Here is a 60948-nt window from a genome sequence, read left to right as displayed (position 1 = left end):
CATGGCAAGTGTCTTCTGGGACATGAAGGGTGTTATCCATGTGGATTTTCTGGACAAAGGGAGCACGATTAATGCCCAGTATTACTCCACATTGTTGAGTGGTGCTGTACGAAAGTCCATTCGCAAGAAAATACCTGGGATGTTGTCTGGAAATGTCATTCTTCTCCATGACAATGCCCGCCCTCACACGGCCAATGTGACAACAACAACTCTGGCCGACATGCGCTGGGAAGTTTGCCCCATCCCCCCTACAGTCCAGATTTAGCCCCCAGTGATTATCATTTGTTTGCACCCCTTAAAGACCATCTGGGAGGGAAGAAATTCACGACAGACGAAGCACTGCAGAGCGATGTCCTCCAGTGGCTACGACAACAACCAAGTTCTTTCTACGCCAAAGGAATTCGGGAGCTGCCAGAACGGTGCCTCGGTGCGCACGGAGAATACTTTGAAAAACTGACATAGTTTGGTGTTTCTTCTGCTACCTATTTCCTCTGCAGAAATAAAAGTCCCGGTCAACCTTGAACGACCCTTGTAGCAAAGCCAAGTCAGTTGTTTTCCTTATTTCTCATGGGCCAAATGCAATAGGTGCCAAAGTAGGAATATCTTCAGCAGAGAGCATGGTGAGTTGCACCAGGAACTTGAAATGACTCATTTCCGCTTCTTCCTCCAAGAAACACAAGATAAAGGAGCAGAATTCTTCGTATTTTAACACAGCCCTGCATTTTGGGGGAAAAAATTTGGATGGTTTGAAATCAATAGGTGATTCTGGAAGTATTTTGAATGCTGATCACAGCCATTACATCATGTCAGGATTTTTCACAATAAAAATTCTCATATTCACCATTCCATTATGCTTATTACAGAATGTAAGGAAGGGAAATTTTGTTTGTTTACAAACCAATAGGTGATCCTCGAAGTATTTTCAATGGTGATAATGGATATGACATAAATTACTTCCCATCACACCATTGAGTTTTGGACATTTTGTGAAGGGGTCATTCCATGTAAAATCAGGCAGGAGTTGACGCTCATAGTCACCGATTTTGATGATATTTGGTAGAAAACCTTGCTCCAAAACTGATGCCTGTGAAAGGATTTTGCTGAAATATAATTATTACGTATTGTATGAGGGTTGTCCAAAACGTCATTTCTGAGCAACATATTTGTTTCAATTACGTATATCTTGGGAATGAATGAAGATACAGAAGTGTTCCTGAGCTTGTTGTAAAGAGGAAAGACTGTAGCATATTATGAGATGATCAAATCATTACTTGGAGGCAGTTACCCCCAACTTTTTGCCTTGCACCATGGTCTCTTAATGCAAAGTATTTTCTAACAAGAAAATTTACTGCCCTTGCTCCCCCCCCCCCCCACCATCAGGTTCTGCACCCAATCGCAGCTACAAGTTAGCAGTCTTAAAAATATTACCGAAACAAATGATAGTATTATATATATTGCAATATTGGGTAATGTTTGTTAGACGTATTTATAAAGTTACTAGAGAAATGTTATTTGTAATAAATTCAATTTGACAAATCTTATTGCTGGGAGACTGCATTTCGAGATGTTGAAATGAACTTATATGACTGAAAATGTAAGAAAATAACCATCATCATAACTTTCAACTCTGAGTTATTCTCTCAAAATTCTTTAAAAATGAGCTTTTCACAAAACAGCTGTTACCAAAAGTATCCAATATGGTGGACTCTTTTCAACATAGGAGGCGTCAGCATGCACATAGAGATTGACTCCTTGTCCAAAAATACCTTAAATGTCATAACAATTACCATATACTACCAAATCTCTTGCTTTTATCAGAAAGTGTAATAATTTGTCAATCATTAGGAACTTAGCTGCTGGACAGTGATCATGATGGTGGGTACAAAGTCCTCTATTTGGACACACATGAGTTTAACGCTTATAAATTCGACTATAACTTCTAATCCAAACAATTTTCTGTCACATAATCCAAAAGTTACAATTGAGTAACTTAAAAAAGTATCAGAAGAATTGTCTTTTTTAGAAAATGATTTCATAAACAACTTGAAAACCACTGACATTAGTGAACAATCAAAAAAATTACCTTTTCTTCAGTCCATCTAATTAGAATCAAAAGTAAAAAGAAAGAACTGCTTAGATATAGGCCATTAACTAAGAGTCTGTGAATCTGATGGATGAGACTTTGCACTTCTAGTAATATTGTAACAACTCACTAAAATCAGGATTATTTCACACTCGTTGTTTTCTCTTGGCTAATACAGAAGTTTTCAAGATGCCCACATCTCGTAGCTAAAAATATGGAAACAGTAACGTATGAATTAGTAATAACAACACATAAGTAAGCCGATTATCAAGTGGAATATCGTCTGTCCCTAAACAGTAAGTATATATCTCTGAGTGCAAGATGACCCCCCATTCTTCAACAAGGGATTACAGAAAAACTATTTTCAAAACTTGCGGTATATCACACTTACTAAAAAGTTTAAAAGTGGAATCTACAACGTCTCACACAGTGGTACAACCACAAGGGGGCATTGCCCCCCCACAACCTTGGTCGGAAATGAGTTCAGGGGGGGGGGGGGCGGCAATCACCACCCACAGCTTCAAATTTTATGCAAATGAAAATACTGTTCGTAACATTTTCTTGCTCGCTTCGTTCTCAATGCCTGCTTTTCTCGGTCTTATCAAGTTCAGAACCGTAGCTAGGGAATGGCGGGAGACAGCCCTGAGCGCTGAACAATCTAAATGAAAAAAAAAAGTATGTACAGAAAGGCTAATTGAGACTGGGCTTGAGCACAAACTTCTACCTCCTTTTTGCGTAATTTACGAGGACAATAACATCTTATGTTGGTCCTGGGTTCGAATCCTGGCTTGGATATTTGTGAGTATCACTCATCCCCATTTTTGCAAATTAGCCAAAAGTGGCACAAGAAGTGAAGTAAAATAAAGCAAATCAATAATAACATTATTATTATTGGTACTTGTCCCGCCCCCAGACAAAATTGCAGTGAAAAACCTCATCTTGGATTGAAAAATATATGGTATGTGCAACACAAATGAAAAGTCTCATCATAGGGATGAGGTTAAGACTTTCAAATTGATTGGATTGTGTTTTGAGCTATTCAAACTTGACATTTGACCATTTAAACAGTGTTTTCAAATTTTACTAAGTTTGAACATCTCATAATATGCTACCGTCTTTCCTCTTTACAATGAGTGAGAAAGGCATGTTGCTCAAGAAGAACATTTTGAACACCCTGTTATAATATGTAATAATCATGCGAGCAAAATCGTTTCATAGGTGTTCGAGCAGAGCAAAGTACCAAATATCATCAAAATTGGCGACTATGAGGGTCACAACACCTGTCTGATTTGATCGGAAGGAAATTTTTATGAAGGATTTCGAAAATGGAATGTATGTTATCAAAGTTTAGAATTTTCATGTCGATATGTCTTGTAAAGATAGAAAGTGGATTAAATGCTTATTATTCTATTCATTTATAGTGTAGAAAACACTATTTTACCACCATCTAATGGAGGAAATACACATCATATTGTGAAATTAAGGCAGTTAATAAACTGCTCGCCATTAAAAATGCAACACCCAGAAGGAGTAATCGGAATCGGACGAAATGTGCACAGTGTGTAGAGGAGAGGTGCAGAAGGAAATGATTAGGTGTTCAAGGCCGTCATGTGCGCTTGCCATGCCATCTGGTAAGTGGTACCTGTAGCAGGTCAGATAGGTGCAGAAGAGCAGTGAAAGTGCATGGTCGTGAGTGTAGTGTGTTAAAATCGGTCAGCAATGCCACGTCGTTGAATACGGCAGCGATTCCAGCAGGTTTCCCAGTTCGATCGCAGCCTGCATAGGACGGAATGCATCCACAGTGATCTGTGTATGGAACCAGTGGGTCCAGGAAGGCACTGTAGAGCGACGTAGAGGTTCACAACGTCCGTGTCGGAACGAGAGGACAGACGTCTGATACGCATGGCCCTTACAGACAGAACAGCCACGTCAACGAGGATTGCGCATGAAGTATGGGATGTTTTACAACGTCCAGTGTCCCCATGAACCGGGGAATTTTTTCCCAGTGCCCACTGTTGCGGATTCCTCTGACGCTAGAGCATAGGTGTTTGGATCTGAGATGGTGCCAAGACCGTCGTGCATGGATGGCGGAGTGGAATGCTGTAGTGTTCTCTGATGAATCCCGCTTCTGTATACATCATGATGGACGTACACGCGTGTGGCGGCACTAGGCTTCATGATGCCTGCATCATCACACAGGGCCTTCATTGAGTATCATGGTATGGGGTGCCATCGCCATAGGTGTTCGTTCGTGTCTCGTACGCATTCAAGGGACATTGAACAGCCAACGGTACATCACACAGGTTCTGACTCCTGTTGCAAGGAATGTCCTTGCATTTATGGAAGCTAACCACGTGCCCTGGATATGTTGCAAATTGAACATGTCTGGTCCATGGTGGGTCGCTGGCTGGCCCAACTCAGGTTTCCGGCACTGTGTGGAAGCCGCTTGGGACGCCATACCGCAAGCAGACATCGATAGACTCATTCTGTCCATGCCTCGCTGTGTTGCAGCAGTTATTGCCGCCTGTGGAGGCTGTACACGCTACTAGCTCCTTGGGGTTATGCAACCATGTTCTAAGTGTCACACCACCGAGCTCTAACTGTAATCATGAACTACATATTTGCCAAGTTTCGTGTTTCTATCTCATTTCCTTCTGGGTGTTGCAATTTTAATGGCAAGCAGTGTATATTGCTGTTTTCTGAAAAATCTAGACATGATGGATTTCATTTTTGGAATGAACATGCTGAAATTATTCAGGGACCTAAAACCATGCAGGCCTGTGTAAAATAATTGAGCACCTCTTGCTTCAACATCTTGCAGTAGATGACACAATGGATGCTCAAAAAAATAAATATGTTGATAATAGTTTGAGTTCCAAGCATGCATCAATTATGTTAAAATTTTACACGCAAGTAAGTCAGTACTAGAGGATAAAAGTTCTGAGATACTTCAGTTGTTGCTATAACAACACTGGTTTGTGTTGAAAGAAAAAAAGGTTAGCTGTTTTGAAGTCAATAGGGATTTCTGGAAGTATTTTGAATGGTGGTGACTGAAATTACATCAATTTCTTCCCATTATGTCAGTAAGTTCAATGAACTTGCCATATTATAGCATTAAGTATTGGACATTTTGTGAGGGATTTGTATTTTAGAAAATTAATTATATACTAGGAGATGTACTACGTACAAATTTTTCAGTGATGATTGTAGGCTGGTTCAGTAGCAGAGCCTGCATTTTCTGCTGAAAATTTGTATGTAGAAAAATGGATTTAAAGATAAAAGTCAGTAGTGAGACATTGAAATGCATGTTGACTACTATCCGTGAGAAAAATATACCTCATTGGAAGAATCATCTGGAAATTATTCTTTGTTGCAATTTCTTATTATAATGAAAAATTCACTAAAAAGTTTAGTTTTTTTGTTCCATTTTGCAAGAACTGGGTACTTAACATCATACAGTTCATAATATACTATTGATATGATATTGAAATGTTTTGTACTTGAAGATGGATTGTTTTTGCACCTCTGTAGAAAAAGTCAAATCTTCACTAGATTTTTCAGGCAAGCATGTAATCTTGAAATGCATGACCACTCTTAATATGGTAAATGTGCTGATAACGTAAGGTGAGGTGCAGTGAATCTTGGACTAGCAGCTATACTGGAAGTGTGTTCTGTTAATCTAATGAAAAACTGGGGCAGTGTAAAATAATGGATAAACAATTTGTCATATTATGAATGAAATATGTTTTGTAGCTTTCTATCCAATCTTTATACGTCGTCCATTTAAACAGAGTAAGTGGAATGATGAGCACAATTTTATGAAGGCAATAAAGTAAATATCTTGCTGTGGCTTCGCAGTCTCCTTTGTATATAAAAAAAAAAGTGCCTGTGATGTACAGAAACTTCCACAACAATTTGCTTTGTAACCAAAACTTTGTGCTCATTTTGAGTGTCAAAGCTGCAAGGAGATGGAAAATGTGTGAGCTGGTTATCAAGAAAAGCTGTTCTGTCTGTTGTTTTCAGTTCATGGTCATTATTTGGATATGCTTTGCAAGACTGTTGGTAAACATGAATTGTGGCTGATCCATAAATGATAGCAAGATTATATGTGACTGAGATATTTCCACATAAACAAGCTTCATGCATTTGAATTAGACTTAATTTATTTCTTGCACGGAGCACAATTTAGAAGCACTTCAACAGAGGGCTCAATATTTTTGTCACTGGTAGTAGCGCAATTTGGACCAACCTAATGTCTGAGGCCTCATCCACACTGCCCACTTACTTATCACGATTCAAACAAGACCTTGAACGAACTCTATACAGACAACCTACAGGAGGAAGGGGTGGTGATATTCAGTGAGAAGAATGGATTTCCCTTAGATAGCTGAAGTCATTATGTAGATCGACGTTCCCCAATTTAATTATTATGTATGCTGTGTTAGCCAGAAAAGTGACATGGTTGAATATATCAGTTTGCATGTACCCACCTGTAAATGTGTTGTATTGTTGCCAGCACACATGAATAAAATCACATCAAAACAACTTCATTAGATGTACTAATTGTGAAGCTAGAGGTTGGTTGGACATAGGCTTGTCGTTTGATGAATCTCACAACAGTGGTGATGTTAAATAAGAATTAATTGAAAAGACTGCCCTATGTATGTAAGAGAGTAGAAGTCATAATGATGAGATGAATTATTTTTTTTTTTTGGGGGGGGGGGGGGAGGACTGGAATGGTTCTTCACATATTGAATTGCTTGCTTATGATGTTAGAGAGTATTGATTTGGAAGTTATTACAGAATGCAATGCAGGGGGGGGGGGAAAGGGGTAATGTGAGATCTTAATTTGTCAAGAAATGGGCCATTAATTGATGTGTGTTGCAGTCTGCATGAGGAATATGAAATGTTATGAGGCTTGGAAATTTGTGTTACAGGGTATCTGAAATTTTATGAATTAGGTGTAATTTAAAATATAACTTGTAGAGATACTGTAAGAGGTTGCATATATTGTTTTGAAGCCTGTGTAGTATTTATAAGTTATTTTGTTTATTGTAGGAGGAGATGTGACTGTTATGAAAAGTGGCAAATACACTACAATGGATGTAAGAAGGGAAAGGAGTGGTAGAAATGTGAAAACAGATAAGAAAGTAACTTTCTGTGTGTAAATGAGGAATTATATTGGGTGGTACTGAATTTTATATTTTAGCAAATAATAATATATGAATGAAAAATGGTGTCTCTTTTCATGTCCATACCCCTCTACTCAACTGTCTTTAATATCTTTGTGTGTATATAATGCCCATACCCCTCTACGTAACTGTCTTTAATACCTGTGTGTGTTTTAATGCCCGTACCCCTCTACTCAACTGTCTATATTACTAAGAATAATAATACTATATATAGGGGGGTTGACGAAAAAATTTTCTAAGTCCAAAAAGCATGCATTTAAAAATTAATAAAAAGAGTCTCCGGTACAAGGATATAAAATAATACATTTAAAAGATTTAAGATGTGTATTGATTAATAATCAAAATATTACACATGTGAGAGTATATCATGTAAGAATCCATGTCATTGGCAACTATGTATTTGGGTCAGGTTTAATTCCAAGAGCATGGATACTGTTACAGTAGCAATATGTTATGAAGTTCTTGATCATGGCTAGAGGTGATACATGCCCCTGGATGCCTTTTCTAGTATTATGATGCTAGGGCTTCTTGAACACATATACAATCCTGGGTGTCTTGCATAATGGTCAGATGCCCTAATCACTGCTTACCAATCTTGTTCTTTGTTAATGCCTCTTCAATACCTGGAATAAAGAAATTTAAAATTATTATTGTATACATGAATTGTGAAATGATTTTTTTCTGCTTAAATGCTAATTTCATTATGCCCATCCCCTTTTTTTCCTACCACACACAAAAAAACACTAAGGCAGAGAGGTTGTGCATAAGAAGATACTTTTTTTTTTCCCCATGATTGAGCCTATAGTTTTGTACATTTCTGAAAAATCTTCTGTATTGTAAGTAACACACACTAATTTGTAAATCTACCGAAACAGAAATTGCATAGTTTCAAATGATATGGATGAATTCAAAATATAACGTTCACAAAATTATAACTTAAATTCCAATCAGGTTGACAACCAATTTACAGAGTGGCCCTTGTCCAGTAAGATAAAAGGGAAGATAGCATATTCAACTTCACTTCTTATGCACTTGCAATGATATGGAATAATTGAAAGCTGAGGAAATCTCACCTTGCAAGTGGAAAAAGGGCCACTTCCTCTCGTCTGTACTCCTTGGTCATCAGCATGTACTTGTGAATGGATTGATCATGCAGGTTCCTAGGAGGGTGAAACGACAAAAGCAGTCAACACAGCAAATGGTGAGAGGACAGTAGAAGTCTTGTGAATATAAAATAGTTCATTAATAGTAGAAACAAAAAAATCCTGTAAACTTTACTGAAGCTCTGATGTTTTTGCATTGCTTGCCACTTTTCGCTAATCACTTGAAGTTGATGAAGGGACAGCCACAAAATAACACCTATTACCAGGCTGGGATTTGAACCTGGGACCATACTACACTGAGCTAACCTTTCTGCCATAAATGTTACAGCAAAAGTTTGTATGGGGAAGGTACAGAAAGACAAATTAACATCTACTATTATAAAGCACTGTCTATTTGTTACATATGTAGCATTTCATTACAATGGAACTTTCATTTTACATTTTTTCAGGGTAAAATTCAGAAAACTTTTACAGCATTTTGGTGTTGGGACCTTGTACATTCAATGTGCAAAAATGTAAAATCCGGGAACATAACATTGGGGGTTCCACTGTATGTGGATGAGGAAAAATAAATTATTGCAAATATTAAAGAACTGCTGCATTCATAATATTCAATAGTTTGAGGCCTAAAATATATTGTTGAATATAGCAACAAATGTTTTCATATCAAACACACTTTGCTTCTTTACTTAGTGCAATAATAGGAATATATAAAAAAAGAAGTTAATTTTTTAACGTTAAAAACTGTACTTACGTATGCGAGTATGTTGTTCCTATTTTCCTTTCTTTAGAAATAAGAAAACAAAGGGGAGAGTGACCTTCACGTATATTAGGAAACACAGTTGAGCAGGAAAAGCCGAACCTGCAGTTGTACATAGTGATACATACAGGTCTTGTAACGTTCTTAACAGGGTAATTGTTTTTAGAGAACGACAAGTTTTTTTAAATACATCTAGAGGGGGGGGATATAATATCTTAAATGTATCCACACCAACCCTTTTCCACTATTTTTTATTACATTTCGACGTGGTACCATGTTAAGTACCTACTTTTTTTATACAAACTTTGAAGAAGGGGATAGTTAGTCCCCAAAATGTTGTTTTAAAGGAAGGAAAATAGGAACAACATACTTGCATACGTAAGTACAGTTTTTAACGTTAAATTAACATCTTTTTTATATTCTGGAATTGAGTAATACAATACAAAACCTACAAAATACTAATAATATTTACATGAAAATTTCACTGAAGCTTCTTTTTATTAACAATTGTGTTTATGATGGTTACTATAGAGAATGGTTTCTACTATTTATCACTTACCAGATCAAGAAATTTCACCAGTGTGTTGAAGTTTGGATTCTTCGACAGAAGATAGTAGAATATGGCCAGTCCATTCGATGTCAACTCTTGGCATGTTCACAGTCACGAGATGAACCTGGTTCAAATCACGAAGGCCCAGAACAAGACTTCTATCCTGCGAAACAGATATATTTCAAGGTTCTTTTATGAAATATCGAGCAATAATGTGAATTCACTTCACAATACATGTACATTATTCCTGCAATTCCCTTTTGATTTAGAATTATACATGTCAATAATTTTCAAATTGGACAAAAATGTATATTACCCCTTTTCCTAAAATTGATAGTTTTTGAATTTCTTTTCAAGTCCACTTTATGGAGAGATAAGAAAAGGCTAATTGGGACTGGAACTGCACATTAAAGTGAGATCTGAACCACTATGTACCTATAGCGGGTATCAAACCTGGGACCCCTTGATTACAAGGTGACGATATTACCACTATGACATCAAGAGGCCCAAATTTGAGTATCATAAAGACCAAGCAAACGCACAACATAACATAGTTCTCCATAATTCTGTTTTATATGCACTCGTGATGCCTTTTGGTACCTCATTTTCGCAGGAAACAAACGTGCCACTGCTTGTGCAAAACTGCATATAGCGACAACAGGTTACATCGTTTGTCTAAACTCTTTTATCCATGTGTAAGTGCTGTGACTTCAGTCTTCAATATGGGTCATAAAATTTACATTACAACTTGATATTTGAAGGGCTCGGGTGTGAAACATGGTAATTTCTGAGTTACAAAGGAAAATGTGCCTTCCTTCAATTTTCAAGTGAAATTGTCATGTCATACAATTTGAATTGGACTTAGTAGAGCCTTCTGAAATTGGTAAACACAACACATTATAGCTATTAACAGTTTTTCTTCATGAACTCAGAAAAACCTGGACTATGCTTGAATCCATATTTTTAGAATTATCACAAGGAAGTAAAAGTAAAGCAAAATTTTTGTTCATGTGGAATGTTCATATTTTGTATAACCAAAGCTTACAATTAATAAAAATATTTGTGGGGCTCTCATTTCACATTTCTCTTGAAGTGATTGAGAGTAGGGTGATACATTTTCGATATAGGTACTATTTCAAAACTGATTTGAGGAGAGAGTTATTGCATGGGGTGTCAGTGTGTTATGCAGAAACAGAAATTATACGGAAAACCTGGAGAACCAGGTGTAATTTTGTATGGCAAGGTGAGTACGTTGTAGATAAAATAGGTGCTTTGTATATAAACGTCTGCCTGTCATTTTGCTTGCCTCATGTTTATGGTTGAACGTAGGACAGCGAAATTCAGGTCAAACTTAGACAAGCATGTGTAGCCATATGGTGAGAGATAAGGGAACTACAGAAATATTTGTTTCCATGCACAAAGTGGTACATATTCGATCAGCGGAAATGGTACAATTTCGAGGTATACAGTTAGTGTTCCATTACCGTAATGCATGCAACACATTACTTCACGGCAAAAAGAAAAAAAAAAAACATCTGGATCAACTTCTTCCGAAGGGCCATCAACCTCACCTCGGAACCCAAAGACATACAAACCGAATTTGAGCATATCATTTCCCTTGGCATCAGCAATGGAGGAGCTCCTGTCGGTTGTACCCAACTCCTGGACTCCACAAAATAAGGAAAATGAACCAGCAAGAAAAGATGGAAGGGAAATGGATCAGCCTCCCCCGACACCCTGACCTAACCAAAAAGTTCTTTCCAGACACAATTTCAAGATAGCAGACCAACCCCCTCTTTCCACAACCTCCCACCGACCCCAATGCAATAACTGGCATCTACATGGTCACCTGCGCTTGTGGAGGCAAGTATGTAGGGATGACTAACCGCCGGCTTGATGAAAGGCTCTTCAGAAATAATCATGCAAGCAAAATCTGCACTAGAAAGGTTTTCAAAAGAAACCTACGCAATAGTGACAGTGACCACCGACCTCAACACTAATACAGGGGCCCCTCAATAAAACCTCGATTCCCGCCATCAGGAATATGCACTCCCACCCAACCTGCTCCCCCACCCCCTGTGACAAGAACCCAAACACAGACTCCAAACGTTCGCAAACAAACACCGCTTCACGAAAGCAGACGACAAGATCTGGAACAGCCTTGTGCAGCGGCAAAACCCAGAGGCACAGCAACAGAAGGAAACTAGACACCCGCACGACAAAAATTGAAAGGACTGCATCAACTAGCACTGCCACAAGCGCAAGCGGAAGAAGAAGGAACCACGCCAGCCGCAGCAAGACAGTTCACGCCTGACGAGTGGTGAAATCGATCGCTGAAAAATGAATAGTAATTGTATCAAAGTTAATTACCTATCTCCGCGTAACTGCCAAACTGATATCTTTAGATAGAATGTAATGATATGGCAAAATTCTTATTACATTTTGCAAGTTTAAATCAGGTTGAAAGCCTGCTTATTTACTGATGCTTGCCATATCGAGTAATTTGTGTATCCCAATGAATACGTCAGAAGGAACGAAGCAGAAAGGCCAAAACCAGCAGAAAAAATTGAAAATATGATCATTCAGGTATTGTAGGATGCCTATCTTCCATCATTACGATGGTTCTCCTCCAGATGCCTCTCGCAGACAGACAAAGTACCAGTGGCATGAAGGGCATCAACACCCATAACCTATCTTTAGTTGCACTTTGACAATACTCTGGGGACTTTAATCTCTGTTGTTACAAACAACATTCTACCACTATTCCTTGCTTTCCAACCACACTATAAGTGCAACTATGTTTCAGGCCCTTCAAACCCATAAAAGCAAGTTACCAAATGTAGCTCTTGAATGTGACGCGTCTGATAATTTACAAATAGCCAGAACAACACGTCACAAAGCAAAGTGCCTGCTCATTGGCAACATCCTGCATTATGAATTGCACACGAATATGATCACACATGATTAACCTCCTCTTAGCAGCAACCTGGCTACAATTCATACAAGGAAGACTGACCAAAGAAACTAAAGCAAAAATAACAGAGAGACTGTACATTTAAATTCCTATCATTCCCAACATTAGCGGTGTTTCTGATATTCCATGCAAATTTCTTATGTTGTTTCATGATTTTGGACAAAGCTCAGGAACGGATTACAATTATTGCCATGGTAACCTGTGGGGAACAGCATCATGAATAATGAATTTCATCCTTAAATGAATTGCATTTGTTGTTTGCTGTGTGTACATATGACCAAAATACAGTGTACCAAACAATTCTTCCCCTGTAGAGATGCAAATGACTCAACAATGAGGATATTTCATCCTGAGTTTATAGTTTTTACTTTTCATTCTGGCTATGGGGGATGTCCATATCCCTTTTTAGTCTTTTATGCATGTAATTCAACGTGATGTTCATATATAGCATTGGCTTCATCACAGCCCTGATTTCAAATGAATGGAATAAACGTGACTTACCTCACTTAGTTCCCTTGCAGAAGATGTATCACAGGACATGGACGTAACATCTCCAATTCAACACCTGTTGGAAGAAACAATTATTACATGTAGATCACTCAGTTTTCACTAAGGAAATATAGTTAATCAACCAGGTAAAGAGTATTAGTGATTTGTTAAATATTGGAGCCTTCCCGATGGCATAGTTGCACTTGAAACCATAGATGCAGTCCTCATTGATTAGCCTATCTGAGCACAAACAAGAGCAACAGAATAAGAGTTCCTGTGACAACAAGTCTCGGAATAACTTAAAGCTGTAGGGTTAAACAATGACTATTCAAACTATCTCAGCTGGTAAGGAAATTGAGCAAGGTTACATTTTTGAATTGAAAAAAAATCAGTTCTATACAAAATGCATTCAAAGCTAAAACAGCAACATTAAATAACGCAACTAAGTAGTTGCCCCCCCCCCCCATCCTCCCACAAAAAAGCGATGCCTAGACCATCCTACGGTTTTATGCAAGTTGTGGTTGAAAAACAGAAACCCAATGGCCTACACAGCACAAGACAATTTGTTATCTAGACGGGAAACTCAGTAACTTTCTTCAGGTTGGACATCCTGCTTTCTGCATAGGCATGTCAATAGTGCGTACATATGTTGTTACTTTAATGCATATTTGACCTTCACTGTGCTTCCTTGCAGCTGCTGGGTAAACGTGGTCGTGCCAGTCTCCCTTTGCACCGAAGAACAGAGACCAGTGATTCATTTTTTGTGGCATGAAAGTGTACCCGTTTAACATGTCAGCACGTAGGTTATGTTGTATTTACTTATACTTCTCAATTTCAGTCACTGATTGCACTAGTGTAAATGATATTGGGCTTTGTGTTAGTAATTTTTCTGTTCGAGTGTGTGAAGCTTTCTAGAGTTTGTTGAACTGAGACTTTGTTTACGATCACAAACAGAATGCTGCCTACATGCAGGATGCTAATATAGTCTGTTTTTGTTGGTAAGCGACTAATTATTTTTCTGAAAGTGATGAAGGAAAATGAACATGAAGAAAATACATGTGAAAATAAAGACGCGATAGGAACAGTGCCGGCGAAATGCACGAGGACGTAAAAAATAAGTTAAGTGACTGGAAGCAACAAACCTCCTCAAATAATGTGCCAAAGATATTATTTATAGCTTATAGTGGTGTCTCTCATGAAATATTGCAGAAATTTCAAGATAACGACACCAGTGAACTTTAGAATTCATGGACCCTCTCGTGAAAGAAACAGAGTTATGCAAGCAAGAATACTAGGGACGTACTAGAATTATTTTGGGAAACACTAACAAATCAAAATAAGATAATGCCAAATTTCGGTGCCACAATATATCGGTATCTCTCACATCAGATTGATTGATTTAAATTTTTGGGTGTGTCGCCCCTTATGGTCATTATGCACCCGTCAGTATATACGGGGAAAATTCCATTATCTAAAACCCTTACCTTAAAATTAAAAAGGGGGTATGGAAAATAACTTTCAAGATATCAAACTCTCACGAAGAGGCATAGGCCATGTGACTTACAATTTGAAACAGTAGTTTAAAAACACCATGAAGGTATAATTTATGTGAATTTTGGGGAAAATAACACCGAAAATTTAAAAAATGACAAAAATCAACGTCCCTACCGATTAAGCATAAATAATAAAAAAAAAATATCAGTTGTAATTTATTGCATTAGTAACAGTGAGTCCTAACCTAATTTTCGGCATAATCACCACCGTTGTTCTGGCATTTGTCGTAGCGTGGCACTAAATTTTGTATGCCCATGGTATATGTGTGACAGCAAAGAATGGAACTATCTCTACCACAGTGTAGCTGTCAAATCCTTGCCCTGCCAGAAACCTCTTCAGTTAAACAAAGAGATGAAAGTCTGTACATTCAAGGCCAGGGCTGTACAGGGAGTGGTCCAAGATCTCTCACCTGAAGTGATGCAAACAGCCCACGTGTACTCAGCTGTATGGGGTTGTGCACATTCGATTGGCCTTCCGTGAATTGTCTGCACCATCATCTGACCATACTATCACTCATGACGTCCAGTCACACGATACTACATATGAGCTGAAATCTTTAACCTAGAACTGTCCTAAAACGGCTGCATGCCACTTCTTCCTGCCTGCATATGTGTGTGTGTATCTCTTGACTACTAGTGCTGCATAGACACCATTGGAGCTCTTTTCAGGATGCCCCTCGTAGAACTTTCAGAAGCTTTTATTATTAAGAGTGTTCCTGTTTTAATAAGTGGTTAGCTAAATCAGGTACCTATACAATGCAATTCCATAAATTCCTTGTGTTAAATTTCTAACACCTACATACCCTTTTCGTCAGCAATAATGGTATAACTGCATGTTGTCAGTTTCACAGTACTTCACTTTGATATACTGTACTGAAGCAAAAAAATCCCATTAATAATGTAAGGAAATATGACCTTTCTTTTGTACAATTCAATTGTTTCACTTATATGCAAGAGTTAGGTTGTTTGCTTTACAGAGAAGAGAGAAGTAGCTTCATGCATCGAAAAATGGGTCTGCAGAAGGAGACCAATAAATTACAAATTGTATTTCTTAATCAATCACTCTTCACTCTTTTCCTATTTAATCGTAACTTTAAAAATAATCAAGTATTTTATTTTAAACTTACTGCTTATGATAAAATTTCGTAATCCTTCCCTAGCTTGTGAATTGGAATAATTTTCCAAATTCAGTATTTTGCTGTTTGAATTCAAATCATAGACAATAGAGAAATTAAGTCAATTTCATAGAAGATAATATTGGTACTTAACAAATCCATACCTGGATCTGTAGGAGTTTATTATTTCCATTTGCAAAAACATAGATTTAATTTAGTTTGTAATTGTCAGGGAAAAATCGGGTAATTTCATTTCTGCTTGTTTCTAGCCACCCTGTCACTGCTTTCACAAAGTTTCTTGATGTTTTCTGTTACATTAAATGTTAAAGATGGAGACTTACTCCATTTGTGAAAACGAAAACTCCATAGTGGGTCTATGATACCTTTGTCATTATTTAATATATTCCAGTGTTCTTCTGCAATGAACGAAGCTTCCCAGACATTCAAATCTATGTTTCCCGTCACTCTTTTTAATCAAATGTTTCTCTTCGATAATGTGAGCTGACAAGCCTCCATCTTTAACATTTAATGTAACAGAAAACATCAAGAAACTTTGTGAAAGCAATGACAACTTTCAATTACCTGATGATTTTTGAGATTCATAATTTTTAAATAAAAAATAATGTGGTCATTTTTTTTATCTGAAATAAAAATTAAACAGGCTGCTTTTTTTCACAATTAAGTTGTTACATTACAACAATGTAACATTGACAACATCCATTGCATAATGGATTATTTTTGTTTAAAAAATTGTTAACCATTGTTATAACTGTATCTTTAGTCAAACTAAAAACAAATGTCTGATGAAGGGAGCATGTGTTCCCCTGAAAAGTCATAACAAAAAACTATGTTCTTATCCTTGTCATAACCGTAAACTACAAGAGAAATACGTTAACAGACAGTTGTTTGGTGTTTTAAGTCCACTTTATGCACAGTAAGGCTAATCGGAACTGGACCTACAGTTTAAAGTGGAATCCGAACCACAATGTGCCTCCACCAGATATAGCACCTGGCAGCCCTTGATTACAAGGCAACGACCTACCCAGGCGCGTGCCCAGGATTTTCGTAAGGGGGGGGTTATGAATCCAACACATTTTCCAGTTCACAGGTCACATTTCTTGTAATAAATTAGATAATTAATATACTTGGATTTTACCCCAATGAACGCAATCAATGTATTTGCTATGGATGCTTCATGTTTTTATTGCATCATATAAAAGCACCTGCTTGAATATTTCCAAATCATTAATATTTTATATTTAATTGCTCAAATATAATTTTTAAACAAAAAATATGTACACTCAACCTTGTAACAACATTAAAGAGATTAAGACTACTTGATGTCTTAAAGACAGTAATAAATAAGGTACCACAGTTCAACAATTTAAATTCTGAAATTTAGGCATCGAGGTATCTGTGCGAGTTCTGACAATATGTCATCACAAGTAACTTTTATATCCCGGTGAATGTTCAGAGCAGCTAACCCATTTAATCTTTCTTCGCAAATGGTATTTCGAAGATAGGTCTTCAACCGCCTCAAAGTTGAGAATGATTTCTCATTTGATGTTGTTGCTGGGATTGTACATAATATGCGCAAACGTGTGTTTACCCAGGGAAATATTACTTCACTGCACATATCAATTACTTCGAGCATTTACTGGACGTCTTTGCATTGCTGCAAGATGACGATACCACAGTTTCATTTCAGTGTGAGCGTCGTCGCCTCGTAATCAAGATGTCCCGGGTTCAATACCCGGTGGCTCATAGTGGTTAGGATCTTACTTTAAACTTTAGGCCCAGTCCCGATTAGCCTTACTGTGCATAAAGTGGATTTAAAACATCAATTCAATCAACATTGTACTTGTTGAGGAGATGATTTTGCTAAATATTGTGTACATTTTTGGCATTGTATTATTATATTATTGGTCAAAACATTTGTTTAACAGTCGACAAACAAATACGAACCCCTTCAGTAATTAACATTTTCTGCAACAGTGTCATTAATGTGTCATATTCATTTTCATATTAAGTCTATGGAGAGGAATTTTGTATGTTGTTAACGTTATGGAACTGCGAAACCAACTGTTGAAGGGACCACTCTCCCCCTTCCCCTCCGAAGCCCAGTACCGCACCACAGGATCTGTCACTGAGCCCGAGAAAATCTTGCCAGACAGTGCTCGAAATGGAAATTCGTAGCCGAAAGGGGAGGGGATATTTGATCGATTTTGGAGATACGAGGGGGTACATCCTTGTATGGATCAACATGGAGACAATACAGTATGTGGAGGATGCTCAATATCCAAATTATTCTAATTGGGGGTATGCTTTGTGAAACTTTCTTAACTGGAGGCAGCATCCCCTACTTCGACCACTGATGCCAGAAAAGATGCTTTCAAAAAAATGAATTTATTACTGCACATACATATTACTTATTGTATTTGTTGCGTTTGTACAAGAGAAATATTCAGAAGATTTGTAAGGAATATTTACAGTTCATAGGATGCCTACCTAGTCTATCCCGTGTCGTAATACAAATTTTATCCCTTTCCTACAAAATAATAAAACTGTCCATGGCAACCGTGATTTTATAATGTGGTTGCATACATATACACTGTATACTAGCACCAAGCTTTCTGGGACCTGGGAAAATACGTGAACCACAGGTTTCCCCATGGCTTTAACTAGCAACACTAGTGTCACTGCTCCGACGCCAGGGTTTCAAATGCCTTGGTGGATCTATAAGATAGATAATATCATTTTTCGAGGCTTCGTGAACAAAACAAAAAGTAAATGATTTTAAAGTCCATTTTATATTCAGATACGTTAATCGGGACTGGACTTAAAGTTTAAATCGGGATACGTACCACTGTGCAATGCACCTTCACAGGGGATCAAACCCAGGACCTCTTTGATTACACCACCATCGGTGAGGCCCCTTAAATCATTGAGGAAACTCGTTCATATTCATGTTCTCTCGCCCTGCGAAAGTTTATTGGTGATATAGGGTAACATCCTACACACGTCTTCCAGACATACACACGCGGGCACCCCCCTCCCCTGCACACACGATTGTATACTTACAGCACATGCTATGCCCTCCCAGAAAAACAATTCTAAATCCGCCTATGGATATATCTGCTATCAAATAATGAATGTCACTTACCTCGACAGTTCCTTGACATAATTTTGCAACAAGGTTTCCAATATCTTCTGTTATGCCTTCTTGTTGAATATCAAGAGTCTGAAAGTTCGCACGTTTCACTCTCGCAATTCGGATGGAATTCCTCTGAACTTAAATCGACCTTTTCTGACGTTCTATTTGTGGAAGGTGAAGCTTCAACTTCCATTTTTTGTTTCTTTTGGAAATAATCTAATAATGTATTTCTCCTCTTTTTTCTATCCATCTTTAGTTCCACGTCAAAAATCTATCACACACGCAGAAACGTAACACACAACACGACAACTTCGACTTGCTACCTTGGAAACTGCAACTCGCTACAACCCCAGTGAACACCAGGACTTGGGACAAAGATACCGGGCGGTCGAATGTCTGAAACATGCATCCAGCTTGGTCCAGCTCAAATTACGTCACCAGTGTTGACAGCAACCAGTAGTGTCAGTAGTGTTGGCAACTGCTAAATTATTTACGCACAAATTCAAGTGAGATCTTTCACAAATGTTACAAGAAAATTCAATAAACTGAAGGCTGGAAATTGGTTGAGAAAAAAATATCTAATTTGTAAAGAGCACAAGAGTAAAACGTATAATATTTTGGCATATTAATTGTCTTTATTTTGTTAATGAAACTGACTGGGCCAGTTGCGCTATATAACGCATCCCTCCCTTCCTCCCGGCATGCTATTGTAGAAAACATCGCTTGACTCCATGACTTGAAACCATGCCTCGCTACTGCCTGCAACAATTATTATTATAATTATAGATATTTTGAAATAAATATGCATCCAGGTGCGATATATAAGATTTTGACTTACTTTGCCTACTAATTGTAGTGATTCAAATCTCACAGAACTTTGCTCAGCTGGCATAAATGGTATAACAAGGGGAAAAAAAGAAAAGGAAAGTTAGCAGCACTGTCGTAACAGGAAAGGGAGGGTCATTCTCCTAAGAGGGTCATCGTGGGTGAAAGAAAGGGGAGGAGGGATTCCTTCAGTTCGCATTCCAAGGGTTACGGCTCTTTTCTTGACTATACTGAGAAGGAAATTCTTCTTCTTTTTCAGTGACTAAGGAATGAATGAATGCCTGTGCATTGCTGTAACTCAACTCCAATATTATCAAAAGTAATTGAAGAAGCAATACATTTCTCATTGGCAAATGTAAACATTATTACAATATTGGTAATTTGGTACTCAAACACATTTATGAAATAAAATTTATTTTTGCTTTGATTTTTTTTAAAATGACGAAACCAATGGGGGGGTTTAACCCCACCAACCCCCCCCCCCCCTGGGCACGCCACTGGACCTACCACTGTGCCACCGGGGAGGGCATTCATTTAGACAACTAAAACAATGCAAATTGAATGTTCCTATAAATTACTATCAGGAGAAAAAAAGTCATATTTACATATACAAAAACATAACCTGAAAAACCCACCTGGGTTGGGCTATTAAAAAACCTAGGCAAAATGCCAACCCTGGTTTTTACCTTTACAATGGTCCCCCCCCCCCCTCCCAAAAGGGTAACCACCTGTCAATGTCACACTTGTGAAGAATGTTAAGACTGTTCCAAAGTGAATGTGAAAGAAAGAAGTGTAAAATTCACCTTATGAATAAATTTGTACAACACCAGTAACCTCGTAAACAAGGGGTGCAAGGTAGAGAGGCATATGGAGTTTCAGATCTCACTGGATGTCCAGTTCCAATTGGTCTATCTGTGCATAAAATTGACGTTTTTCAAATCAATGATACAGGCGAAAAAGTTTGGAGTCTTGTTTTCTTGAAATATTTAAACAACATAAAACTGCTCTCTATGATTTAGATTAATATATCGTAACGATCCGTAACTTTTTGAAAACTTTTATTAGACTGCAAAAAGATAGAAATCACAATGTGCATTCAAAGTTGCTTCCTTCTGTCTCAATACATGTGTGAAGCAGTCTCAGAAAATTATTGACAATGGTAGGACACTCTTCGACAGTAATTTCATCCCATGCACGTCGTAAAGCTAATTTGAGTGTATCCACTGGTTTGTACAGAACAAGAGAAATGTCTATTCCAAAAACGATCACACAAAATAATTCATGGCATTCAAGTCCTGGCAAATTTGAAGACCAAACACCCTTGCCCAGAAAACTCTGAAACAGCTCTTGCTGAATCCATTTTTGCTGAACAGTTCCGCTGCCTACAGTTCCAAAATGTCACTGAGAACAAGTTGCCGATAACTAGCAGCATTGATTTTGCCATTCTGATTGATGAACACTAAAGGCATTTTTCCTAGGGTTAACAGAGATCCTCTTTAAACCAGACATGTCTTTGTTGGGTCCTAAAAATGGTCTACACACAAGGCTTATGGATGCCGATTGGCACTTCGCGTCCGCTTCATGCAGAGTTGATTTTGGCAGGATATCAGCCTGCCCGTTTCACTGCAGCCATTGTCGTACTGCATGTGGCGATAGATGAAGTTTAGATTTAGTTCACTGTTGCGTTCCTTGCGAAGTACTGCAGAAAATGAATCAGCCTCTTACTTCATCAAGGGCTAAAAATATTGATATCGAGAGCATGACGATTAGTGAACTGGATAATATATCTGTAGGTTCGAGTGATTTATTTGAACATTCTAGTGATGAAAGTGAAATGACTGAAAATGACGGTGTTTTGTGTGTTGATAGTGAGCATGGCTCATCAGAAAGTGCCAGTGATGCCTATTCAAACTAAGCAGACACGACCATTTGGACTGATGATCCTTCAAGTCTAAGGCTAATTCATTTTACTAAAGGTAATGTGCTTCTAGTTCCTCTGCATGGTAACAATAGCCCATGTGATTATTTCCAATTATTGCTTGATGATTTGTTTCTTGAGGAAATTGTCAGATATACAAACAACTACACTGAAGAGATATTTCTTTCAGAAGGTATGAAGGTTAATTCACGGATTTCAATGTCGAGGGACTTGATCATACTGCACTTATAACACCATTAAGCCTTGTTTCCATGATTATGAAAAACTAAATATGCTGACCAAGGCAGTAATTTATTTTATTAAAAACAAACTAAAACTTGATACAGAGTCTGATGAAGACCTTGCTAGAAGGTTGAAACGTTAAGTTTTAGTTTATGTTTTTAATAAAATAAATTACTGCCTTGGTCAGCATATTTAGTTTTTCATACTGCACTGTTTAAATTTCTGCAGAAATCCTCGTTCTGATGAGCCTAAACCTGATGATCGTTTATACAAAATAAGATCAGTGTTAGACCATTTTAACAATAAGATGCACTCTGTGGCATGGTAGGCTTTTCTTTAGGCAGTACATAAAAGGTAAAAGACAAATATGGTATTAAAATATATGTACTAACAGAACCCAATGGCCTTGTACTAAAGACTTTTGTATACATTGGTGCATATGATGAACTAGGTGGAAAGGGTCACTAAAGTAGTCCTGCATCTCATGGAGGAAAAATTATACAATGGCCATTCCCTCTACATAAACAACTTCTACAACAGTCATGAACTATCCCAGGATCTCCTGGAGAAAAAAAAAATTTCCACAGGTACCCTTAGGGCTAACAGAAAAAAAAAAAACCCACAGTCACATGAGCGAAACTCAAAAAGGGGGAAAGCACAGGGAAATACTCTGATGGAGGAATCATGATCGGCAAGTGGCGAGATAAAAGAGAAGTGCTTTATATATCTACAGAATTTCCAAATGAATTAGTTGAGATCATAAAGAAAAGAAATGCAAAACACATGAAACTACTTCCGATTGTACAGTACAATTGCTACATGTCGGGAGTAGACAGACAGGACCAAATGATGGCTTACTACCCAAGTGATCGCAAGACAATAAGGTGGTATAAAAAATGGTTTGTTCACTACGTACAGCTTATGGTTCTAAATGCTTTCCACCTCCACAACAAATACACTGTAAACAAAACAATGAACCTATATGATTTCAAATTGGTTATAATTAGACACGTGATGTCCTTCAAATCAGCCAGACCGGAAATTCTCCCAACTCCTTCAAGAAAATCAGATCATCTACCAACAAAGTGTCAGCAAGAACCAAAGGGAAGAACACTGCGGAAGAAATGTCGTGAATGCAAGAAAAATGGAGAGAGAACCAACACTATTTACAAGTGTGTAATCTGTCCTGGTACTCCTGGATTGCATCCATGTTTTTATAATTATCACAAACAAGTAAAGTAATGATTTGAAAATAATGTCTGTATGTCATGTAAAGAATATGTAGAAGTTTTGATGTACCAATATTTTGTTTGCTGTATGTACAAGTAATGTAAAATATTTATCTCTAAAAACGAAAGCAGTTATACAAATAACATAATAAATCAATTTTCAACAACTTCCTCAGAATTGTATGTTGTGAATGTAGATAAAAACAAAAGTATCAGTAGGCACCTTTCAGCATCTTCAGCACAGAGCAAGGAAATTTGATGCTGTGCGCTAATTGCGCCGAAAGGCGTCCACCGCCATATTTGTTCATGATGACTTCCATAACAAAAAAAAACAACCTGTTTTATGTTGTCTAGTAACCATAAAAGTACATAATGTGGAAAACAAAAAATTCAGCACCTGGGGTGAGTATTCTAATTTTGATCAGCAGTGAAGGTGTTAAAATTGTTTCAGTGTTCAATTTCAAAGTAAGGAAATACAACACTCTTAGTTCCAAGTGCAAAGATAAGAAACTATTCTTACAACAAAGAAAAATTGTTAGATGTTTTAGTCTCTTCTGTCGTCGCCGCTGCGCTGCATGAAGTTTTGATTTCAAATCATTTACGATAAGCCACAAGTTTCTAGCAACAGGTAAGGATATGCAAGCCACCACGGAATTGCTCTACCCTTAAAGTTATTACATGGTAGAGGAGAAGTGAAGTTGCGTCGATCAGCAATCCGAACCATGCTGAAACGCAGGCACATTCGTTTCAGTTGCTAAGTTTATTTCAGTAAACACTGGAGTTCCTTTACTATCTGTCTAACTCATTGGCATTAAGGAACAACACAAGTCCTCTAATGCTGCCCAAAACCATAACAGACACCATAAAATGACAACAGAATTCATCTGTCCGTTCTTCAGTTAACCGATGGCAGTGCACATGCTCCACAATGAAAATCTTATCAGAAAAGATATTGAGATGGTTAATAGCAACGGTAACGGTTCAGATTGTTTTATGATTTTTCAAATTCTCCTAACAAAGACTAATTATTGTAGAATTTTGGAAATCATTGTCACACTAAATTTGAACCTTCTTTAAAGTAATGAGCACTGTTTGGATTTCAAGAAAAGTTATTTATGATGAAAAAAAAAATACCCCGACGCAAGCATGTGTGCTCCCTATGGACAAGGCATTCTCCATTGATAGAAGGTAGAATTCAAACCTTTCAGCCGCGTCAGTAGTAGAAAGCATTTAGGGATTTTAATACTAAGAGAACTAAACCTAACCACGAAAGCATTTAGTGTTCTTATCAAAATGCTAAGGCAACTAAACCTGACCTGCCTAACCTAACTACGAAACCATCTATTGGGAAGTGAAAAAACAGTATCAAGCAAGGAAACACTCAGTAAGTAATCGCTAAAACTCTACAGTATGTGTTAACAGACATCAATCAAAACCGAACCATGTAAGAACGCAGAATACAGAGAATGTCTCCAATTTATTTCCTACTTCTTATACTCACTAAATATGCAATCCTGGTAACGTATATGGAGTTAAGATTTGGGGGTCACGTGAAAAAATTTTACACTTACGTCCCTATATGTTGCAAAATTATGTTCTTTACCGCGATCATTCTCAATACAGAAACATAGGAACCATGTTTGATGATATGAACAAGTGACGTTCGGCATTCATTGCGCTGTCTACAGCATTGCCACACTGTTCCTTTGTTACTTGAACGAGGTAGAAGAGCATGTGGAATGCGGACTTCGATTAGAGGTAAGTTTGGCAATGGTGTTTGAGTGTTCTTCTTTAAAAATGGAGTCTTGCGCAGTGATGAAGCTAGTGCCCGACAAACCATTTCCGATAAGGTTAGGTTACGCAAGCTTAGTTAAAATCTTGTTCCTAAAACAATGGGACACAGCTGTAGAAAAAAATAATTTCCACACGTGACCCCCACACTTTAACAACAGATTCGTGATTAGAAGGCCAAATATAGTAATTATACCAAAAATTAACGAAATTAAAGACATTTTCTATATTCTTCATTCGCTCGAAATTTCATATGTATAGCATGATGAATTTGCAATAAAACAAAAGTAACTTGGGCCCCAATGTGCTCTTTCCAACTGCATTTGCATTTTCTAGTCTAAAATTAAACCAGGAACTTTTTTATTTTTTAAAAAAATAAAACTTAGTTACAACAAAAATTGCTTTAAACAAATCTCCAAACTTTTTCGTCACCATATATTAACATTCATTTAATTTGACTTACATGATTTAGTTCATGAAGATACACTGTGGCTCCTTGACCCCAGTAGCTTGCTTCAGATCTTCCTCCATTTTTCTTAAGATGCTCTCCTCTTCTACAGGCTCCTTGAAGAACCAATCCAGCACAATTCCTTTGCAGATTCTGTGGAAATACAATACTTCTTAGGTTTCATTATCATTTTTCTGTGGATCACAAATGGCACTAAATAGAAATATCACTTCTGAAACCCAATACTTGACACAGGCTTGTAGAGTGGTGCTTGAAATATGTACACCCCAATTGTCAATCAACTAACTCGCTCATTTTCTCTGGGCATTGTATACTTTCTGCACCATCACTAGTTGAAAAAAAAACTAAATGGACTTCAAACTATAAAGGTAACAAATTACAAAGTCTTCTCATATATATTGGTATTTCAAGTTTATTTCGAAACCTCTGCCCCTGTTACTTTAAATTGATGACCGGACCCTCTCAGATTTTCTTCATATTCGACATACTAATTCAGGCCTGCTAATGACGAATCTGAAGTTAAAATTTGTCGGAAACTTCTAGAAATTGCAAAATAATTGCGAACCATTGACGTGTGGTCAGGTTAGGCAAACATATTAGTTAAAATTTTGTGTCGTGGTAGTATCAGGATCTAGAAATTGCAAAATAATTGGGAACCATTGATGCTGGCCCCACAAACCATTGACGCGTGTTTACGTTAGTTTTGGTTAGGTTACCAAAACATAGTTAAAATTTGGTGTCGTGATAGTATCAGGAATATATATATTTGCTTGTGACAAAAAATTTCACGAAAATCAAGTTTCCATTCCGAAAACTAACTCCTTATTTTGAAATTTCTAGAAGTTTCCGACAACTTTTAACTTCAGATTCGTGATTAGGAGGCCTCCTCAATTAGTGACTATGCCAAATACAAAGAAAATCTGAGAGGGGTCCGGTCATCTTCAGTCTTTCCGAGAATTCTTTGAAGGGGCAACGCTATTATGCAAATTTACAATATTGTCCTAGAAGCGTTTGCTAGAAGCGTTTGTAAATATTCAACTGGATGAGATTTTAATTGGGAGCTGGTAAAGTTTATGTTACATATCGACACAGACTGAACCTGCAAGCCAGGTTCCCTCACTATGTGCAGTGCTCCAAGTGGAATACCCTAGTTGAGAAACTGCTTGGTAGAGCATCGTCCCATATTATCATCTCGCGATCTGTAAATCAAATATATTGGTAACAGTTTCATACAGGGTGGCACACGAAATGTCATACCATTCAATCACCTCATAAAATTTTTAATATCATATATCGAATGTTCAAAACACGTATGTGGGTGAGTTGGTTCATGGAAAATCAGGTAGATGTCAGGAGAAGTCAGTATGGGACTCTATTTTGTTGCGAAACAGCAGTTTGCAAGATGGCGGATAACGGCCGGTTGAGTGTCGAACAGAAGGTGAAAGTTGTAATGTTTTTTGCAGAAACAAAGAGTTTGGTAGCGACACAAAGGCATTTTCGTGCACACTTTGGTACAAGATGGGCTCCCTGTAAACAGACCATTCGCAAATTGTGCCAACAATTAGAAACAACTGGCTCTGTGTTGGAGAATAATCGACGGCGCCCGTCAAGTGTCCGAACACCTGATAACATTGAAGCAGTTCGCGTGGCTTTGGCACGAAGTCCAAGCAAATCAACAAGAAGGGCGGCTGCTGAGTTACGAATATCTCGTAGGTCAATCCAAAGGATTCTCCACTCTGATCTTCACTTGTTCCCTTACAAAATGACAGTTGTCCAGAAACTAACGGCAGTGGACAAGGAACGAAGGCATCAGTTTGCTTCGTGGTTAGTGGAAGAAGATCATGTTCTGCACAACACTTGGTTTACAGATGAGGTAAAAAAAAGGTAAAGTGCTCCCCTGTGCATAGCACCACGCCATGAAGGCGTATAGGGGGTGTGGGGGTAACGCCCCACACTTTCTTGATCCGGTCATGAGTGGGGGTGATGTGATCAGCATCACGCCCCTGACCGCCTTTACCCCCCAGGGTTTCCCCCAGGTACCCAATGTTATTCGACGCTGGGTGGGCGCCGGGGCCGCTTCCAACCTTAGAAAAGTTCCCGGATTTGAACCGGCCGGGGATCGAACCCGGGACCTTGAGCATGGTAGTCAGACGCGTTACCGACTGAGCCACCGCGGCCACACAATGAGGCGTACTTTCATTTAAATGGTGTGGTAAATAAGCAAAATGTTCGATTCTGGGCAAGTGAACAGCCTCACAAACTGCATGAACGTGAGAATTATGGAGAAAAAGTAAGCGTGTGGGCAGCAATTTCAACTCATGGAATCATTGGACCGTTTTTCTTTGACGACACAGTAAACAAAGAACGATACAAGGAAATGTTGGAGAACTCATTTATTCCGCAGCTCTTGGCAACAGGTCTCCATTTACACACTCAGTGGTTCATGCAAGATGGAGCCCGCCCACATACTGCAAACATTGTTCTTGATTTCCTGTATGAGATGTTTAATGTGCGTGTAATGTCTAATCAGTTTCCTGAACGTCACGAAGGTGGGAGATTGTGGCCCCCGCATAGCCCGGATATTAATCCTTGTGACTTTTTTTGTGGGGTTTCTTGAAAGATAAAGTTTTTGCAAGGAAGCCTGTAGATGTAGTGCAACTCACGACCTTTATTGTGCAGTTGTGCCGTGAAATTTCGGAGGACTTGTGACAAATGTAAAGGTTTGCTTGCAAGAGGTTGTGAACCATAATGGTGGACACATTCTGCACTAAACAAACTTTCCATACTCTGATAATTCACTATGCATTAATTTTGTAATGTTTCGATAATAAATAAATGTGTAATAAACAAAACAAATGGTAAGACATTTTGTGCACCACCCTGTACATCGGACACACATTTCTTCAATTTTACATAAGAAACTACTTACAGAAATCATGAGTTTCTCCAAGGTTTATAATGTTCGTCGAGGTATTTTCTTTCATCGTGGAATAAATTTGACCGGGAAATCATGTATTTTTCAAGAGAAATATCTCAACGACGCACAATTGACATTGCTTTAATTTGCTTGCCCTATGGCAACCAGATGCTGCGTAGGTTGGAAAATTTCTTATATCGGACAAACGGCTGAAATTTGCTATTTCATTTAATTTGAATATTCCTACTTACGTATGCTGCATTGAGAAGCATTGTTGAAGGTGGCATTTCCCTTATTTCAAGGAAATAAGCTCTATTTGCAACATATCGAGTAAGTTTTCTTAGTTTCTTTTTGCCTTCGGTAACATGCAAAATGACGGTCACAGTTTCACTACTGTGCTCTACATGCAGTGTTTCCACCCCACTGCACCAAAAAATGCCTACGTAGCCCCACAAACCATTTCCGGTAAGGTTAGGTTGGGTCACGTTTAGGTTACAATAGTTAAAAATTGGTTTAGAAAAAATATCGTAGCCCCACGAACTATTTGCGGAAACGTACCCTCTTTAGTTACAAAAACACGTGTTTGGAAACACTGCCTGGCATTGACCATGATTACGTCATCACACACAGGCAACATCCGGCTGGAAGGTAATGGATGCAACAGCTTTCGTGCATCGGTCACACATTTATATAAAAAAATAGATGATTTAACGACAAATTCAATGAGCAATGCGAGAAAATACTTCCCCGAACTTTCACAACTATAAAGAAACTACATTCGGTAAGTAATTTCTCCTGTAAATTTGAAGAAATCAGTTTGTCCGAAATAAGAAATTTACCACCAAACCTAACATTATCGGGAATTGTTTGTGGGGCTATCCGTCAGCTACCCGTGCATATTGTACAAGTGAGAAACACGATAGTAGGTATTCTTCGGTGAAGGATGTTGGAAACACTGCATGCCCACTATGGCAATCAAGATTTGCCTGCCATATTCTATGTTATGGAAGCGAAAAAAGGAGTCAAAAGAAATTACTTTCTATGTGAAAAATTGGGTTTCTCTTTTTTCGTGAAAAAAGGGTAACGGATTTCTTCAAATTTACAGGAGAAAGTACTTACGGAAATAGTTTTCTGTAGCATTGTGGAAGTTCGTGAATGTAGTTTTGATCCATTTTAATGCGAATATATGTTGTTTTCTGCGAAAATGTCTGTCAGACATGCTGTTTCTGCTGCCGCCATTTGCTTTCCGCACGAGAGCACAATGTTCCGTGTGTGAGATGATGTAATCTCGTAGTCAGTGTTTCAAACTAGCCGTGTTTTCACTAGAACATGACGTGTTGAGATTATTTTTCTTTAACTATGCTTGCCTAACCTAACCTTACGGAAAATGGTTTGCGAGGTATTAGCAGAATTTCAAATCCGGGCACGAAAGTAGATATTTTCCGGTGAACGAGATTGCAACACTGCATAAATCGACAAAACACTCGAACAACGCGCGATGAACCAGTACACTGTCGCCATAATGTGTTACAGAATCGAAATAGCAAGTAACAGTAAGCACTCGTAAATGTAAGAAATAGACATTATCTTAGTTACAAATGCATTATTTCACCTTAGGAAAAGTTCCGCATTCCAAAATAGTACGTTAGCAATGTAAAAAAGTGCGAAATATATGATTTATAGGTGTCACCCCCTACTATAATAGTACCAAATATTAGATTTTAATGTGAATCTGAAAAATAATCTGATCTATGAAACTAGTACCAATTTATTTACATCGTTTATGAGCTCTGGGCGAAGTAAAAAGTGCTTCGTATCGTAAAAATTTCAAATCTGACAAGTCGAAAAACCACGTGTTCTGTTTCGCAGTTTTTGCGAGAAAATTTATCAATCAAATGCATCACAATTTCATTCGAACAGACAATGATTTGTCCAGGAGCCACAAACTCCATATATAAATACCTTAAATATTTCTACGCTGCACTTCTGGTCTACACAGAACAGTTCCAATACGTTGGTTTGGCTCAAGTTGGATTCGGCCATAGGTTTCATTTCAGCCGCGCAGAAACACTCACATGACAGCGCTGGCTGTACTTTCTGACAGTCAGCTGAGCACAGTGTTGCCATAATCTACAAGCAAAATATCTCTTCCCCCGCAATATTTCTTTCCGTATAAAGAACTACAGTTTATATTGCGGCAGTGGCGAACCAAAGTGGAGGGGCGATAGCTCACAAATTTGTTATATTGATTTCCTTTATTTTACTTCGCCTTTTGTGTCACATTTGGCTAATTTGCGAAGATGGGGATGAGTGATATGATGAAATTGATGAATGGACACTCACAAACATCCATGCCCAGGCCGTCGAACCCGCGACCTCTGGCATCGTAGCGCGATGTGCTAACCACTCCGCCACGGGGGCCGGCACAAATTTGCTCTACTAGGGTGCGCGTCAAATCTCCTGCATATGGCCTTGAACGACTGAGTAGCACCAGCGAATCACAGACGTGCGGTGTTGCCTAGTTCAGAACCTGTTTCACCTAGCTACTAAATCGTGTACCTGGCGCTCGGATATAAATAGATTATTTCAAGTGTCAGTAGTTCAACAGATGGAAAGATAATGAATTTGTGAGTATGTACGAAAAACAAGCGTGATTGTAGCTTATACCGTTCCCTCTGTAGAAGCAATGTTATTATAAACGTATTTGCATTGTATCGTTTTTGCTCTCCCTTCGTTCCTGTTGCATTCCGAAACTTTCCGATTAGCGAAGGGAACAGGGCACGTTCGTTCCCAGTGATGGCAGAAGAAGTTGACGAAGAGGATTCCGTCACTGTTCTTTTTTTACATGTGTTTAGTGGGTGTGTGCAGCATGTCGTGTAGTAAACCAAGTGGTAGTGATAGCGAGAGAAGAGAGAAAAATACAGTGTTGTATTTTTTTTTAAAAAAAAAAAGTGTTCGAGTGAAGAACAGAGAAGTAAAATTGACTTTATGAAGTGCCAGGTTCTAACAGATCAAGCGTGTGGTGTGAATCAAGCGACCGTTTCTCGGATATGTTCGGAGGCAAAACAATGTGGATCGGGGCCTGCTCCAATGTTTCAATCACCTAGAAAGTACATTAACATACCGAAAACAACGGCAAACTGACTTTGAAAAAGACGTAGTTCGTAGAACTGTCTTTGAAATTTACGATCGTGGCGAATTTTCTACTGCCAAAAAGATAACGTACTCTTTACGGGACAAAATATCTTACAAAGGCTCTACAACTTCCACCTTGAGAATATTGAAACAATTATGCAGTCCCTCTGGCATAATCAGGTATGTTATATTCTTCCATTAAGTTTATTATATGTTATATTATCTAATGTTCCGTGCTCTCCGTGACAAGGCGTTTCGCTCAACCACGCTGTATCTTTTCCGTGTGAGATTTCGAGATGGCACCGCTGCAGTGCTCTGCTATTGGCTATCGCCATACGCAGGAGATTTGACGCGCACTTTAGTAATGTGAGTTTAAATGATGAATTTCATATAACACCAACGTGATAAGATATTGATATGTTCGTGTTTACCGAATATCATGTTTTACACGTTTGCACGTATGATAATAAATTAATAATTATTTAACAGTAATGCGAAGAAGAAATAGAATTCTAACAGATGGGAAAATTCAGAAGAAGGGATATTAATTTTTACACAACTTGATTATCACAATGACGAATATTTACGTGCATTGATCCTGAAAAAAAGTTTCCTGTCCAACATGACTAATTGATATGTGAAATAGGGCACCAAAATAAATATCTCACTGGAAAGGTGATATCTGCGTTACCAGTGTTACCAGATATAAAACTTCAAACTTACCAGAAATCTTCAGACATGCTTGTAACTGAAATTCACCCTTCTGTCCTTCAACGCGAAATTTGCGAGTGAACTCACGACCTCCCTTCTTTGGCACTTGTTCTAGATTCAAATTCGGCCTAGGTTTTTATGTTTATTTTTTCATCCAGACTTCTGGTAGAAAAACTTCGCACCAACAATTTCTCCACACTGTTCATCGCGACAAATCAAGGCATATAGACAAATGCACAACTACAGCACACTAGTACCGAAAAAGCTTCACTTTTCACACTATCGTCTTCCCTTCGGTGTTTTCAGACATTTGTAGATCACAGGATCCTGTAGCGGCTCTTGGCGAGTTTAGATGACGAGTTTCTAATTTATTTAACATCCGCCTTGAAAAGAAATTGGACAACTTTGTCACATTATGAGGATTTTTTCAAACGTGCTAACCAAAACATGTAATTGAATCGACATGATGTACTCCACATCATTGTAATCCAAATGTACTTTTTACTAAACTCAGAAAAAATACAACTCATATATACGATAATTTTGCATGTGACAAGAATCTATAGCCGACTTCCGTGGCTAGCATACCGCATTACAAAGCCAGGGCTCCTGGGTTCGAATCCCGGCATGGGTATGTGTGGTCTTTGTGAATGCCCCTCCATCAAGTTCATTATATTGTCAGTCATCCTTATCGTCGTGATTACCGAAAAGTAGCAGAAAGCGATGGTAAATAACAAAAATCAAGTAAGAGTCTGTACATTTACAGTTAACGATATTTTCTTTCCTCGTTGGAAATTGCGTTATTTATTGCTCTACTCTTATGTCATAAGTGAATAAGATTATGGAATACAGAATGTTTTTTTTTTTTTCAACGGTTGGTAATTCTCTTTCTTATGGCAACTCTTCATTGTTTACCGTTCTCCGGAGAGGGGGCCAGTTTGGCCTAGGGGTGGTTTCGGACGACAAACCCTCCATCCTCCCATTCACAGATCCCGCGCGTGTTATTCCTCCAGTTCCCTCGCCTCTTACCCAGTGATGCCAAAAGCAGGGAAATTTCCCTAGGCACAGGGAAATTTGAGGGTGAAAAGGGAAAATGGAAATTTAAACTCACATTTTCGTTCTTTTAAAAAGTTCGAAAATATTTTTTTTCAGCGTGTACTTTTTCCAAGTGAATAGTTAGCAACAGTGACACTTTTCAGTAAGCTTCTTTCTCCCTGTTATAGATGACCTTGACCGGTCAGTCTTATATTTGTCGCGTTTCATAGAAAGGCCTCAAGGCACGAGCCGCGCTGCACCTGGAAAGAATTTGCGATGCGATTTTCAACTTCTTTCCTTGTTCCATCCTTCATTTCAGAACGTGTCTTAGTGGCTGTGTGTGTAACTTTGTGTGTCCTGTGTCGTTGCAAGGAGAATGGAAGAGGTGACTAATAGGAAGCTACCTGCAACTCCCAAAAAAGTTAGAAAACGTCATGTGGATTTATCTGCGGATGAAAAGATATCTGGGAAACATGTGAAAAAATTTCGTATTGAGTGGCAGGAAGACCCGCAGTTCAAAGGCTGGCTACAACCAGTTAAAGGTAACGAGTGTAAGTGTAGGTGAATAGCTTTATGATTTTCATAAATATTTAATAATAACAATAAAGTTTGTTCCTCAAGCAAAACAGGCGTCAAAAGAAAAATATTAATAGCAGGCCCCTAGCTAAGCTTTGACAATGGGTGGGTTTCAAAGTCCGACAATCATTGCTCCGTAGAAGATTTTTTTTTGGTTTGGGGATTTTTTCGATACATTAGTGTTTTATTTTAAAATTCAAATGTTTATTTTAGGATAATTATATTATGAAACTATGATCAGTTTCTAGTATTTTATTCAATGTGGGGTTTGAACCCACTAAACCCCCTTATATATGGTCCTGATTAACAGTTATAGTAATACAAAGATACAGCTTCAGATGTGTTTTGCAATTTAGACAATGTAAGAGCTAATATATAAATGTTAATGTAATGTTTGTTCACTTGTGGTTACACACGGCAGTGCGGCGTCCGTATCGTCCTTATGAGCAGCCGCCCCTGTATTGGGGTATGAACCACGGTCTAACGAAGCTCCGCCGAATATTGAACCCGTGATCTCTTGATCATAAAGTTACTAGTATTTTCGTGAGTATGAAAAATGCCAAATTAATTCATACATGCTTATACAGGGTGGTCACAAAGTGTGCGTACCCCCCTTTATTCTCGCCAAGATGGCGGATGGACTAGCTTAGGCTTAGCTTACCTCCTTGTTTCAGTTCCAAGAGCTCGCAGGTGCGTAAAGTCGGAAAGTTAAAACTAGTGTTCGGGGCACTAATAAGCTGGTGTCCAAGTTCTAAGTGACTTTTATTGTCGTTTGTGATATTGTGGCGGATTTTGTGGACAAAAGAAGATGCACACTCGGAAACAGCGAGAGGAGTCCACCACGCCGAGTGGATCGGGCAGCAGGAAGAGCGGCCACCCGTCGCCCCCCCAGGAGGTAAGCAAGGAGTCTCTCATTGAGACGATAGAACATTGCGTGAAAACGCAAATAAATTCCGAAGTAGTGCAAAAGAGTTTAGCAGACTTAATAGTAGAGAGGGTCACAGCTGCTGTAGTTGAAGCGCTTCAGCATAACTTCAACAGAATCGCGTCGTGCGAAAAAAACATTGCCAACAGGCCCGTAGCCAGGAATTCTTTGTAGGGGGCAATTTCTTAATATATTGCGTCGCATTGGCAGATATAGCAGGGTACACAGAGGCACTTGCCCCCTCCCCGAAAAGAGATAAGTAACAGAAAAGGGATGATATCTTGAAACTCCAACAAACAAAAATAAACTTCGAGCAACATCAAATAGCAATATTTCGATAATGATCTTTCCAGATTGCCAAAGAATCAGTGGCATGCCAAAGGGGGGACTAGTGGGGGTAATACCCCCCCCCCCCTTTTGGTCCAATGTTTTAAAAAAATATGGAATGACTACTTAAAAATGTAGACATAAGCCCTACCCTTTCGAAAATCCTATGTACGCCAAGCAAAGAATATAAAGTTTAACATAAATAAGCTAATAGGGACTGTATCTACTTGATATTTATGTACCAACAGCTTTGGGCGTCTCTGCAAAACTGATTAAGGGAGCCTTTTATAAATCATGCTTCATAATGATTCCCTCTGGTTTCCAGTATGCAAGATTATGGCGTGACTGTCGGTATGGAGATTAGGTTTGCAGACTGTTAATGGATGAGAACAGAGGGTGTTTGTCTGTCGGGATGGTGATAGGTTTTCAGGGTTATTAATGGATGAGAGCAGATGGTGTGTGAGTGTTGAGTGATATGTGAGTCGTGTTTGTAGGGCTGGAGATAGGGTGTCTGGAGATTAAGGAGTGGGTTATGAAATTCTCAGAATGATTGTTGAATAAAAAGTGTGTTTCGGTTAGGATGTGATGGAGGAAGAACAGGAAAAAGAGAAAAAGGAGTCGGTGAGTCTAGATGTAAAGAAAACAAATAGAGCAAAAAAAATAGATTTAGTGACTGTGTATAGTGTACCAGGACAGGAAGAAGATAGAGAGGAACGTGGGCGTTGGACGCTTTGCGGGAACGGATGCGAGCAATATGTATCGATGACGTAGATCGGTATATAAAGGATTAGCAGACTGCGAGGTTACCAGAATCAACATCTCAGTTGTCAAAGCAGCAGAGCTTTTTATCACCTGGAACAGAACAGTGAATATCGGAATCTTCGTTGCCTGCAAACTTACCTTGTACAGAGACTAGCAGCTATTCGTGCCGACGTAGAAAGACTGTCCGAGCAGGTATCGAGGTGAAGTAACTGAAAGGTGAGTATGGATGTAATATCGTGGCTGGTGAAACTTGTGAGTGTTACGATCGGTAGGAAGTCCTCCGATCGACCGCCACTGATTGACCCTGCATGTAGTTCGCGCCCGCTACCGTCGCCTCCACAATCACCGATAATGTCAGGATCGCCGACGGAACAGGAGACAAGAGAAGAAAAACCATATGCAGAGGTTCCGAAATATCTGACGGAACAACAATTTCGACCAATGTGGGAAGCTAAAAACAATGAACAGCATCAATATGACGAGATTAAAGATGGCGGGATAGACAATATCGGTGGTGGTGCGAGGAAACGGGAACGTAGAATTGACATCAATCCTATGTACGGGTATACAGAGCGCTTTCCAGGCCCGACAACATGTCTCGCATATCCGGTAACAGTTTCTGCATCGAAAGAACCGATAAGTTACAAAAAAAAAAAAAAAAAAGAATATCGACGAGTATAAATTCTAAATTGCTAATATTTGATATCCCTGTTAGATACAGGGAATCGCTTTTGATAACATTTTATATTTGCCTTATGAGTGTGTGATGCAGTGCGACGATCAAGGGTTTCCGATCGGAAAAGTGGTTTATGCGAGACACGTTACTGATTTGAGAGAGCACCTGTTTATGGCCATGTACCTTTTCGTGCCTGGAGTAACAGGGTAGCAGGTGATATAGCTGCAAAAGGATATCGTGCAGGACCTTTTATTGTAGCGTCGGGAATCGCCCGACTAGAATGTCTGTGTATGGAGACGGATTCGGAATAAAATTCCGAACATGTAGATGTGACGCATCTGCATGTGTCTCCATACTACCTGGCTCGAAAATATATTATGATGGCAGGCGAGAGGCACCGCATGGACACAACGAATTTGGAATTGGTTTTATATGAGAATCTGGACGAGTTGTTGGATGTGGAAATTCCCGAGTTGTACCGGGTAGGTTGTCATAAGAATTATATGGTTGTTGAGAACAATGACGTCGCGGCACTGATGCACGAATTTTGTAAAGCATATACGGAATCCGTGCTGAAGATGGCCGAAATCTTGCAGTGGTTCAGGTGCGATATAAGGTTGGGTGAGACGCTAGATATAAAAGGTTCTGCATTAGATGTTAAACAGATGGCGGAATTTTCCGACCATCCTTCAAGCCACCCTGATCTCAGACGGAAATATCTGTTTCTTTCCAGTATCGATAAGCTAGAGGACCAATTTGAGAGTCGCAGACCCCATCGAGAGTTTCCTGAAATACTTGCCGAAACAGATTCTTCGGAAGTAGAAGAAGCAGAGTAGAAGGTGAGAAAAGGAAAATATTACCTGTATTTAGATGTTTATTGTTGTTCTACATCAACCTCCTCGTCTGCGACGGGAGTCGGTGAAAGAGCTGCAACCAAAGCAGCGGCTTCCGCATCGATATCGATGACGGGAGGTGAACCTGGAGGGGGCGGTGGAGCAGTGGCCCTGACAAGTGTCAGGAGGGGCTCCGGCAGTACCCTCAAAAACTGCGCAGTATGGGTATGACGGAACCTGCAAAAACAATAATATAGGTATATATATATAGGTCTGAAAATTAAGGAATTAGTACAAATGGTTTTCATAGATGTTACATATCTGAAAAACTACAAAATTAGTACAGAATAGATAAAATTGAGAAAAAATAATATCCTTCCCAGGATTGCGGCGACCGCCGCATTCAAATCCCTCTCCGCCTGACTTCGCCGGGCCAGGAATTCATTATGTTCGGCGAACATCCTGGCGAATACCTCTGTCATACGTTCCGCAACCTCAATCATCATGCGATTGTTTGCGGCCCTGTGCTCCGCGTCAACCGTCTCCATTGTTTCGCGAAAACGACGGAGTGCTGCCTTTCACATTCCTCCCGCATTCCTGCACTAGCCATATAGTTGACGTATGCCTCATAAAGATCTAGGCTCCGGTTCTGAAACAAAAATGTATAACTGTAATCACGGTTTGCGTGAAATATAAAGCTAACATAATCTGTATATATTTTCAGATGTCGACACTCCCCCTTGGAATCAGTTTGGTGTATGGCGATATTAAGGAGACGACAGCAGGTCCGACAGAACGAAGGAACTTATGGAGTACGGAAGACAGGTTGAAAAACACATCGGCAATTATGTGAATTTCTGTGAAGAAAATGGACTGGCGGAAGAGTTATTGGCAAAATTAGAAGAGACATGTAAAGATATCGAGATATCGGTGGACTGTTTGGTCAAAATATTTACTTACATTGTTGTCAAAAAACGAGATGCGCCAGTGTTTGGCGATTTTATAGAAAATATACAGAAAGCGCATCTATCTTTAAGAATATGTTTCGAATTGATGGAGGTGTTTAAGGATGTGATAAATGAGAAGGGTGAAAATAAGAAGACAGGAGAAACGGGAAAATATGCATGAACGAATGATGGAGATGTTGAATAAAAGAAAACTGAACGAGTAACATCTGACACTGACTAATATGTTATATCTATAGAAATGTATGTACAACATATTGCGGACATTTTTGTAAAAGCATTTTGTAATAATTCTATAGATGTACACTGTGTTGATAAACGGACATCTGTATGTAACCACTGTTGTAAAATAAAACCTACGATGTTTCTGTAGAGGGCATAAATTATGAAATGAACTATGTTGTGATGGAAGAGGTACCGGATTCGAAACCCGCCCAGGTATGGTTGCTACTTCTTCCTGGGGCCTCTGGTTCAAATCCCGGATCCGTGAATGTACAAAATGTGTAAAATATCTGATAACCTAACCTGTTGTATGAGTTGAAATAAAAAACAACAGTTTGTATATGCAGAAAACTTGTAATATTTCTATAGAATTTCGGTGTGTTAATAAAATATTTTGTACAGAACAATGTTGTTTTTGTATATAAATAGTATTGTATTAGAATGCCGAAGACACAGGATACAAATCCTAAAATTTTAATGAAAAAGTACCACGAATCCTGAAATTAACTGTCAGGATGAAAAAGGTACCGGATTCGAAACCCACCCAGGCATGGTTATTACCCTGGTTTGAATCCCGGAATTGCCTATGTCTGCATAAAGAAAACCCGGATTCGAATCCCACTCAGGCATGGTTGCGAATGCTGCCGGTGACCCTGGGTTCGAATCCTGGAATTAACTAATGTTCTCTAAAAGAGATCCCTGATTCTAATCAGGTATGGTTGTGAATGTCATTGCTGTCCATTGATTTGGTGTTTTAAGTCCACTTTATACACAGTAAGGCTAATCGGGATCCGAACCACAGGGTATCGAACCCGGGACACCTTGATTACAAGGCGACTACGCTACCACTGCGCCATCGGGGAATGTCTATTTAGCACTTCCATCTTTGCAAATCAGTCAAAGGACAAGGAATACAGAGTAAAATGCAAAAGGGTACTTACAATACGGAAGAACTCTTGACCATCCATTTTGGTGCACAGATGAAGAGGAGATGAACTGGAGGGAAGGATGCCTGCAGAAGGAATTCTATCCACTTCCTTATAGAGACGCACATCTGCAATCATTTTTTGCAACGTACTTTAGAAGTCTGCATATGAGATCACAACGTTTTTGTGTGAGGCACAAGAGTTCCTTGTTCCGTGTCGGTACATGTTTTTCAACGAGGAACAAGTGATGTCTCTTAAATGAATATAACGTAAAATGTGAAATGCCCGACGGATTGAACTGATGTTTGAAATCCGTTATGCACCGAGGCTGATCTGTACAGAAATATACGAGGGCATGGTATAAAGTGCCCGATCTATCGGGTGGCGGATTGAACTGATGATGTTGAAAATCCGTTTTATGCACTGAGCTCTCCACTAATAAGGGTGCATATTATAATATCGGTTATACAATTTGCGGGAAAAAATATGTCCTATAAATATATAATATATACAGGGTGTTTCTAAAGGTCGTTTACAACGCTTGGGAGGTGATTCCTCACACGAAAACAAGCAAAACGTGTGAGATCCATTTTTACGACTGAGGCTTCGTTTCCTAGATAGGAGCCTCGCAAAAGGTGACAAGTGAACGTCACACCTAACTGGGACGAATACTATCACAGATAGAGAGGCGGTTCCAAGGGAATCATCAAGGAATCGTATGTGCTCAGTCCCGAAGTCACTATGAAAAGTTCACTGCACGCATGCGCAATGGAGTCCTGAAAGGACCAGCAAGAAGGACAATGAGAAATGCGTTAAAGACAACACAAACCGACCTCAAACATCAAAACATGAGCACGGTTGCATACCCCAGTTACACGCGAGGAATGAACGAATCATGTCATGTGGCATACGAGAGACACATTACTCCACCAGGAGGAGGGAAAGAAAAACACAATATCAGATGATTGCGACAACGTGTATTTTTACACGCGACAACTACGTAATATCCCCCCCCCCCACACACACATATATGCTTATCTTCGTCTGCTAACGCAGAAGGGTTATGTTTCATTATTTTCTTGATGCACACAAACCATTGTTTGGGCAGTGGCTTCTTTTTTCAGTCCCTAATGTAACTGTACAATCTCGGATATTTACTATCCAGAAGTAACCGAATTAATAATTTGAAAGAAAGGATTCGGAACACACAGAATAACTACTTTCGAGTTTACATAATGTTTGTTTATGAACAGAAACTAAATACGCGGTGGGTTTGGCCAATTCTGGAATAAACGTTCAGAAAATACTTCGCATTTACAATGCATGCCACATTACATTAAACGGATGGGAACATTACCAGCATTCCTAAGACAAAATTTCGACCAAGTAAGTGACAAGAAGCTGGTTCATAGTCTGAAGATCGCAGGTTCGAATCTCGCGCACAAGCGATTTTTTTTATTTCTAATTCTCGACATTTTCTGCATTTGTAAATGTCAGAAACGTCTCGTAATTCTTTTTCTTTTTTCCACTTCTGGAATAAGAAGTAACTAGCGTCCAAAATGGTTCAGACGAGAACATAACAGTTGAAAAATATGTATCTTTGTATGATATTATTCCCTACGCCATTAATTAATATTTTAAAGCACATTAAAACACATAATGATTAAAAATGCAAAATCGGCGTTAGGAAGACGCATAGGACGATCCATCGACCCCCTAGCCCGGGAAATAATGATACCCCGGAGGGGTCGATGGATCTTCCGCAATCTTCGTCACTCATTCTAGTGACTTTCTTCTTGGTCAACTTGAAGAGCTGACCACAATTTTTCTTATTGACCAACTTGAAGAGCTGGTCACAAATTTCGCGGTCGGCATTCCGGTGGAGATTTGAACCCGGGACTCTCCGCTAGAATGCCAACACCCTACCGATCGAGCTAGGCCGGTAAGGCGAGAGACGAAAGCTTGCTGGACGACTTTGCTCGGCAGCTCCAGCCGAGTGAACTCGAAGCTTGCTTCGGCTAACTCCGGCCATCGACGTCAATCATGACGTAATCTGACGTCAGAGGAGGTGTTAGGTTAGGCCTGTTAGATTTGGTTCTACACTGCAAAATCTCTTAGTATAAATAATAAAACTAAACCTAGCTAGCCTAACAACGTGACGTCAGAACGCAAGGTTGCTAAAGTGTTGTGCGATAAGTGAGACCCCTCGAAGAATGCCTGAAGTGAATACTGCTTGAAGGCGCTTGTTCAGGTCTCCTGAATCTGTTGAGTTGAAATGAAGAAATACATGGAAGAAAAAATCACGTGTCAACATAAACCACATTACGACTCAGTTTACTACTTTCACACAAACAAAGCTGCTCTGCAATAATTTCATGAAATTTTGCATCGACCATAACACAACCTTGTGTACTTAATTCCTACCTCAACAACTACGTGAAATTCTTTGGAACGCGTCGGTTGTGTGTACAAAACCACCAGAAATCTTTAACGATCATATTTTATACAAAACCCAAAATTTTAATAATATTGTTTGCGCGGAATGCTTGTAGCAAGTTTTAATTTCACAATTTTCAAGATGGGAAATACATTGTCAGGATTTGAACCAGTGACACTTAATGTATCACGGAAAATTGATATCTCGACAGATATCTTTCACAAAACATTACAAAATGACACAAACACGCTACAAGATAAAAACACGTTGCACTTTACGTAATGAAAAAGTTTTACAGGTCACAAATACGATGCCACGATTATCAACACATAGCACTACAGGTGGAAAAAAACCCACTCTTTGCAGGATTTGAACCCGTGACACTTAATGTACCTCGCCAGGATTTCAACACGCGATCTTTCACAAAACATTACAAAATGACACAAACACGCTACTTCGCACAAGAAAAAAGTTTTGCAGGTCACACACATGATGTCAGTCAGTCAGTATTGTTTATACCGTCAGTTAGTCTTTCTGTGCATAAGGTGGACTTAAAATAACAAATTATACTTTGAATTTGAATTTAAAATTTTGGGTGCGTCAGCACTAAGGCTATTTTGCACCCGTCACATTATACGGGGTCCAGCCCCTTATCGTTACACAAACAACTCTAACGTTGCAGAAATAAAATCATAAAATATTAAAATCTTCTGACTTTCGTTAAAAGCTGAGGCTATAAAGGAGCACTCAGCACAAATAAGGACAAAACGCAGGACAACACAAACAAAATTATAATGGCCATGGGGCCAGTCGCCAGAGCCTCGTTAGTCTGCAGTTCAGGGTGTACTACGTGGAAGTGAGGTTGACTATTGGGTGCCCTACGTGGAAGGAGCACCCCTTACACCCCAACAAATTATACTGTCAGCATTTGAATCTGTTACAGTAAATGTAACAAATAAAAGATAAAAAAATATCTGGACAGGATTTGAATTTGCGACATCGTTCTCAAAACATTATAAAGTACCACAAACGCGCTCCCAGGATTTGAACACGTTTCACTTTACGTAGAAAAAAAAACATATTCTTGGCAGGATTTGAACCCGTGACACTTAAAATGACAGAAAGGATAAAGAAATGATTTTAACACGCAATATCTCTTAAAATAAAAAAAAATATAAAAAAACGAGAAAGAGTCTAACTGGAATGCAACAAGTGTCAACTTACGTAAAAATGAAAACAACAATCCAGATGTAATGACATTTCGAAGTGCTGTAAAAATAAAACAGTTTGAGACTGAATGAAAAAAATTAAGGGGGTTTCTCAACAATAAGGGAGGCGTGTATACCAGCAAAATCATTGTTTATGCAGGAATGCAGTAAATTATGTATTTTGCTAGAAATTTTAAAAATTAAACATATTTTAAAAAATTGCATGGTTATAAATGTAAGCAACATCAAAAGTCGAACACACAAATAAATAAAGGAGGAAACGATAACGGAAGGAAGCGCCCCTGAAACAGCGGTGAAAAAATTAAAAGTTATAACCTCCAATTATTATTTATTTTAAAGCACATTAAAACACATAAAGATTAAAAATGCAAAATCGGCGTTGGGAAGATGCAACGATCCATCGACCACCTAGCCCGGGAAATACCTCGCAAGGATTTCAACACGTGATCTTTCTCAAAACATTACAAACAAGTTGCCAAGATTTTAACACGTTGCACTTTACGCGAGGAAAACGTTTTACAGGTCACAAACAAACACGATGCCACGATTTCAACACGCGCCACTTTATGTGGAAAAAAAAATGTTTCACTCTTGGAAGGATTTGAACCCATGACACAAGTCTGTGCCGTGACACTTAATGTAACGGAACAAAAAGGACAGAAAAAAATACCTTGACAGGATTTCAATACGCTAACTTTCACAACACATTACAAACTGCCACAAACAAGCTACCAAGATTTAAACACGTTGCACTTTACGCAAGGAAAAAAATACAGGCCACAAACAAACACTATGCCACAATTTCAACGTGCCACTTTGTGTGAAAAAAAAAGTTTCACTCTTGGCAGGATTTGAACCCATGACACTTTATGTAACGGAGGAAGAGGAGAGAAAAAGGTCGGTATTGCTGCTACAACCATTTTCGTCTTCTTCTTCTAAGAGAACCAAACCCTACTGCCTAACCTAACCACCACACATTATTTACTACCTTAAAAAGCTACAAGCCAATGGAATACTTGAAACAGTTGTATCAACAATAACTACCACAGAAAAAATACCTCGGCAGGATTTCAACACGCGATCTTTTACAAAATATTACAACATGCCACGAAGAAACACGATGTCACAATTTCAACACGCGCCACTTTATGTGGGAAGAAAAAAAAATCACTCTTGGCAGGATTTTATTATTAATTATTATTAACATATTACTATCATATATTATATTATTATTACTATTCTGAGACACTTGGTTCGGACCCCTCCCCCTCGAAATATATTTCTAGATACGTGATTTCAAGCTTCATAGTTGTGTCAACAGTTTCTGTAATTTTCTCTGTTGTTCAATTTTAAACTCATTCGTATGGCTGTATGTACAATTCACATTGCAAAATACCAGAATTTTTTTTTTTTTTTTATTTTTTTTAAAGGGCGCTCTCTAAAATAACATTGAAACAAGCGACTCTGTGTTTGGAAAGGTCTTGCCGCGAGAAATTGACAGAATGCAATGGATGGGCGAAGCCAAGAAAACGTAATCGGGAAAGGAGTGACCTTGATTTTCCAACTGCAAGTGTGCAACTATTTGACTCCAGCTTTTGGCAATCGCAGCGTCTCGCCAAAGGCAAGGAAGCATTTCCCTCTCGTTTTCTTTGTAAATGGATGTCACCGCTTTAATGTAACGGAACAAAAAGGATAGGAAAAATACCTCGCCAGGATTTCAACAAGCGATATTTTACAAAATATTACAACATGCCACAAACAAGCTACCAAGATTTAAACACGTTGCACTTTACATAAGGAAAAAGTTTTACAGGTCACAAACAAACACGATCATGGGCGTCCGGAAAGGGGGGGGGGCACTGGCCTCCCCTGGAAAACAAAAGGCAACCAAAAATTACATATTTCACACACATAATTTAATTTCAGCCACAATAATGTGTGTTAATTATTATTGCACGAACATGATAAATTTAAATTCAAGCAATGTTTTTTGATGGATGAACACTATTATTGGAAAAAAATATGCCCCCTCTGGAAAAAAAAAATACCTTCCTTGCACCTCCCTCGAAAAAATCCTGCGGACGTCCATGAACACGATGCCACAATTTCAACACGTGCCACTTTATGTGAAAAAAAAAAAACACTCTTGGGAGGATTTGAACCCGTGACACTTAATGTAACGGGATAAAAGGGATAGAACAAATACCTCGCCAGGATTTCAACACGTGATCTTTCACAAAATGCTAGGGGTGTGCGGGATCCCGAAAAGTCGGGATCGGGAATAAAAATTTCCAGTTCCGATCCCGAGCAGTTGGTCATTTTGAAAAGTCGATAATTCTCGACGTTTTCTGCATAGTAAATGTCTGGAACTTATCGAAAATTGTTCGTTTTTGTACCAGAAATGCGAAAACAATCACTTAAAGTGAAAATGACGTGTAGAATTCGAGATTTCCAGAGCTTCGGGAAATTTTGAACATTTCCCGTGTCGAACATCGGGATTCTGTCCCGCACACCCCTACAGGTCACAAACAAACACAATGCCACAATTTCAACTTGTGTCACTTTATGTGAAAAAAAATCACAGGATTTGAACCCGTGACAAGGAGTGGGAATAAAGCCAAGGGGGAGACCAAGATGTGGGTGGAAAGAGCAGATAGGGGAGATTGTTAGGAGAAGAGGGCAAGATTGGAACACCGTGAAAAGAGAGGAATTGTGGAAGACCAGGAAAAATGGAGAGGCTTCACTTCTATGCCGACTAGGGTGATGACTTTTTTACAACCTCATTTCCCTGTATCATAATTTGATGAGCTTTCATTAAAGATTACATAAAATCTTACTTTCAAGTTGATTAGATAAAAAAAACTCACGCACAAAATGATTTAAAAAATTTTATTTATCAGTTTTTTTTGCCCATTTTTTGAAGTCACTGTAAGCAGATATAAAATTGAACACAAGCTTTAGAGTCACATATATACAACATTATATAGGGTCATCAAACACACAAGGAAGTCAATTATTCACGATGATGTCATTGGACAGGATGAATCTCAATGGGAGGTTGTCCTTGTTGCGGCAGGAGTCGTGCAAGTCTTGCATAACTTTGATCGCACGCTCACAGCACTGGTTGCTTCGGGCAATGTTGATTCGAGATTCATCTGTTTTCCAGTGGGTTTTCAAGCATTTGAGACCTGTTTGGTAGTCATTCAGAACTGCAGATAGTTCATCAAAATCTTCAGCGCTGAACAATTGACTGCTGAACCAATGGTCAGCCCATGAGTAGGAAATGAATGAACAAATTTTACGCAGCCTGTTCCGGGTTTCAGGCATCAGAATAAACTCAAGAAGGGCTAGAATGGCACGAGAGTTCCATCGTGCATTGCTGATGTTTGGGATCTGTTGAAACTTCACGAAGGGGATCTCATTCCTGTCAGTGAAATGACGGAAGACACGAGTGAGGTGGTAGAGAAACTTCATGTCGTCTCTCCAGCTGCCTGTTTCCTTTATCTCAGTTTTACCGTTGCTGAAGGCTGATTTCAATTTATCATAATTGCTCATCAAATCCTGCACAAAGAAGTACTCGATGTTTGGTGATTTAGTCGAACCATGGAGCTCATCGTCCATGACAACACGAAGAACGCGATCCAGCACATGGTGCTGGCAACTGATGAACTTGGGTTTCGGGTCACCTTTCTCTTCGAACATTTGCTGCAGCCGAACAACAACGCCCGTCTTCTTGCCAGTATTCACGCTTGTTGTGTCAGCAACAATCATCACACTTGATCCCCACAGGTTGAACTCCTCTAACACATCCTGGAGTCCTTCTGCGATTGTTTGAGCTTTCCCATCTTTCAATTTGAGTACAGACAACTTAATTTCTTTTGCTTCATTCTTGAGGACCACGGCCTGATATTCAAAGCCATCAATGTGTTTGCCCTCAAAGTGTATGCTCCACTTCTCAAGATGAAGCGTGCTCACCAAGTGCTTCTTCATCTGAGCAGCTCTCGTGTAGATAGCCTTGTGGATTGCTGACTGACATGTTGTTGGGATTTCAATGCCCTCACCAGAAACCTGGCGGCACACCTTTGCTGCTCCATGGGACGACAGCTTTGAGCTTGTAACAAAGCATCTTGCAATGCCTGTTGGGTTATGCATCCTTGTGCTCGTTGATGCTTCATTCTCATCCTCCCAAGGACTGTCTTTGCTGTTGTCGGATGAGTCTCTGTAACTGTCGGAACAATCAGGTGACGCTGAGCTGGTAAGTGTTGACACAGTCGCTTCCATTGCCTTCTTTCGCTTGGATGGGTGGATGGTCTTTGCACTAGCATGTTTGCAACTGGAATAACCAACCTGGTCCTTGCTCTCAATTTGCAGTTTGTAGAGGTTTTCTCATCCTCTTTGCACATCCATTCGCCTTTCACCTTGGTCACGTCAAACAGTTCATTCAATGAATCAAAGTTTTGTTTCTTTCTGCATCGCACATAGTCTTTCAGAAGGTTTGCTAGTTTTGCACAAATGGCTTGATCAGATACATGCGGGAAGTTCAATGTTTTGCTCCATAGGGCTTTAAGCTCCACAGCAATTAGACTGATCCTCTCTCTCCATTCTTTGGCAGTGGATTCAAGAAATTTGAAGCGTCCAATGACGTGGCTTTTCAGCGGCATGCGACTCCGTTCACTCAAGGGTGCTTCATAAATTGCCACGTTGCCTCTTCTTGATGGCGCTTGAAACTGGACTAAGTTCTTTGTCCAGGTTTCCTTGTTCTTCTCCGTGTTAGAAGAGGTCTTCTTGAACGACATGTTGTCTTCTACGCAGCAACAGAAATAGAAAAGGCCTGAACGTAAATATTAAATACGTAACAAATTAAAGAAACTGTTATTGAGTTTCCATATATTTTATTTAAAAACAAGCAAAAAACAATTATAGAAAATAAAAAAAAGACAGACACTAATAATATATTAGATGCTCAATTATAATTAGCGAGAGAGTTCAATGTAGCTCACCAAATAATACAAGGATTTCTTTATAATATACTCTGGATAATGCAAAATTGCACATTGCGCAATAGTTATAAGGCAATAATAATGTTGACACCAAATTAATCTAATCAAAACTCAACTACCCGCTTTGAACACTTCGCTTTTATAGCAGTTTATACCACACTGCGAAACAGCTGAAGAAAATTTTAGTACTGTACAGAAGCTTCCCATGTAATTACGTCACCGTGACGTCGCAATCCGGCCAGACGGCGCACAGCGTTCTATGATTTTCTGGAATATTCCATACAATTCTCTGGTGCATAAATTATTGCACAACTCTGTTTGCTGAATTATATTATATACAAATATTGTTAATACAATTTTATGAAATGGTAAAATGACATACATAAAATTTAAAAATGGTTTGTGCGTGACCTTTTTCAATATTTCAGTGGAATATACCTCATTTTAGTCATTAATAGGCAAAAGTTCATCCATTTGTGCTACAGGAAATATTTTTTGAAAGAAAAAATGAAAAAGTCATCACCCTAATGCCGACCCAACCATAGGCAGGAAACGGCGAAGAATGATGATGAAAAACTACGGCAAGATCGAAAAATTGAGGTTCCACTACAAGTACCAGGTTATGTTCTTTTTTCTTTTTTGATATTGTACCATTTAATCCAAAGAACAATTGGTTCCACAGTTTTAAAAATTAAAAAAAAAAAGTTTTATGCGACAGGTCAAACAACATAAAGTTTATGACTATAACTTCCATCTAACTTTTAAAACTTCTTCTTAAAGGTATCTAAAATTAAATGACAAAATATAATAACTATGAAAAAAAAAAAGTTGTGCTGCATATTAATTCATCTGATGGATCGAGAAGAAAAGTCTCCTCAAGGATATAATAACAGAAATAATAATAATACATCTTGGAACAAATTGTTTTATTATCATGAAATTTTAATTATTATTGTCATTTTTCTATTACTCAAATTTCTGGCGATGCCCATGGGTACAATTATAAATGAAGCCCCCCCCAAGATAACTTTTCCAGGCTACAGCCATACTTCAACTGAGGTACTTTTCTCCAAATTGTGTCCGAATATCGGCACTAATATCCAGATGTGAATAAATAAATGTTATCTGAAGTCCTTTAAGACCAACAAAAATGTTAATAGTGAATAATTGTGTTTGGCCTTAGTATTTTGAATAAATTATTAAAACTTTAATTCAACTGCAGTTATGTCTTATTTGCAAATCCCATCAAGTGTTCATGGATTCATTTCCTTTGTAAGTGTAATAATTCAGAGGATGTCGTGAATTTTTTACACAAAAATTATTTGGGTTTATGAAGTAAAACTATAATAGTTTAGAAATTTCAGTGAAAAATATAGGCCTGACTAAGACTCGAACCTGACTGAGCTTCCCATCCCACACAGGTTTCGCCTGATTTTTCGCTTCCCCTGTTCTTACCTGTGTTGAATTATAACATATTACTTGCTTGGGCAGCGGTGGAACAGGACTCATGGAGGCCCTGGGGCAGACAACTCTAATGGGGCCCCCAGTTACTGCTATTAGAGTGGCTGGATCGACAAATACAAAAATGCGTAATTTTAGCATACAGGGTGTATGCACTTTACTCACTAACAAATTAAGAATAATGATTAATTTATTAAACTTGATTTTTTTCTGGCTCTATCATTTTCAGTTGAAAGTAAAGCCAGACCACTACATGTTCCTGACTCACAGTATTCCGTAATTAGATTTTTATACTTTTAAATTTAGAAAACGAGGTAAAGGCAAATCCATAACCAATTGAAGCAGTTTACATCATTATTACAACCCATCATGGAAGTACAGCGCCACATTTCAACCTGGTGGCGGAAAATTGAACTATTTCTTTTTTATCGCCATCCTCTTCCCCATGGTCTGCATAGAGAATTCACCAAATTTCAGAGTACTACGATGTCTCAAACAGGCTACAGAGTAACAGAGTTGGGTAACTTTAATTCTGGCCACCCAGTATGGAAGTCTATGAACTATGTTGCATCACAGGAATATGAGCAAGGTCTTTCACATCCTCCATGTCCTTTATCTTGTGTTTGAAAGAACTTATGACAATATTTGTGACTGAAAGAAAGGTTTGGAAATATTTTAGCAAATTTTTCAGGTTCTTTGCAAAGCTCAGTGTCTATAGATTTTGACAAAAAGAAGGTTGCAATGACTTGACCATGGAGGGGTTGGTGGGGGTCATAACCCCGTTTGACCTAGTAATTGTTAAAAAAAAAAGGATGTCAAACGCAGGAAAAGATGGCAAATTGAAGGCTGAATACTGAAAAAAAAAGTATTTGTGACCACGCCACTAGAAGGTTGTATCACTTTCTACGTTTCTACAACTGCTTTCATGTGTTGAAAACGATTATCCAGTTGTGAGCATATTGTGTCTATCATCGGGTAAAATATTGATATGTTTTACCAGCTCTCTTGGTTGGCAAGTCTTTGGACAGAGTCAGGCCCGTAGCCAGGCAGCCCCCCTGGCACTGAGGTCAGCCCCCTTGACATTGGGTAAAACTATTTTGTGATTTTTTTTCGCAGACAGCAGATATTATTTTCCTCACAACTTAGATGAAGGATAAATTCAGGGAGCATGAACAGCAGTTATTACATTTGTTCATCTTATTTATAAGAAGAAGTCCTAAGTAGCAGGCACGTATCCAGAGAGGGGGCTTAGGGGGCTCGAGCCCCCCCCCCCCCCCGAAAGTTTTAATTTACACTAGATAAAATGAGGTTTTTCGTTTTTCTGGTGTGAAATAAAATGTTGTGACAATAATTTAAGGAGATAAATAATTATCGAGGTAAGACGGAGAATGTTCCGCAACCCTGTTATTGATAATAGCAAGTACCCAAGATGGGGCACGGGGGACTCGACCCTCTCCCCAGGAAATTTTTCAGTTTACGTTAGATAGAATTAGGTTTTTGGCTTCTTGAATAATGTGAAAATAATGTAAGGAGAGAAATAATTATCGAGGCAAGACGGAGCATGTTTTATACCCCTGTTATGGTTAATAGCACGTATCCAAGGTGGGGATGAGGTGGCTCGAGCTCTCCCCCCTCAAGGAAATTTTTCAATTTACACTAGATAAAATTAGATTTTTGAAGTCTTGAATAATGTGAAGATAATAAATTTATAAATCTGAGAGAAATAATTATCGAGACAAGACGGAGAGTTTTCTATAACCTTATTATTGTCAATAGCACGTATCCAAGGTGGGAATCAGGAGACTCGAGCTCCCCTTCAGGAATGTTTTCTGTTTACACTAGATAAAATTAGGATTTTGGCTTCTTCAATAATGTGATGATAATTTGGGAGAAATAATTATCGAGACAAGACGGAGAATGTCCTATAACCCTGTTATTGTTAATAGCACGTATCCAAGGTGGGGTTGAGGTGGCTCGAGCCCTCCCAGGAAAATTTTTATTTTACACTAGATAAAATTAGGTTTTTGGCTTTTTAAATAATGTGACGATGATTTAAGGAGATAGACAATTATCGAGGCAAGACGGAAAATGTTCTATAACCCTATTGTTGATAATATTGAACGTAAACTTTTCTTACGCTTTCGGTGTTGTCGCAGCGCACTTGAGCACTATGTAGAGACTTGTCAGGATTTGGAAGCTGCCCAACAAAGGTAGCGCCACACATAGGGCGATTCGTTGTAATTTCTAATCTCTGGAAGGGGGGAGAGGGTACGTTCTTGAATGAGAGAAGGAGTCAACTACTGGCAATATTAACGAATCGTTTTATCTGCGGAACTTTCTAGAATATAATGAGGATATAAATACGCGGATTTAAGTTTTCGGTTGATCTGTACAAAGAATCTGTTAATGAGATTTCAAAGGTAAGTGTGACAATTTATACAGTCGATTGGTGATCAGATCAGTCAGCGTCGTCTGGTTGCTTTATAAGATATAGTGATTCGAGAATGAAGACATTGACGACAGCAGAACTTCTGGGGCCTCAGTGTAGTGCTAGTTCGGTTCGAGGGCCGACGATATCAAGCCCCCCCCCTCTCTCTCGCTCCAAAGTGAATATTTCAGCAGTACCGGGTATTGGAGTGGTTTATTAAAACAGAAATAAGCTGCATGGATCAACTGAAAATCAAAGTTTTGAGTGATGATTTAGTTTTGCCAGAACTAAATTTCGTATATGCAGTCAGAGAATTTCATGGTATAAAAAAAATACTTTTGTTTAAGCCTACTGGGTTCGAAACACATTCAAACACTTAATTACCATAAAGAGACAGCAGAAAATTTTATGAATGTCGAGAAGAGAAAGCAAGAAGATGTTGCATATGTAGACATTTTAGGCGGAAATTGCAGGCTCTACCAGGACCCAAATCAGGGCTCTAACAACTGAGCCACTTAGCCATCCTTGACTTCAACCGATTTTTCGTTAAAATGTCTACATAGTACATGTCCTGTGTATATCAAATCGTAAGGTGTTGCCTGTATAGTGAACAAACACAGAAAATATAGGAGAGAGGAGAAAACTGAGGAGCATTCCCACCGGTTGAGGAGAATTTTTTCTTTGGTCAACAAGAGCTACTACTTCGAGGTGACAATGACAGTAGCCTAATAAGGGAGATTTCACACCGTGTCGCCTGAAGAATAGGTTTGTGTGGCCTTTTGTGTTGCTACGGTGTGAAACGTTGCTGTTGATTGGCCCATTTCAATCGACATGTATCGCGTGTCCCTTCGGTCTGAAACCTTCCTAAGTCTTGAAAATCCAAGTCACAAGGATGGAAAATTAAGGCCTTGTTAAGGTTAGGTGTGAAGGCAGGCAGACGACAGCACCTTAAAGGATCATATCCAAACCTACAGGAAGAACGCATCTTACTTCAATCTCCAATACGGATAAAAACGTCTGGTGAGTTGACTTTAAGAAATGTGTCCGAGATAAAGAGAGGTGTGCCCAGGATTTTCGGAAGGGAGAGGGGTTACGCATACTATTTTTGGTGGTCAGTCCTGATTTTGCCATTTTTTTCCTGTCTTTGTTCAAGAGGAACAAAATTAACAAAACTTACGCTATGTACTGGGTCAAATGGGGTTATGGCCTCACCAACCCTCCGTTGGGCACGTCACTGGAGATAAATGAGTAAGCATTTGATCACGCTGGGAGACGAAACATTAGATGTGATGGGAACGGAAGGGTTTTCACTGTGCATTAATTGTTTCGTGATCCACCTGTATTTAAGAAGACTTCCTTTGTTACGTGCCTATATATGACAAGACAGCGGAAGCTGTGACAGGCATTTTTGAACACTTGTGAGTGCTAAGGCCTGAATCTGAACAATTTGGTGGGTTTCGGCTTTTATAAGAGCTGCAAACATGGAAGGACAAGACACGTTAGTGGTGTTCAGGCTCGAATCAGAGAGAAATATTCGAGAGCTGTCTGCGTCCAGTTTGCAGCCCACAATTTGAATCTCACGTTGTCGAGTGGATTGTCCATCCCGTGCATGTGCAACAGTTTCGTAAAAACACTAAAAGACACCATAGATGTTTTTATGCCTGGTGAGAAGAAATGGACAAACACACATACTGAGATGGTTCCGGCACACAATGTTAATGCATGGAAACAGAGGAGGCGAGTGGTAAAAAATGTTCCGATATCACGTTCTGATTAAAATGACAGCCTTACAGTGGCAACGGATTAATAAGGGATAGTTGCTCCCCATTTTTTTATTTTCTTGCCTCAACATTATGGCCTCTTAATGTTAAGCCTTGTCAACCAACACCCTCCGCAACCCCCCCCCCCCCCTGTTTTGGAATCCAATTGCCACCACTGGTCTTGAACATACAATTGTGAGGTTCTTACTATACCCCTTAAAAAATGGTGTTGAGCGCCCCCCCCCCCCCCGAAAGGAATTCCTGGATACGTGCCTGTTATAACACCATTAAGCCTTGTTTCCATGATTATGAAAAACTAAATATGCTGACCAAGGCAGTAAAGTCTTTTGTACTTGATACAGAGTCTGATGAAGACCTTGCTAGAAGGTTGAAACGTTACGTTTAGTTTATGTTTTTAATAAAATAAATTACTGCCTTGGTCAGCATATTTAGTTTTTCACGTGCCTGTTAAGTAGCGGCAAGTATTTAGGAGATTCTCTTCTCTAGACTTTAGAAAGTTCCTTCACAGGAGAGCCTCTTTATCTGTACCTTCGTTGCCCCTGTTGCAACCTCCCAGTTATACAGAAATCTGTGACTTTGATGCCATTATGCAAATTCCCTCTGCATCTGCGTAAAAGGTTAACAGCTCCCAAGTTTTGGGAACAAAGGGGAGTTTTATTGTTTCGGCCGGGGAGTGGAATGTACAGTAGACCCTATGATTGAATATTGTCCATCTTTTCTTGTGTAATATAAATATCTGTATCATCAAACGTAGTATGGAATGTGTGGTAAGGGATGATTGCAGTAGCAGCCAATTAACACTTCCAGTGATATTTTAAATAACATAGAAAAATGTAGTATTTGTGTGATATTTCTAAACTTTATCTAACTTAATGACCCCCTCCCCCCACACACATAATTTACCTTCATTTAACGTTGTTGAACTTTTGAAAAATGGACTTCATTTACAAAGCCCCCCCCTGATAACCCATGAGCCCCCCTTGGAGATCAATTCTGGCTACGGGCCTGGACAGAGTTCGTCAAAGTGCTTCTATATATTTATTCTCGTTAGAGAATTCACTTGAAATCCTCCTACTTGGCACAAATAATTTATCATTTCAACAAGTGATTCAAATGATCACCGAAGTTCAGTCGCTTCTAAGAAAGCGTTCCGTAAGAAATTATGTTTAGGTATATCAAGAGAGTGTGCTTGTAATGACTTGGAAGTGATATTCATCTGCTCCAAGACTTTACATTGAGCAGTCAATAATGAAATGAAACTGAAAGATTCAATATTCTCCTGAAGGCCAATAGCCCCACTTCTTGTATTCTTGTTAATATTATATAAGAAATATACTTTCAATACATCAAAAAGCCTCTCTTTAATAACACACAATTTCTTATATTCCTGCCCATCGTGTTGGATTAAGTGTTTTGGGTGGGTTTGGCTTATATCTTGTTCAAAATTTTAACTCTTGCCATCGCAGAATACTGTTACTAAAAAAAATATATGTAGACATTCTGACCATGACATAATTACTGGAGACGAGTAACTGTATGAAACCACCAGCTTTGGGCCTCAGACGTCACTACAACCTGCCTGCAGCGGGCCAGGCTAACAAAAACACAAGTCAGGAAAATCACTTGCCCCTTCCTTAAGAGCTTTCGTGTGTTTCATAATGCCATTCCAAAAGTCAGTGTTGGTTGATGTGTGATGGTTGAACTTTATTCTTACACGAAATGCATGGGCCAGGAGGCTAGTTTGTTCGGTGAGAACCGTCTGCTGCCTGCAGACAAAGCATGTGCATGATGGCTTCAAACTGCACTAGTTCAGAAAATGTATTATATTTATTTATAGATTTGGTGTGTTAAGTCCATTTTATGCACAGTAATGCAAATCGGGACTGGACCTAGTTTAAAGTGGGATCTGAACCACAATGTGCCTCCACCAGGTATCGAACCCGGGACCCCTTGATTACAAGGCAGCCAGCGGAGAGGTCCAGAAAATGTACAACATGCACAAGATGAGTGTGCCTGAACTGTTCATACAATGTGATTAAAATAAGTAACAGTGTCTGCTGGATGCCATGTGGAAAATTTCCACAAACAAGATGTTGCACTTGCGCTTTTGTCTAGACCATCCCGTAAGTCTGTAAAATAACTGGTTTCACCAGGTTCACAAGCCCAGTTATCTTTGAAAAATTTGTTCATTACGTTAACACTTTCGGAACGCACCCATAGTATTAACCCACCTGGAGAAAAGTGGCTGGATTCCACACTTTAAACTGTAGGTCCAGTCTTGATTAGCCTTTCTGTGCATAAAGTGGACTTAAAACACCAACTCAACTCAATTCCACACTGATATTTCATATTTCCTAACCTGTCCAGGTCAGTGGCCAGTGGGATGACCTGGATAGGTTATGGGAGATAGTGACTCATTGACATCATGAATTGCAAGTAATTAACAGGAATTAAAGATGACTTACTTGATTTAATTCCCATTGTAACTTCTGCTTAACTTCACCAGCTTTCTTCTTTGTTGTTCCCTTTGTGAAACTTCCTCTTCTACAGGCTGTTACGTCATTCCACTTCCATGCTATGCTTTTCCAGGAGATCCTGTCAATGTGGAAATACAATACTTTTTTTTACTCCTTGTATTATTTTTCTCCAGGTCCCTTGTACCTGATTATAGTCAAAGAAATAATAAACTAACAACCCTGTAAACTGGTTAATGCTTTCCACAAGGTCAAATAATCCAGCATATGGGAGGAAGGGCCAACATTATATCAATTTTTTATTTTATTTTGTTCTAACTACCATCCTACATTATAACTACTTTTACATAAATTAATAAATTGCCCTTTTTGGCCTCGAAAGCCGCTCTTACAACAAAAAAAAGGTAACACTTTACTATACCTGAGACGGATTCCTTCAAATTTACAGGAGAAAGTACTTACGGAATTCATTTTCTGGAGTGTTGTTGAAGTTCCGGAATGTAGTTTTGGTCCATTTTAATGCGAATCCATGTGGTTTTATACGAAAATCTATTTCTGATGCGCTATTGCTGCTGCCGCCACGATGTTGTCCATGTATGCTAAATTGAACGAAAGGAGTGCTAATGGAACCTAACCTAACAGGCCTAACCTAACCTAGTAGGCATACCTCGTCCCCGTGATGGTTTGTGGGGCTATCGTGAATTTTTGGGCTAACGTTAATGGTTTTTGGGGCTACCCGTGGATGGTTTGTGGGAAATAAGGAACAACAGTAAGTACTCGTTAATGTAAGAAATAGACATTATTTTCGTTATAAATTCATTATTTCACCTCAAGAAATGTTCCGCAATGCAGAATAGTACGTTAGCAATGTAAAAAAGTGCGAAAGAAATCATTCCCAGGTGTCTCAGGTATAGTATAGTAGTACCAAAAAAAACTTTCCTAATCAGATTTTCTAAAATGAAAAGCAGACCATCCATGGATGAGTATGGGGGGGATTGCAGATGCAATTAAAAGAACACAGGGTAAAGTGCACTCTGTAACAGCCTTGTCAGTGATCACCGGCATTTCACCAGTATGATGCATTTGAGACTTTTGGTTGACAACTAACCTGTATGTGTAACTTTTAAATAAAATAGAACAAAATCGAATAATTTAGAATGTTGGAAGATAGACATTGATGTGGATGTAACAATTTGTAAGTTACATATTAATTATTTTTTTTAGTGTTTAATGTGATTGTGATTAACATTGATAAAGCTTAATACTGTGTACAAGTATGTTGGTTTTCCAAATAGAGGAAGGTAAAAATTTAATTATGTCCTGCACACATAGACGTTAGTGTAATCTAAGTGGTTGTGGCTCCTTGCCTTATACAAAATGATGAGAAGTCCGATCAAGGGAAGTTAGCAAACGTAGGACAATTTACACTCAAGTCAGTAGTCAGTAGGTGTGTGTCAACTCCCTCCTCCATCTTTGGCAAAGGAAAAGTCATGCTGCTTACATGTCTCCTGAAATATTACAGAATTCTCTTTAATCTGTTTTCTTCTTGATTTGATTTTTGTTATCTAATGTCGCCTTCCTCTCACCCTTGGCTAATTGCATCAATGAATATGAGTCATGATATTTTTTAAATTCATGAATGGAACATGAACATCCATGCCCAGACCGAGATTCCACCTGAGGACCCCTGGCATCCTAGCGTTCAACCACTCTTCCACAGAGGTCTTTCCTTCTTATATATATTTCCCTTTTCATTCCTCCTCTTCCTTATCTTTTTAATTTTACAGATTAACCTTCCTATCTCCTTCATTCCTACTCTTTTGTGTGTGTGTGTTTCCTTACTTTCTTACCATGAAACATTAATACATTGTCGTACTTACCTATTTTGCATTGCGAAAGATTCTTCAAGGTGGTATTTTGCTTTTTCACGAAAATAAGTTCAATTTTTGACATGAAGAGTAATTATTGTTCTTCCTTGTTTCGCTTGCATAAGGTACAATATGGCGAGACAACTTGACTAGCGTGGTAGATGATCAGTGGGTATGCAGTGTTTCCAACCTTGTCAACTGAAAAATCCCCACAAACCGAAAAACCCCCACAAACCATGCACGCGTAGCCCTACAAACCATTCACTGATAGCCCCGCGAACCATGCACGGATAGCCCCCACAAACAATGCTCGGCAAGGTTAGGTTAGGCAAACATAGATTAATTATTCGATATAGCCTGAACACCTCTCACTCGTTTATTTTGTTAATTTTAGCAGTGATACTTACCTATTCTGCATTGCGGAAGATTCTTTAAGGTGAAGTTATGCCTTTTTCCATAAAATAGTGTCAACTTTTCATATTACGAGTCATTATTTGTCTTCCTTGTCCTGCTTGGGTAACAGACAATATGGCGTGCACTGGCCATGCATCATTGCACGTCGTGCTTGAGTTTTGTCGATTTTGAGTGCGTATGCAGTGTTTCAACCTTCTTAACCGAAAAATACCTACTTTCGTGTTCATTATGTCATCACAAACCATTGACGGATAGCCCCAAAAAAACATTCACAACAGCCCCAAAAACCATTCACGATAGCCCCACGAACCACAGACAGATAGTCCCAAAAAACATTCACGATAACCCCACGAACCATTGACGGATAGCCCCAAAAAACATTCATGATAGCCCCATGGACCATTTCCAGCAAGGTTAGGTTAGGTAAGCATAGTTAAAAAAAAAAAAAAATCTCATAAAAAAAAAAAGGCATGTTTGGAAACACTGGCAAGACCGCGTGACTTTTGACACTCGCACCATCTGCAGGTACATAATGGAAACAATGGCATAATGTTGTCGCTTTACAGAAAATGTAAGTTCCTTTCATAAAAAGTGATTATTTCTTGTTCTGCAGCATTCTATAGTGAAGTTTCCAGTTTCCGCAAAAGAAAATACCTCGAAGAACTTCGACAATGCTACAGAAACTGATATCAGTTAGTAGTTTCTCCTGTAAATTTGAAGAAATCCGTTTGGGCGATATCGCATATTTACCAAAACATAGTTAAAATTGTCATCTTCTGTCAAAAGAACGGCACGGTTGGAAACACTGGCAGGGTGTTACGTCATCAGACGTTTGCAACATTTGGTTCACATAGTAGAAAGAAATGAAAGCAACGCCAATTCTGCGTCCGAGAGATATTTCTGTTGAAAAAATACATTATTTTCCGGTGAAATACATTGCACGATGAAAGGAAATACCTACACGAACTTCTAATAGCTGCAGAAACTCATTTCGGTAAGTAGTTTCTTGCGTAAAAATGAAGAAATCCGTTGGGACCATATCGAAGTTTTACCAATATTTAGATCTACAAGTATTTATTTGCAAACTAACAATATGGTACTAATCTGATATTCCCCAGACAGATTTCTTCATTTTTACAGAAGAAACTACGGTAATAAGTTCCTGTAACATTGTCTAACATCTGGAAGGTGTTTTGTGTGATGTAACGGATTTCTTCAAATTTAAAAGTTTGGGGGCAGGTGACTCCGGCCAATTTCTAACATGCTTTTAACAGGGACTCTGTAGATAAAGCCGAGGAGCCGGAGCAGAGCGGAGGCGGGGCCACGTTAGCAGTTGGGGGTGGTAGGTCAATTACCCCAGGGGCGGAGCCTGGAATCGGTGGGAAGGTAACATTATAGTATAGGGGTGACGGATATCTTCAAATTTACAGGAGAAAGTACTTACGGAAATAATTTTCTGTAGCATTGTGGAAGTTCGTGAATGTAGTTTTGATCCATTTTAATGCGAATACATGTTGCTTTCTGCGAAAATCTCTGTCCAACACGCTGTTTCTGCTGCCGCCATTTGCTTTCTGCATGAGAGCACAATGTTCCCCCTAGTCGTGTTTCAAACTCGCCGTGTTTTCACTAGAACATGACGTGTCGAGTATTTTTTATTTTTTTAAACTATGCTTGCCTAACCTAACTTAACCTAATGGAAAATGGTTTTTGGGGCTAACGTGAAAGGTTTTTCGGGCTAACGTGTTAAGACTCTAGTTTACGTCCTTTTCCTAAGGAATACGTGTCATATATCGTTGGAAAGGTTATTTTATAAGGAATTCAACAAAGTAAACCCCAAGGCGAGGAAAAATTTCCTGGAGGAGAAAATCGAGAAAAACTGATGTTGTCCGGATATGCGTGATTGAACGTACTGAGGATATTTTTCGATGATGAAGCACATATTTAGGGGTGAAATGAGTGCTAATGGAACCTAACCTAACCTCGTAGGCATACCTCGTTCCCGTGAATGGTTAGTGACAGAAAGTGTAAAAAGAAAAACTTACTTACCCTACGGATGCTGGAACGCCGGCTGTCTGCTAGCACGGTTTTGTAAACGGGCAAGAAGGAGTGCGCAAGAAAGACGTAAACGGGCAAGAAGGACGTAAACTAGAGTCTAGCCGCTAACGTCAATGGTTTGTGAGGTATTAACATAATTTCAAATCTGGGCACGAAAGTAGGTATTTTCCGGTGAACGAGGTTGCAACACTGCATAAATCGACAAAACACTCGCACAATGCGCCCTGAACCAGTACGCTATCGCCCGCCATAATGTGTTACAGAATCGAAATAACAAGTAACAGTAAGTACTCGTAAATGTAAGAAATATACATTATCTTAGTTAGAAATGCATTATTTCACC

At 38.9% G+C, this 60948-nt stretch overlaps 1 protein-coding gene and 1 long non-coding RNA gene across 2 annotated transcripts in view; both read right to left on the bottom strand.

Moving 5' to 3' along the window:
• Positions 1 to 13162: 13162 nt before the first annotated feature.
• On the bottom strand, positions 13163 to 37517 carry LOC146000214 (uncharacterized). Its single transcript, XR_014443486.1, has 3 exons — positions 37373 to 37517; positions 25443 to 25580; positions 13163 to 13227 (listed from the first exon to the last, which is right to left on the bottom strand). It is a non-coding gene; the product is annotated as an uncharacterized LOC146000214 (long non-coding RNA).
• An 8107-nt stretch (positions 37518 to 45624) lies between these two features.
• The window catches only part of fusl (transmembrane protein fuseless), a 362638-nt gene continuing 347314 nt past the window's right edge, over positions 45625 to 60948 (bottom strand). The window contains exon 6 of the transcript XR_014443485.1: positions 45625 to 45639. The gene's annotated coding sequence lies outside the window, so the exon portion shown is untranslated. The remainder of the gene's footprint in view (positions 45640 to 60948) is intronic.

Source organism: Lepisma saccharinum, chromosome 16 (assembly GCF_977018435.1).
Source record: "Lepisma saccharinum chromosome 16, izLepSacc3.1, whole genome shotgun sequence".
NCBI lineage: Eukaryota > Metazoa > Arthropoda > Insecta > Zygentoma > Lepismatidae > Lepisma > Lepisma saccharinum.
This window is presented reverse-complemented; position numbering and strand designations above follow the sequence as displayed.